Source organism: Nicotiana tomentosiformis, chromosome 1 (genome assembly GCF_000390325.3).
Source record: "Nicotiana tomentosiformis chromosome 1, ASM39032v3, whole genome shotgun sequence".
Lineage (NCBI taxonomy): Eukaryota > Viridiplantae > Streptophyta > Magnoliopsida > Solanales > Solanaceae > Nicotiana > Nicotiana tomentosiformis.
Genome location: NC_090812.1, coordinates 69,942,674 through 70,005,518, shown reverse-complemented (window position 1 = coordinate 70,005,518; position 62,845 = coordinate 69,942,674). Strand labels below are relative to the sequence as shown.

The window sequence follows — 62,845 nt, the reverse complement described above, 5'->3', positions numbered from 1 at the left end:
TGGTCGATGTAAGCACCACTGGTGTTTTAGATGTACTGACCGTATAAAGAATGTTTACATTATTAATATATTTTAATTTGTTATAGTAAGTTACTTTGCCTTATTTTCCTAGTGTTTAATGTTCTGGACGGTTGTCCATGGTTATTTTCTTAGATGAATTAAAATATAAATTTTACTGTCACGGACAATGCATAGAAACTAAAATTTATACTCATCAAATTAGAACAATTTAGGAGTTGGGTAACTGAAAGTCTTATATTCCTTTTAGGGGTGGGCTTAATTTGCACAAGCCCGAAATCCAAATCACAATTTAATTTTTAGTTTAGAATACTTTCTATTTTGTCATTCGTTCATATATTCAAAATTAATTACTACATCACTGTCAGAATACTTTCTATTTAAACATGATCTTACTATTGTTAATTCTTAATTCTTATTGGCTTTATTAATGTCTCCGTTGCATTTCCTTGATAATGGTTTATTACTTGTATGAATACTTTATTTGGATGATTGTTGTGAGAATGAGGAACAATTAAGGCGCTTTAACATGAATACTTCATTTGCATGTTTATTTTTATAAGAAGAAAAAGCAATTCAACTTATAGGTTCAAAATCGAGAATCCGAAATATTCAAATTGATTAATCTGAAATGGAACTTAAAAATATGATCCAATCCGAGCTTATTTGGATTTTTATTTCTTCAATCCGAAAATCGAAAATCCAAACTGAAATTTTCATATCCAATCCAAACTACCCAAACGCCCGCCCAGAGTTCGTCTTGTCTAATAGTCTGTAACTTCGTATTTATCATTGATTTTATTATTTATACGTAATAAATTGACTTTATAGCTCTTGTGGATTGTGAGTTGCATTCATATTATATCTCAGGAAAAAAGTGTCTTATTTTATATTGGTCACTGTCAACACTTCCTTAACCAACAAAAACACTAAACTACATGTCCCTATTACTTTTATTAATATTCTTTTTCTTCAAAGTCTATGTTTACCTTAAATTATATTAGACTTTGTTATGGTAGCATTCTGCTTGGCATATATACTCGGCCATTTTCACGGTTTACTTGGTTTGTTAGACGTTAACTTATGTAATTTAGTGAAGCATTGAAATTCTTTCAAGTTATCTATCCAAGAAATGCTGCTGAATAATGAGTCAGTACATAAAACAATCATTTTTGAAGTTGAATTCAACCTGAATCCAAAAGAAAATGAAAATTAAAGTTGAACAAAATTCACTTTTTGAATGGTATTGGTGAAATAATATGGATTAATTAATTTTGACCCTTCAAAATATAAAACCATATTATCCATTTATCTACCCGTCTTATCTGATGTCAGTAATTAGCCAATGAAAAGTGTGATAATTAAATCAAATTAGAATTATTTGGAACTAAATAACAACTCCTCGGTTTCTTCCTTTTTTTAAAAAAATTATTTTTATGTTCGTGATGAACCAACCACACTACCACAGTCCATAGTGTATTATGTTGTCGTTTGACTTAATGCAACTTTTAAGAGAAGCATTACATACTTGGAAGCAATCAGAGCAAAAGCAAATAGAGAATATTTAAGAATATTTTTCTATAGGTAAGTCCCACAATGTAGATTAAAAGGAGAAAAAACTTATAATATTTAAAAAGTTAAAAAAATTAATAATTTAGAGGGTAAAATAAGTATTTGACAATCAAAAATTTGAAAAAATCTGGTTGAGTGACTTTCTGAGTGCTATATACATAATTAAATGACTTTGTTGTTACGAACGAAAGAAAAATGACTTTAATGAATAATTTGGGATAGTTTAGTGACCATCTAAGTAATGAACAACCAAATGAAAATGAAGTTGATGGCTGAGATGGCCACTAAATTTTAGGTAATTGGCCACTAAAGTAAAAAATCACTAATATTTACCTAGTTCACTTATTTAACCGAATTTTGTACTTTTTGGTGAGATTTAGTAACATGCTAGTATTGGCATAAGATCAACTTGTGCTCATTTAAGTTCTAATATTTTACAAGATTTCTCGGGCATTTTTCACATTCACTCTTATTTTTTTACTTATCTATATTACTTTTTAATACTTATTTACCTTCAATATTAAAGTTTAACTTAATTATAAGTTGATATACAATTTATCATTTATATACCATTTCCCTTACCTTTGCTATTTGTTCTCAGATTTCCATTACTCCGTCACTTTGCTGCCGATTCAAGTTGAAATCTATCCCCAAAATATGAATTGGATATTCCAGAATAGTTAGTATAAAATACACTAGCCCACTAATTTTGCCAAACTAATATAAAATTGTCCAAGTTTTGGAAATTACCCGCTCTAAATAAGTTTTACTTACAATTTATATACAATCTATTAGTAGTGCCTTAAATTAGGGGGATTAAGTTATACAATTTTCCTTTTTCTCTCTCCTCTTCTCTTTCCCTTATTTTAAAAATCCCTTTATTTATTAATGAGGTTCTTTTTAACTGATGCGGTCCAAAGATTTACTTTTTTAAGAGTATTTAATTGATGGGAGGACTGAAAATTTATCAATATTGATTGCTAAGTACTATTACTTACAGCGTATTATTTTAGGAGTGTTAGAATTTATTGGAATACCATTGCATTTCGTATTTTTTATTAGATGGGGTGTTATTTGACACTGATAATTCTGTAGTTGCTAGCGTTTTTATTCTTCACTGATGTGTTTTAGTCATTTCACCCATGTGGCGTTGTGTGTGTGTTGGGGGGGGGGGGGATGACTTAAATTTTTGGTCAAAGACAAACTCGAAATTTAAGTAAAATGTTCAACGCCTTCATTTCTATCGATGTGATAAATGTGTATCACAACAACAATATAAACTTGATGGTGATAAATTTGTATGATATATCAACATACAAATTAAAAATAAATTTCGTACAAATTTGATACATCTACAACAGCATATAAACTAAAAATAATTATATAATATACAACTTATTTATAATTTATCTACAATTTTCATACATCATTTCTACCCAATTAAATACAACTACAACATCATACAATTTAAATACAATTTTCATACAAATTTTATACAATATGTCTTCTATATGTATTTTGTAAAAGATTTGTATATATTTTGTATATAGTGTGTTCTTCTTCCTCTCTGAAATTTCAATCAAAATTTCCTTCTTTAATACAATTTTGATACATATCAACAACTTCATGTAAAATGATATTATTTATTACTTAAATATAATTTTCGTACAACGATTCATACATTATATGACTATTTTTCAACTTTCATACAACATTCAAATAAAATAAAAATATATATAACTGCAATAGAATACAACTTAAATACAATTTACATACAATTATAATACAACTTTAATATAATTTCGTAAGTATATTATATGTCATGTGTTCTTTTTCTTCTTCTTCGAGTTTCAATATGAAATTCAGCCAAAATCAAGTCTAATCTTCACCAAACACTCTCAAAATTGAGATATAAACTCCAAACAATATTATCAATTATTTACAACAATACCCAATCCAAGCAAATAATTATTTTTGAAAATCCATATTCGAATTCAAAGCTTCAAAGCTTTTTAACGGCTGTCAATGGTGGAGAGTCAAACACCAATTGTGCAACATGAAAGGAAATTGTTAAGTTAAAACTCTATAGTAAAACGATTGAAATCCATTTATGAATTCCATTAAAAATATATACAACATGAAAGGATAAAAAATAGAAAACATCAACGGAAAAAAAATTGGGAAAAGAACAGAGAATGATATATATATATATATATATATATATATATATATATATATATATATATATATATATATATATAGAGAGAGAGAGAGAGAGAGAGAGAGAGAGAGAGAGAGAGAGAGAGAGAGAGAGAGAGAGAGAGAGAGAGAGAGAGAGAGAGAGAGAGAGAGAGAGAGAGAGAGAGAGAGAGAGAGAAAGAAGGAGACGAAGAGAGAGAGCAGCAGGAGAGAGAGAACATGGATGGGGAATAATTGATTTTTTATTCAATTCCTAATATAAAGAGATGCTCATTTTAAACTAATTTGTATATAATTGATAAATTGTATATGGCCGTGTAATTAAGTTAAAACTTGATTAGATAGGGTAATAAAGTTTTATATGTAGTATAGGAAAGTAAAATCCCTAAAATTAACAATATTAGCTATTTGAACAATTCAATGCACTCCTTGAATTTTCAATCTTTCATAAGAAATATAAAATAAACTTTCGAAATGTTCTCCAGTTTTTGCTAATTTGAATTTTGGCTAAGTTTAAGGGCCAACGAAATGTTAAGACATGAGTCTAAACTACATTGACATTCATTAAAAAGTTTCAAAGCTATAAATTCGAAAAGAATTTTGCGAAATTTGCAGTTATGGAACACATCATCTATCACAAAAACCTATTAGGACAAACTTTGGATCAGGCGGATTCCTACATATTATATAAGAGGGCATGACTTGGACAATGTATTTATAGCGCAACAAGCGTCTTGGAGGGTGAGAAAAATTAAGAAGCTAGAGAAACATGGAAGCAGGTTCATGTTACACCGAAAGAGGGTAAGAGCTTGATCGGGCAAATCTATCTTCAACTACTGGGAGATGAGCCTAGAGTACCTTGGAAATATCTCGTGTTTAAAAATGAAGCAATACCCAAGACAAAGTTCACTATGTGGTTACATTTGTAGGGCAGGCTACCTATCATAGACAGACTAGTTAGTTGGGGAGTTCAGTTGGATCCTTTATGCACTCTCTGTCAATGCCAAAATGAAACTAGAGATCACTTGTATGTGGATTGTGATTTTTACTAAAAGATTATGGAGCAGAATCCTACAATGGATGAGGAGACAAAAAATTTCAGCAGCTACGTGTCACGCTTATTTCCAGTTCATAGATGGAATATGGAACAGGGAATTTCAATTCTGAAGAGTTAGTTAGCAGTTGCTATTATTCTGGAAGAATTGTAGTTGACTTTTTAATTAGCATTAGAGGGAAAAGTAGCAGTTATTGCACTTCGAATTTCATTTTCACTTGTATAATCTATCATATAAGTACTTGTAGACAAACAGTTGGATTATGTGTGTATTTCAGATATTTTCTCCTATTTCTTCTATGAATCTCTCTGTTTCTTTACTGTTGAACTAGTTTCTCGAGATCTTCCGCGATCTCTTGGACTTGTTCGATCTAGTTCTCGACTGAGTTCCTAAATTGGGTCCCAATTGGTATCAGAGCGGTCGATTCCTAGTGCGCTAAATATGATGAAAGGTCATCGCAACAATGATGAAGCAACTATGGAGGTGCAAGGTCTGAAGGATACGATGCAACAGTTGATGGAAGGAATGGCTGAACTGAGAAATTCTAACAAGGAATTGAAGGATATGATGGATGATAATGAGAGGCAGACTCAAATTCCAGAACAACAAGGTGCAGCATTCCATATAGATTCGACAGGAAGTTCGAAGGGCAATCGAACATCTTTTGTAAGTTCTTATCCTTACTTTTCAAGGCTATCAAAGCTTGAATTTCCAAGGTTTAGTGGGAAAGATTTGAGAACTTGGTTGTATAAGGTGGATCAGTTTTTCACTATAGATGATATCCATTCAGATCAGAGGGTTAAAGTTGCTTCGATTCATTTTGAGGGAGGGGCTATACCGTGGCATCAGGCTTATATGGGAAATAGGTTATTTGTTCATCCTCCTATATGGAATGAGTATGTCATGGCTTTAGTTGAAAGATTTGGAACTGAATTTGATGATCTTATGGCTGATCTGAAGAATCTGAAGCAAGTAGGCAGTGTAAGAGAGTATCAGGCCTCTTTCGATAAAACTATGACCAGATTAAACCTACCCCAAGGCTATGCTTTTAATTGTTTCTTAACCGGCCTTAAACCTGAAATTAGCTACTCCGTTAGGCTGCTAAATCCACAAACTTTATCCCATGCTTACTATGTTGCAAGAATACAAGAAGCCGCTTTCATAGCCCAAAACAAAGCCCACAAAGTACCTTTGTTACCCACACCTCATCCATCCTCCAGAAAAATCTCTGAATATTTACCTCCCAAAGCATCCTATTCGAAACCATCAACTGAATTTACTCCTTATTCTACCCAAAATCCACCTTCCAAGCCTTTCCAAAGAAAATTGATACCTACTGCTGAAATGAATGCTAAGAGGGAGAAGGGATTATGTTATTTTTGTGACGAGAAATATACACCTGGTCATAAGTGCAAGGGTAATAGACAATTGTACATGTTGGAGATTGAAGAAGGAGAGGCTAAAGAAGAAGAGAATTTTGAAGATACATGCCCAAATGATGCAGATGAAAACTTGTCAATTTCACTGCATGCATTGAATAGAACTGTAAGCTTTCAAACTCTAAGAGTTACATGATATCATGAGAAGAGGCCAATTCACATTCTTATTGACACTGGTGGTACCCATAACTTATTGGATACTACCTTCGTCTGTAATTTGGGATATCCGGTGAAGAGTATTTGATGTTTGGTTATAATTACATATTTTTAGTGCATTACTTACCTTACATTTTGGGGCTTTAATGCTAAACTATACTATATTTGTGCTTAATTGAGTCTATTTTATGTGTAGGTGAATTGAAGATGAAAGTAGAAGAAAAAGGAGACCTACAAGTCGAAAGCGTGCGCAAGAGCAGTGAATGAGAGAACCTGGCGATGCCAGGCTTGAAGCTGGCTTTAGCCAGGCCTGGGGCCAGGTCTAATCCGAGTTTTGAAGACTTAATTCGTTTTCGGGTTTGACTAGTACTTGTCCTACACGTTTAGGTCTTTTCCTACACATATAAATAGACCTAAAAATACCATAGAGGAAAAAAGATCGGAAGAGAACATACTTGAGGAGGACGTTTTTGAGAGGAAAACACAAGCATAGAGTCGCCGTGGAGGCCGGAATTTATCAAGTTTCATCTTTCTCTCACCAAACTTAGTAATTTTTATGTTTCTTTGTATGATTTGTTGTTTGGCTACCATGTCTATGTGGAGCTAAACTTCACGTTCTAGGGTTGTGGTTCTTTCATGACTATTGTTATTCGGATATTGATTTTGACTTCTTGATTTATCATATTAGTTTATTTATTCAATCTTGCGCTTAATTATTTAATTGCTTGATCACCAATTGAATATTATCTACGAATCTAGAATTGAACTCGAAAGTGGGAATTCTATATTGCATATAGGATTGAGTAGGGCAAGTTCTTGAACTCGGGCATCGGGGAACGGATTCGTGGTTAGGATAGACATATACCTAATTGCCTTGCTTGGTTGATTTACAGGAATTATAAATGCGTTCTTGTTGATTCTAACTCCATAGACATATAGGCGTTAGGTTAGCTTGAATAGGCGAGTAAGAACTCGACAGATTCTTATGAGCAATATTAACCCTGTCAACCAATAAGCTAGATAAATTAGTCGGTCAATTCAATTGAAGAATACAATAGGATTGTTAGATAGCCCATAACCCTAGATCGTTTTCATTACATTGATATCATAAAAATCTGCTCTTTCTCTGTTCAAAGTTTATTATTTATATTTTTTTATTTAATTAGTTTAGAATTAAATATTTTTAGGTTTAATTCTTGTTTAGATAATTAGGATAGTCTAATTTAGTTAATAGTTAATCACAAGTCCTCGTGGGTTCGACATCCGACTTTTAGTCACTTTATTACTTGACGACCGCGTATACTTGCGTGTGCGTTTGGCTGCAACAGTATTAACACTCATAATATGAGTGTATGTTAGAATCGGGAACCCAGGTAGTGCGGAATATAGCCAAACAACATTATAATGACAATAACAAAGACAATGGAAGTTGATAACAATGGCAATTAAAGTAGATAAAGAAGACACAAATTTAACGTGGTTCGATCAAAGTGACATACGTCCACAAGCGGAGAGGAGCAATTTACTATAACAATAAGAGTACAAAAGAGAGTACAAAATTAGAGTAAACACTCTAATTAATCCCAAATATCCTAAGAGAATAACCTCACAAGATCACTCCAAAGAAAGGGTTCACACAAGTGCTTCCCAACACTTAACTCTCATACAAAATACTCTTAATAAAGGAAGAAAGGAAGAAATAAGAAATGAAGACAAGTCTTGTTGGTGTGTATAAAATAAACTAATGTCCTTCCCTTTTATAGGCAAAAAAGTCTTGACCTCTTAGGTGTAAAGAAGAGATACAACTTGTGCAAATGATGTCCAACACACAATGCAATATTTTTGGGTCCCAAAGAATATTGCCAACAAAGTCTACACTTTGCAAAGATGCTTATGCTTATGTGAGATGGACTCCATTTGATAAAATAATGGCCATATTACAAATCTCCACATTGGCCTAATTTTGGATGATATAGTAAATTTGCTTCACCTTCTCCGCAAAAGCCCCAATGGGCATATGTCAAAATTTAATGCCATCAAAATCAGACAAGTTGTCTGATACCGAAACTGTAGTAGGGCCTATAACAGTGGAACCCAATAAAGTATACAACGAACCAGATCTGTGTGCTTTCATGATCACACGAGCACCTTGAAAAATTTCAGAACTCCACCTTCACCAGTGAATTTGTACCCAAGGGATTCTAAAGTGCCCAAAGATATGAGATTTTTCTTCAACTCAGGAACATATCTAACATCGGTGAGAGTTCTCACCACATCATCATGCATTCTGACCCGAATTGTACCTTTGCCAATAACGTTACAAGTAACATTGTTACCCAATTAGACAAATTCACCTGCAACTGAATCATATGTAGAAAACAAGTCCCTTCTAGGACACATATGATATGAACAACTCGAATCTAAAATCCACTCATTGTCTAATCTGAAACTAGTTTCAGTTGCTAAAAATATAGTTCCCTCAATCTCATCAGTTGCTACACTAGCTTCGGCGGTGTCAGTATTTTTGTGCTCATTTTTTCTTTCCTTATGCTTTTCTTTATTTTTCAGCTTATAGCACTCGGAGATAATGTGACCTTTCTTATGACAATAGCGACGCTGTAAATTATTGTATCTGGATATGGAGTCGGAGTTGCCCATAACAAACAAGCCAACTTCCGCTTGAGTTCCACTAGCTTCCCCAGTAATATTACTATCTATCTGGTCCTTTGATTTTAAGATAGATTTAATATCCTTATAAGAGATATTATCCTTTGCATAAAGCATAGTATCTCTTATATGCTTAAAAGATGGGGTAGAGAACAAAGCAGTAACACGGCTTGATCCTCATCTTTAATTTCAGCATCTATATTACTCAAATCCATAAGAATGGAATCAAATGTGTCAAGATGAGAGAGAATAGAGGTACCTTCACCCATACGAATTGTATAAAGTTTCTGCTTCAGGTAAAGTCGATTTTTCACCGTCCTCTTCATATATAAGGTTTTCAATTTTTTCCACATGCCTTTAGCTGTGGTTTCTACAGAAACTTCACGTAAAACCTCATTTGAGAGATTTAAAATAATACCTGCTTTTGTCTTTTTGTCTATGATGGCAAACTACTCATCCGTCATTTTATCCGGCTTCTTCTCCTTTCCTTGCAACGCCAAGTCTAAGCTATCCTGAATTAGGATAGCTTCCATCTTTAATTGCCACATTCCGAAGTTTGCTCTTCGGTCAAATTTCTCAACATAGGTCTTTGTTAGAGTCATTTTGGCTATTGAAATTAACCCGGTTAGATCCGGCTCTGATACCAATTTGTTAGGATCAGGAACCCAGGTAGTGCGAAATATAGCCAAACAACATTATAATGACAATAACAAAAACAATGAAAGTTGATAACAACAACAATTAAAGTAGATAAAGAAGACACAAATTTAACGTGGTTCGGTCAAAGTGACCTACGTCCACAAGCGGAGAGGAGCAATTTACTATAACAATAAGAGTACAAAAGGGAGTACAAAATTAGAGTAAACACTCTAATTAATCCCAAATACCCTAAGAGAATAACCTCACAAGATCATTCCAAAGAAAGGGTTCACACAAGTGTTTCCCAACACTTAACTCTCATACAAAATACTATTAATAAAGGAAGAAAGGAAGAAACAAGAAATGAAGACAAGTCTTGTTGGTGTGTATAAAATGAACTAATGGCCTTCCCTTTTATAGGCAAAAAAGTCTTGACCTCTTAGGTGTAAAAGAAGAGATACAACTTGTGCAAATGATGTCCAACACACAATGCAATATTTTTGGGTCCCAAAGAATATTGCCAACAAAGTCTACACTTTGCAAAGATGCTTATGCTTATGTGAGATGGACTCCATTTGACAAAATAATGACCATATTACAGTGTAGGTGATGGACGTATTATGCGTGTTAATGAAGCTTGTGTGGGATTATGTTGGTTGCTACATGGTACATTTTTTATTTCTGACTTTTTAGTCATGCCAGTGGGATCCTGCGACATGGCTCTAGGAGTGCAAATGGTTGTCAACTCTAGGACATATTAAAATGAATTTCAGTTCTTTGACTATGGAGTTCATGTTTAATGGGAAAAAACATCTGTTGAGGGGAGCAACCAGTAGCGCTAAAACTGTTGGGGCAAAGAAATTGGTGAAATCTTCTTCTGTGGGAAATTAATTATATATGCTACAACTGGTATATTTGTCTCAATGCAATGTAATGGAAATGATGGCACAAGGAGATGACACCAAGATGTTGCACGTATTGTTGGATAAATATGATTGTTTGTTTGAAGAACCTGTGGAATTACCTCCATTTAGAGGTCAATTTGATCATAGAATCTCATTACTTCCTAAGAGTTCACCCGTGAATCAACGACCTTACAAATATCCAGGGATGAAAAAGAATATAATTGAGAAATTGGTGAATCAGATGATAGATCAGGGAATCACACAACACAATACTAGTTCATATGCTTCCCCTGTGGTATTAGTTAGGGGTGAGCGTTCGGTATTTCGGTAGGGTATTTGAAAATTTCGGTTCGGTATATCAATTATGAATATCAAATACCGTACCAAAATAGTTCGATACGGTTCGGTATTTTCTTGTTTGGTTCGGTACGGTTTCGATACGGTTCGGTATCGTACCATATCTTTGTTAACTAAACAGTGCCTGCTAAGCTAATTCATTAAAAATTCCTAATTACGTGATAATGAGTATAATAACAACAAAATGTGATCAGTACCTTCACTTCTTCTAATAATTTCTAATAGAAATCATTACATGAGCATAACAGTAGAATGTGAGTAGTTTCTTAATTTCTTTACTTCTAATAATTTACACTAGAAATCACATCATTAGAAAATTTCTAATAAAGTGATAAATGAGCATAACAGCAACAGATGTGAGAAGTTCCTTTACTTTTCTAATAATTTCTAATGTTAGGTTGGGGAGTTGGGCTTAGTCTCAGTGGGTTACTTTAGAAATGTTGGGCCGAAAATTGATAACTTGGGCTGGCAGTGAAGGAAGGTGTACTTAAATAATTTGGTATTTCGGTATACCGAAATATCCAAACCTCAATACTGAGGACCGTACCGAAATACCGAAAAACTGAAAATCTTATACCGAAGTAGGACCGAAATACCGAATAAACTGATACCGAAATACCGAATTAATTCTGTCCGGTTCGGAATTCGATTTTTTAAATTTTATGCCCACCCCTAGTATTAGTAGGTAAAAAAGATGGAATTCGAAGATTATGTGTTGATTATAGAGAATTGAACAAGCAAATAGTTAAAGATAGACTTCATATCCCTATCATTGAAGATTTATTGGATGAATTAGGGGGCGCTAAGGTGTTCTCAAAGATAGATCTCAGATCTGGCTATCATCAATTGAGAGTAGCACCTGAAGATGTACATAAGACAGCTTTCAGGACACACTCAGGCCACTATGAGTACTTAGTAATGCCTTTTGGCCTTACTAATGCTCCTTCTACTTTTCAAGGGTTGATGAATTTCATTTTTCAAGCTAATTTGCGCAGGTTTATCTTGGTTTTCTTCGACGATATTCTGATATATAGCAAGGGATGGCAAGATTATTTGCAACACTTGGAGTTGGTATTCAATTTAATGATGGAATATAAATTGCTTGCGAAGAAGTCTAAATGTTCATTTGGAGTAGCTAAGATTGAGTACTTAGGCCATTTTATTGCAGCAGATAGAGTCTCTACAACAGAAGATTACAGCAGTCAAACAATGGCCAAAGTCGGAAAATATCAAGCAGATGAGAGGATTCTTGGGCCTTGCCGGCTATTACAGGAGATTCATTATGAGTTATGGCCTTATAAGCAAGCCCTTGACTGACTTATTGAAAAAAGATGGATTCTATTGGAATACAGAAGCTGATCAAGCCTTTATCGAACTTAAAGGTGCTCTTACTTCAGCTCCTGTTTTACATTACCTGATTTCAATAAGGTATTTGTGGTGAAAATTGATGCAAGTGGAAAAATGAGTAGGAGCTGTACTTATGCAAGAAGGTTATCCTATTGCCTTTTTAAGCAAAGCATTGGGACCTAAACAGATGCCTTTGTCAGTGTACGATAGGGAGTTACATGCTTTGGTGATGGCAGTCACCAAGTGGTCACAATATTTGCTTGGTAGACATTTTGTGGTCAAAACTGATCAAGAAGCCCTCAAGTACTTGTTGGAGCAAAAGATACATACTGATTCTCAATTATCTTGGGTGACAAAGCTGATGGCTTTTGATTATCACATAGAATACAAGAAAGGAATAGAAAACAAAGCTGCAGATGCTTTGTCAAGGATGATAGGTGCACAATTCTTTTCTATTTTCATGACATCAACTGATTCTTCATTATTTCAAGAGATTCTGGAGAGTTGGGAGGAGGATGTGGAACTTAAAATCTGATCGCTCATCTACAACAATCAGCTAAGGAGGAAGGGAAAGCTATTGGTTGGTAGAAACTTAGAACTGAGGAAATATATTATTTCTCTGTGGCATTCTACACCTCAAGTGGTCACTCCGGGATAGAAGTTACTACTAAAAGAGTTTTAGCTCTTCTCTATTGGAAGGGTATTAGGAAGGATATACAGACCTTCATTCAAGGTTGTGATATTTGCCAAGGGAGCAAGACTGATTTGGCAAGGTACCCTGGCCTCTTGCAACCTCTTCATATTCCGAAAGCTGTGTGGGCTGAAATAAGTTTAGACTCTGTTGAATGACTACCAAAGTCTAAAGGATTTGATGTTATATTAGTGGTAGTCGACAGACTATCAAAATATGCACATTTTATACCATTGGCACATCCTTTTTCAGCTAATCAAGTGGAACAAGCTTTTATGGATAATGTCTTTAAATTCATGGACTTCCAGATGTTATAGTCAGTGATAGGGACATTATTTTCTTGAGTCAGGTCTGGCAGGAGTTCTTTACTTTACAGGGAGTGCAATTGCATCTGTCCATTGCCAATCATCCTCAAACGGATGGGCAAACTGAGGTGGTAAACAAGTGTTTGGAGACATATTTGATGTGTTTCTACAGTGATTCCCCTGGTGATTGGAAGTCTTATTTAGCTATGGCAGAGTGGTGGTATAATTCCTCTTATCACTCATCTATTGAGTGTTCTCCATATGAAGCTTTGTATGGAAGACCACCTTCTCTTCATTTACCTTATTTGTCAGGCGAGTCTGCTCATGATGAAGTGGATTCTTGGTTGTTACAGAGGGAGATTAAGCTAAAGGTTCTGCAATTTCATCTCACTCGAGCACAACATAGAATGAAACAAATGAAAGACAAGTATAGATCAAAAAGGGCATTTGATGTGGGGGATTGGGTATATCTTAAATTGCAGCCTTATAGACAGATTTCAATTTCACAACAGCCTTTCAATAAGCTTGCCAGCAAGTACTATGGCCCTTTTCAGATTATTAAGAAGGTTGGGCAAGTTGCTTATACCCTTCTGTTTCCAGATTCGGTTAAAATTCACCTTACTTTTCATGTTTCTTTGGTAAAGAAATGTTACCAGTTTCCTACACGTATATCTTTACCTTCCATACTTGATATTACTAGTTCATTGTGTCCCAAACCCGAAGTTATTTTGCAGAGGAGAATGATTAAGAAAGGAAATAAAGTAGTAGCTCAAGTTCTAGTGAAATGAGACGGCATTCCAGTCGATATGGCTACTTGGGAAGTTTTTCATGATCTCTGTGTTCGATTTCCTAATTTCAATCCTTAAGGACAAGGATCTCTTTAACCGAGGAGTATTGTGATGCTTATTTCCAGTTCATGGATGGAATATGGAACAGTGAATTTCAATTCTAAAGAGTTAGTTGGAAGTTGTTATTATTCTGGAAGAATTGTAGTTGACTTTTTAATTAGCATTAGAGGGAAAAAAGTAGCAGTTATTGCAATTTAAATTTCATTTTCACTTGTATAATCTATCATATAAGTACCTGTAGACAAACAGTTGGATTATGTGTGTATTGCAGATATTTCCTCCTATTTCTTCTCTGAATCTCTCTGTTTCTTCATTGTTGAACTAGTTTCTCAAGATCTTCCGCGATCTCATGGACTTGTTCGATCTAATTCTCGACTGAGTTTCTGAATTGGGTCCCACTACGTGGGATCAACAGTTACAGTGGACTCTTAAAAATGCTAAAGGCAAATCACTATCAACACAAGTCTTTAGAATGGTCTATGTAGAAGTGAGTCATATTGTTTGGAGGGAAAGAGACCACAGGTTTTTTTAAAAGAATAGAACAAATGTGGATATGATTGCTAGTAATATTGCTTATATATGTAATGTTAGAGCATACATAGGGATTAGGAAACTTGTTCAGTCATGTTGTTTTTAGCTCCTTTTTGGTGTTGGATTAGGTTTTTCATATTTTTCTGCAACTTGCTTGAGAGATTGAAGAAACCCTCCCTAGGAGGTGTGCTGCAAATCTCTAAGGTAAAGGCATAGTAGTTTTGTCTAGCTAGATGTTTACTTTGGATAGCTGGATGTGATAGCTTCAACTATAGTCAGTAATTTCAAATTTGGTGGTAAGTAAAATTTTAATTACCAAAAAAAAAATGCGAAATTATTATTTGTTTAGATTATGTCTTGTTGCAAATGACTGGGAATATTATCTGAAGTTAATTTCTCAATTTTGAAAGAATTTGGCGGAGATTTGAGGTAATTTTGGTTAGAATTTCATATTGAAACTCGAAAAAGAAGACATAAATAAATTGCATATATTTTTATGTCTAGCATAGAAACGACATATAAAATATATACAACTAGCATAATTATATACAAGTTGCATATAAATTGTATGTAAATTATAATTTTTGATCGAATTCTGTACAATTTTTATTATTATTTAAATTGTACATAAATTATAGGTTTTGACCGAATTTGTATATATTTTAATAAAAAAATTAGTTACTTTCTGTAATAAGAAAACTTAGATAAACCGGATAAATAAACTTAACATTTCGCCCTACATTATTCAGTGTTGAGCCCATCTAGCTCATATTCTCAATACTAATCCAAGGGGTCAGGCCCAAAATTTAAAATTTAGGCAAATATATTGAATATAATCGCCTATCAAATTAATAGCCACCAAATATATATTATATAAAAATATACATATTTTATATATTATATATTTATTTATTTGGCTAGCGACTATAATTATTTTGGCATATTAAAACCCCCAAAAATTTACTGAAACTATAATTCTGCAATTAAGGCTCCGTTACCTTATCACACTATAATGGAAGGAAATGCATTTGCAGCTTCTTTTCTTTCTTTCTTTTCCCTTCAATTCTTTAGTAGTAAGAATGAACTGTTACTATATCTTTAGTAAAATAATTTAGTAAAACGAGAAACCCACGCCTAACTTATGCATTCATAGATTTTTAGCCTAATCTAATGTTTTAGGCTTTTAGCCATGCAATGACCTGAAAACACTTTTTCCCTTTTCATTTATTTATTTATTCTTTTATTTTTGAATAAATTCATGTGAGCAACCAAAGATAAATTCAATATAACATTATAGTTTGATTATTAAAAAAATCTAAAATGTACTGTTAATATCGTTTTTTTTTCTATTTTCATTTTTTTTGGGAACTTCCTTTTTTTTCGAGTTTACATTCAAGTTTTAAAAAAATCACTATAGGTCCCCTTCACTTTAATAAGTAATTCTCTTTAAAATTAAAGGGTAAAAGGAGAAAAGAAACAAAATAAAGGAAAAGAAGTACTGAACCTGCTTAGACATTGCCCTGTGTAAGCTACTGTATCTTCGAACAAAACTAGCTATGCAAACTCTACTCTTGCCGGCGGCTCACTCCGTCACCGGCAGTGCACCATCAGCTCTTTCCTCGGCCGGAAAACCATGTCGGCATAATTTCTTTGGACGCCAAATTACCCTAATTTCTTCGCCCTCATCATTATCTTTACCTCCCTTAAAGACAAAGCCTCTTTCTTTTCCCCAGTTTAGTCTCATAAACAAACGGACCAGAATCTTAGCTTCTGCTCCCCTTTCTCCACCCTACACTTCCCCAAATGACGAGTCTGAAAAAGCGAAATTAGCTCAGGTACTTTCCTATTTCTGCTGTTACTCCATTTCCTTTTCTGTAGCATTTTCTAATGTAGGTAGCAAACTGTTAAATATTTCTCCTTTAAATTTGCATTTTGGATTGCTTAGCTATTAGCTGAATTGGTTTTTTTTTTGAAGTGTCAAAGGGTATAATTTAATGCATCAATTGCTGCTTTAGGGTTTTGTTTTAGTGTGTGAAAATACTAAATAAAGTTTGTCAAAATGCTTAAACTTTCATTTAACGATGCATTTAGCTAAGGAGCGCTGAACTTCGTTGCACGTTCTTGAGTGTGAAGTAAAGATAGCTTTAATTGGATCTATTGTAGGTTTTGAAAGAATGAGTTTGGGTTCTTAAATGTGATTTTGAGTTGTTTTAATATGTGCCAAACTAGTCGTACTGCATTTTATCTTGCTTGATTCGTTTATTTGAGTTAGTAGAAAATTCAGATATACCTAGAACACCTTTATAAGTAGCCCTATGCCATAGGAACGAAGCCTGGTATTTAAGTGGAGAAGGGTAGAGGGACATTCCATTATCCCCGAGTTTCGAAGTTTGTGGTTGGCCCCGGACGACTTCTTGGTCATAGAAAAAAACATTTATAAGTAAAATTAGTGAGTATTAGAATGAAACTGGTCCCAATGAAGCGAAATGGACATTAAGAATTCATGTAGCGAATCCCGACTAGTTTGCGATTGAGGGGCGTTACTAAGTTCTGTTGTATTTCTGTGTTTGAGTAAGAGACTGATTGATTGGGTATTTGCTCTTAAATTTAGGTTGCGAAAAGACTACAGAATACTGCAAGGTACTTCAAGAGATTGGGTAGTCTAGGGTTCTGGGGACAGCTGGTATGTACGCTTGTTGCTGCGGTGATCCTTTCGTTTTCTGTTGTTGTTACGGGGAAGATTACGTCGCCCTTCACATTCTACTCAACTGCGGGTGGAATTGCAGCTGCTTTTGTTTCAGTTTTTTGGTCATTTGGCTATATTCGCTTGTCTGAAAAGCTTCGAAGGACAGCTAATGATCCTTCAAAGGTAACGCCCCACATTTTGTCAAATTGCTTTGTGAATTAAATTGCAGTGTGTTGTACTTTCATCCAAATCAATATGCAAAAAGAAAAAGAAATATATTCTTATTAAATTTATGCAAGTGCCTTGTAACTGTGTTATATTAATAGTAGGCGTATTTACTTCATGGATTTCACCTCAGATAGTGCTCCCTCAGCCCTCCAACTGCTTCTGAAATAAATGTACCATTTGTGAGCCAGATTATGTTTGAAGTGTCAGGTGGTATGAGAAACAAATGATTCACATACTCCTAAGTTTGCTTTTGAAACTGCTTATCATTAAATTTCCTGTTGCTTCCTTGAAGTTGGTGCAGAACTTCCCTTTAAAGATACACAAAACATACTGGGATATTGATGAACAGGACGTTTCATGGAGTTGTTCTGAAACGTTTGGTGCTTCCGTAGATATTACTTCCTCTAAGTTCTTAATTTCTAGTTTTGTGGTTATTTGAGTTGACACTAGAAGTTTTTGTCCCCTTCCTTTTCCTTTTTGTCCTTCCTTTTCCTTTTTTTCTTTTGGATTGTGGATCGAAGTGGAATTTCTAGATCAAGATTTGAGGTGTTGAAAATGACTTACTAAATCTCATTTTTTTAGCTGTTCTTCTGCAAACTTTATGGTTCTTATATCTATAACACCTTATGTTTAACTTAACACAAAAAGGACCTCTTGTTATGATAGATTCCATTCTGTGCTACAACAGTAAAAAAAAAAAAAAAAAAAAGATTTCATTCGGAGCTGCTCCAGGAATATTGGATGCGAGCTCCTCTGCATACACCTCCAATTTCGACCTGAGTTTGAATCCAAGGCAATTTGTCCAGCTTCATACTAACTGCTTTTGTTTTAGGCTCCTCCTCGTGCTGATGTTGTGAAAAGCTTGAAAAATGGAATAGTGGTGAATCTTCTGGGCATGGGTGCTGCTGTACTTGGCATGCAAGCAACTGTCGGATCGTTGGTGGCTAAGGCTCTTACCACCTCAGCTAATCCATATAGTATTACTCCTGGAAGTAGCCCCGTGCTTGCTTTGGATGTATTTCTGGTTCAGGTATGCTTTTAAATTGTCCCGCTGTCACCATTTGGCATCAGTCATTTACGTATTAAATACAATTCATTTATAAACTGGTAATTGAAATCGAAAGACCAAAAGAACATTAAAGATTTGCTTTATGAGGGGTCGAAAAGTGGTTTGGGGGGCTCCTTTACTTTGTGGTTATTACCTAAAAAGTCCATACAGAAATAAACATACACAAGTACTTCTAGAATATTTATTTTGGGGCACCCAGCAACCTCTTACCCTTCATACCTGGGGACGAAGAGGTTAAATTTGGTGCTCTCTCTATATCCTGTTTTCTCTCCCTCTCTTATATCCATTCATTTTGGTGTCTACTATGGAAAAACAAGGTGCCTTATTTTATCACGATTAGAACTAGTGATAATAGGTATGGAATTCCTGCACGAGGTCAAGCTAGGAGAGGGACAACCATGTTGGCTGCTTTTCTTCTCTTGAGTTTCCAGCATCTGTAGTCTAATGTCATGCATGCATTTTGCGACATGTTCGATGAGTTCAAGAGATCAACTTATCATACATAGTTGGCCGTCGAGCTGGTCCACTTGTTATCTGTCTCTGGCACCACAATTGCTTATTTCTGCTGTCTCACATGTTTTCTTTACAGGCATCAGCGAATACTATCGTTGCACACTTTCTAGGTCTAGTGTTCTCATTGGAGCTGTTGCGCTCAGTCACCTTGCCACCTTCAGAAGGCATTCCGGTACCAAGGGTTGCATGAAGTGTCAACAAGATAATGCTGCAGAATAGTGTTAACAAAAGGCTTTTGAGATCGCAGCCATGTATTTACTATAATGAGTGACCTAATTTTTGGCGACTTGCAAATGAAATTACTTTCTCCAATTTCTGAAAGGCTTCGTATAAAAATTTCAACTACTGCCCTTCCATATGGTTTTTGGTGCGTCAAAAAAAAAAAGGAGTTGTTTGTCACCAGTTAAAAATTCCACTCATTGTGCAATAAGAAACTCAACGCCTTCTTTTTCTGTGTTTGTCTACTAGGCAATAAAATACCGACCATCTCTTTCCTTCTGTGTAGTCCTCTTCCTTTTTTTCTTCTGTACCCTGGTTTCTTTTTAACTCTTTGTTCTTTTACGGGGTAAGACCAATGTATAAAATTATTATTAACATTTGGCAAAGAGTTGCACATATCAGAGAGTTAGAAGATGAAATTTTCAAGATGTTCATTGCAATAACATATTAGTTGCGAATTTCCAACTGGCCTAGTTGGGTTTGAGCAAATGATGTCCCTGCTGCCCTGCATCGTCTCCAGTTATGCCTACCTCATGAGAGCCTATAACGTTCATTAAAACCCTTTAAATTAGCAAGCGGATATTTGAGACAGAGAAGAAGCAAATTAAGCCGTGGATGAAGAAAACTACTGCACCAGCAACTATTTTGTGACAATGGGCACCAACTTAGTCTTTCTTTGAGCTCGATACAGTCTAAATCGAGGGCAATTTTCACCTATATACATAGTCGTTGCTTTCATACAACATTGCCCAAGCGTTGACATGCCAAAGGAAAGGGAAAAGGGCACAAAGGCATTAGATATTCTAGAATTTGCAAGAGTCAATATTCAAGCTTCAGCTTTCAACAGTGATGAAAATTGTGGCCTTAGACAAGGGAAGGATAGCCTAGCGATAAGGAACTTTTCCTCCAACAATAATGTTAAGAGCTTTGAGTTACAAGGGATACAAGTAGGAAAAGAACCACTGTTGCACTCTTGGGTAGAAGAGTTTCGGCCGGTAAGGGTTTACCATATGGTCCATATCCATAAAAGAAGGGAAAAAGGAAAGAAAGAAAGAGAATCGTGGCTTTAATGTGCCAAAGCTCCAATTCTGCCCCCTTTTCTGATGATATTATTACTCCCAATGCACATAACAATTTGAGTAGAACAGAATTCCCTTGAAGACAAAATCCTGGTCCATAGACATTACGGTACTCTCCTGTAAAGAGGCATCTAAATTATGCAGACAGTGGGATAAGACTGTAAAAATAAAATTAAAAAAACCCTACATCTGGCATAACATCTGAAACTCAATTATAGAGGCATTGATAGATATTTGTCACTATATTGCATTCAACTATAGCACCAAATGAGGTTTGATAGGTAAAAGAACAAGAGCTTACCAGCTAGGAGCACAGATAGTGAACTCTAATTCAGAAATGTCACAACTTAGCAACTATTATATGCTATCTTGAATCAAGATACATTTCGACGAAGTTCTACACTATATTTTACTAAGAAATAGAAAAAAGATCATCTTCTTAAACGAATTGACTGAATGAGATCATCAATCTGGTTTACATAAACGCCAAGAACTATCTTAACAAACAAGTATATTATTGGCAAATTACTCAAACATGATACCCGTCCTTTGAAAATCTAACGATCAAGCACCTGCTTGAGGAGACCTGATCTGTTGTGCCAATTCCTCATCAGCCTTTCTAAGAAACTCATCCCAACCACTACCTGGACTAGTATCCAGGTAATCATATGGAACAGCGGTTTTCAAACCAGGACGGACCCCGCATTGGCTCTCTACAATTCTAAACTCCAAGCAGTTCCCCTCTTCCTTCAATTTATCTTCCAATTCCTCCCAGGAGAAAAGCAGAGGCAAGGTAAATGCACCCCAAGGATTGAAATCCAAAAGCTTAACTCGTTCATCATTAGTGACATATATATCAAATGTATAACTTTCGGATGCAAAATTTCCCTTCACTTTATATAGAAAAAATCTCTCAATTATTGCTATCACCTCATCCTTCTTTTCAAGAAGGGCAGGATAAAATCCAGTCACCTCACGCTGAGAGACTCCCACGAGGATCCCATTGCGTACAAAGCAGCGGAATTCCATCTCAGGGCGCAGGGAAGAGTACCATTTGCGAAGTGCAAGGAAAAACTTTGGGGGCCTATAGTTAGTCTTATCACTGCAGGAATCATATGCATGACACAGATCATGGATTAGAGAGTCTGATGCCCGTAGTAGAAGTGCAACCTCACTGAAAGAGTTGCAGCACAGATTCCCAGTTGAACTGATCCATGCAGCATCTTTTGGTGCGCTCCAATTAAGCTTCACGAAGACAGAACCCCCAAGGGCCTTTATAGATTCCTTGATCTCCTGTTCGAGTTCTGGGAAAGAAGGAGGTGGCGACGGTCGATCTGATTCATCCTCCGACCCTTCAGATACTTCAAAATTCTCCTCTTCTTCAGGTTTATGGATCCTATTAGGTAGAGCATCACTATCATCAATAGAAAGGGGGAGAAGGAATGGACCGTGATCATCGGTAAGGTACTCTACAAAGGATTCGGGCAGCTCATGTATCGTTGTCTTTATGGAATCAGATTTAAATCTGGGGTACCACTCCTGGATCTGGCACCTATTTACTTCTTCCTCTTTCATTTTTCTTCGGGAAGGAATAAACTTCACTCTCTGAAACAAAAATTATCAAATTTTCTATAAAAAAAACTGCTAATGGATAAAACAAATTATGAACCAGCAATGAAAAAGTACTAAATGAATGATGTTAGATAGCCAAAAAATTTATCATTAAACTAAATTTACTAAACAACACAACAAGGAAAGAAAATGGAGCAAACCAAAATGGGCTAACTAATATTTGCAGGTCATTGAATTCAAAATAAAGTTTTTTAAAACAGCCACACCTGTCTCATCAACCGGAAAATGTTAGCCTCCCACTAAAAACTCACTGGGTTAACTCTAATTTTAACATCTTCAGTTTAATGTTGATTCAATTTTCACTGTCTAGACGTTGATACAGTAACCGAACCGGTTCAAAACCTAATTTATTCTCCACCTCTTCCACTCCACTGACCACCTACACTCGCTGCTCTTACTGCGCCACCGCCACAAGACCCACATCAATCATTCAACTAGGTTCTAATCCAAGTTAGGTTGGTTACATGAATTTCTGTATTCATTATTCAGATTGCACAAAGCTATTTTTACATCGATTGTCAACATATCGCAACCCGTCTCCTTTATCTGGTCTTGGACAGTTGGACCAGCTATTTTTACAAAGCTCACATAAGCTCAGTTTGGGCGAAAGTAACACAAAATTTTAAAAAATTATATACCGATTTTGATTGATAACAATAGAAAAATAAGGAATTATATTTGATGTGTCCACAGAATTAAAAAGTTTCAATAAAAAAAAAAAGCTTAATCTCAAATTCGAAAAGTTACCTGTTGAGTAATCAACAATGGAGGAGCTGAGCACGGAGAGAGAAACCTGAGGAGGAGAAATAGGAGAAGGCTTGAGGGCCTGTGGTGCGTTAGTGACCCATTAGAGAAATTTGGGCCGACTGAAGCCCATATATAGTAGCTTCTAAATTGGAAGTATTTCGTTAAAACTAGGAACATTAAACCATATGTTATAAAATAAAAACGGTAAAGTAAAGACAAGTATAGAGAGAAACTGATATATTATTCAAACTTCAAACTTATATACATAATGAATTGAAAACTCCTCTATTTATAGAAGAAAGGAAGCAGCTGCGAGGCTTTTCAGGAAGCTGCTTGTAAGCTGTCTGCATGAGCAACTTGCAACCTGCCTGTTTAATAAGAAATTGCTGCAAATCATTTCATTGAGCTGCTTGCAACCTTCCTGCATCAGCTGTTTGTAGATAAATTTTAACAGAGTACTAAATGGATAATCTTCTTCAGGAAGATTATCTATAGCGGAGTAATAAATGAACATCCACAATATAATTATTTTCATAACACTCCCCCTTGGATGTTCATTAAAAGGTATTGTGCCTCGTTAAAACCTTACTAGGAAAAACTCAGTGGGAAAAATCCTAGTGAAGGAAAAAGAGTACACATATTTAGTAATACGCATTTCTAGCTGCCTCATTAAAAACCTTATAAGGAAAACCCTGTGGGAAAAAACCTTAGTAAGGAAAAAAAAGAGTACATCGCGTATTTTACTCCCCCTGATGAAAATCTTGTTTCAAATATTTGAGTCTCTGCATTCCAATCTTGTATACCATCTTCTCAAAAGTTGAAGTTGGCAAAGATTTAGTGAATAAATCTGCCGGATTTTTACTTGAACGGATTTGCTGCACATCAATGTCACCATTTTTCTAAAGATCGTGTGTGTAGAATAATTTTGGTGAAATGTGCTTCGTTCTATCTCCTTTTATAAATCCTCCCTTCAATTGGGCTATGCATGTAGCATTGTCTTCGTATAAAATTGTGGATCTTTTATCACACTCCAAACCACATTTTTCATGAATAAAATGAATCACTGATCTCAACCATACGCATTTCCTACTTGCTTCATGAATAGCTATTATCTCAGCATGATTTGAAGAAGTAGCAACAATTGAGTGCTTTGTGGAGCGCCATGATATGACAGTACTTCCACATGTAAACACGTACCCGGTTTGAGATCGAGCTTTATGGGGACCAGATAAATAACCTGCATCTGCATAACCAACAAGATCTGCACTACCTTTGTTAGCATAAAACAAACTCATATCAAGAGTTCCCTTTAAAATATCGTGCTTAATCACATTCCAATGTCTCTGAGTAGGAGAAGAGTTATATCTTGCTAGTAAATTAATAAAAAATGCTATGTCAGGCCTTGTAGCATTAGCAAGATACATAAGCGCAACAATTGCACTGAGATAGGGTGTTTCAGGACCAGGGAGTTCCTCATCCTCTTCTGGAGGTCGGAATGGGTCCTTATTCACTTCAAGTGATCGAACAACCATTGGTGTACTCAATGGGTGCACTTTGTCCATGTAAAAGCGTTTTAAGACCCTTTCTATATAGGCAGATTGATGCATAAAGATCCCGTTTGCTAAATGTTCAATTTCCAATCCAAGACAAAGTTTTGTTTTTTCAAGATCTTTCATCTCAAATTCTTTCTTAAGATATTTAATTGCCTTTTGGAGCTCTTCTGAAGTTCCAAAAAGATTTATGTCATCAACATAAACAGCAAGTATAACAAATTTTGATGTCATTTTCTTTATAAAAATACATGGACAAATAACATCATTTATGTAACCCTCTTTCAGTAAATATTCACTAAGGCGATTATACCACATGCGCCCAGATTGCTTTAAACCGTACAAAGATCTTTGTAATCTGATTGAATACATTTCCCGAGATTTCGAATATGCTTCAGGCATTTTAAATCCTTCAGGGATTTTCATGTAAATCTCATTATCAAGTGACCCGTACAGATAAGTTGTAACCACATCCATCATATGTATTTCAAGTCTTTCACGTAAGGCTAAACTGATGAGATATCGAAATGTTATGGCATCCATAACTGGTGAATATGTTTCTTCATAATCGACACCAAGTCGTTGTGAGAATCCTTGTGCGACAAGGCGAGCCTTGTATCTTTCAACTTCATTTTGGTTATTCCTTTTTCGCACAAAAACCCATTTATGACCAACTGGTTTTACACCATCAGGTGTTTGGACTACTGGTCCAAAGACCTCTCTTTTAGCAAGTGCGTTCAATTCTGATTGAATTGCCCTTTGCCATTTTGGCCATTCAGATCTTTGTTGACATTCTTCGACAGATCGGGGTTCACAATCCTCACTATCTTGTATAGTGTTAAGTGCAACATTATATGCAAAAATATTATCCACCACTATTTCAGATCGATTTTAATTAATCCCATCATCAGTAGAACTTATTAAAAGTTTCTCACTCACTTGAGTCTCGGGTTCATTGATTTCTTCAGGAATCTCAGAACTAATCAGATCTTGGGTCTCTTTAAGAGATACCTTCATAATATCATTTTGATCATTTGTCAATTTTTCTTTTCTAGGATTTCGATCCTTAGGACCCAAAGGCCTACCACGCTTCAGGCGTGCTTTAGGTTCACTAGTTCTTATGCTAGTAGATGGTCTTGCTGGGACATCAATTCGTATAGGCACATTCTCTGCAGGGATATGTGACTTAGTTATCCTTTTCAAATCAGTAAACACGTCTGGCATTTGATTTGCTATATTTTATAAATGGATGATCTTCTAGATCTCCTGATTACATATAGGGATACGTAGATCAAAATGAGATAATGATGAAACTTTTCACACAATTTCTCTTTTGATTTCCTTTTTCTCTCCCCCTAATTGTGGGAATTTTTTTTCATCAAATCGACTATCTGCAAATCGAGCAGTAAATAAATCTCCCGTCAATGGTTCAAGATAGCGAATAATAGAGGGTCAAACCCAATATTCCTAACCTTCTTTGGGGGCCCGTCTTACTGCGCTGTTGTCACGCCCCAAACCTGAAGAGGTGTGGCCGGTACCATACTCGACCCGAGCGTACCACTCTGTAACTGTGAACTCTAGAGGGGTAACCCTCAACCTAGGCCGATGAGGCCATATTCTGAATCATCTGAAAATATCGTCTCTCTCATCTGAGGGGTAAACATACCCAAAAACTCATATATATATATATATATATATATAAATGTGCAGGCTGACGAGGCCGCCATGAATATCTACTGATATACAAACTATACAGGACTTGTCTACAAGCCTTTAGAGCTAGTTGAACTATATCATGGTTGGGATAGGGCCTCGACCTACCCATCAAACTTGTATATATAAAACAGACTCCAAGGTCTAGACCTGGTAACTCCGGGGAAGTAGAGCTTACCAACCAAGCTGATATTTAGCTCTGTCTACTGGGAAGGTCTATCCAGCTGTCTATCAGGACCTGCAGGCATGAAATGCAGCGTCCCCAGCAAAGGGACGTCAGTACAAATAATGTACTGAGTATGTAAGGAAACAAAATAACTGAAAGCTGAAACTGAACTGATGATATAATAACGGAATGTAACTGGGAATCAAAAATAATCTAAAGATATGCTTACCTTCTAATACTGACTCAACTCTCTCCATATAGTATGTAAAATAGTTGTCCGACCCTATAAGGCTCGGTATGTGTAACTGCTCTACCGTAGTAGGCTCGTTCATAGGCGCTCGGCCATACTAGGCTCTGTATCTCGGCCATTCTGGACTCGCTCATAGGCGCTCGGCCACAGTAGGCTTGGTATATAACTTACCATCTGATCAGAGGTTGCCCAATAGGGGCCTGCCCACCGATTATAGCTCGATGGTGGTAAAAATACTGTAACACTGTATATATATATATATATACACTCTCTGCTCTCTTGGCTGAAATAAGACAATACTAAACTGAATATGAAGTCCCGATAAGGGAGAATAATGTAACTTCTGAGACTAGGATAGTGTGAATAAATTCAGGAATACAAACTTCTCTTTATGCTTCGTTATCAAACTCATGTAGTTACGAGATCATGCCAAAATGAAGAAAGGTTTAGCCTTAACATACCTTATCACAATCTTTTTAATCACCAACTTGAACTTGCCTCTTCTCACCTTAATCTACAATAACGATAATAATACTATCATTAAGTTACGAAAGGTACAACTAACGCACAACGAACGACAAGATTATTTTGTATTAAAACGGACAACATATCCCCTATAATTCTTACTCCCTCCAAATTCACAACAATACCAAAAACAACAATAACAACATATATATATTATTTTCCAACCTTATGTACACCACACAATATTACAAAACAGCCCAACACACCCCAATCTCTTCATACACAAAACGACCACCGTAGTAGTGTCAACAACCCGAAAATGTTATGACGAACGACCAGACCAACATCCTACATTTATGTGGTATTTCTCCACACCCTTCCTCCTCCAAAACTCCACAAAAATAGTAGTAAAACACGCAGCCCAACAGCACCACAAAACAGTCCACAAAATAATCCGCTACAAGTGAATAACTCGAACTCACGACTTCCGATCACCGTCCCGTGAGTTCTTACAAATAAAGAACGACTTACTATGCATCTATAACAGAAACAAATGGATGAAAGAGAGCAGTAAACTTACCCTATTTATTGGATAACTCGGCTCCTATCTTGGTTCTTCAAACTCTAGGCTTTACCTCCAATTAGAACTTGAAAGGGAGAGAAAATCAATTGGGGTTTGTGGAAAATTTGTTTGGGAGGATTGTTTTAGAGATTAAGTCTGGTTATTTTTTCCTATTATCAGCCTAATATATAAAGGGGATAGGCCTTTAAAAAGGCCTATTTGAACGATGCGAATTGGCCCTTTTATGGACGACCCGAACAAGCCCAGTTTTGGATTCTCGTTAAAGCAAGTAGGTGACAGTCTGCACAGTCTCAAAAAAATGCTCATATCTCTCTATTCCGATATTGTATTGACAAATGGTTTAATGCGTTGGAAAATAGACTCATACATATTTCATTTGATGGGTGGAACACCCCATAACTCTACGTATATTGGGAGAAAATGGCATTTACATTTGACCCAAAGTTTCAGTAAAACTTATGAACGTAACTTGTGATGACTTTCATCGACTTTTGTTTCACCACTCGCTTGACTTCAAAACATAACACATGACTATCATACGACTAACATAACTCATAACATAACCTCCTTATCAATTTAAACACCCTGGTCTTACTCCAAAAGTATATGTTATAATATTCCCAATTTGTCGACTTTCGACGAAACATTATTGTTTTTCAATTCCTTTAGCTTCTGAACCTTCCAACCATCTTTGTACTTGTTGTTCATGATCTTCAATATTTGTAACCTCCGAGGTAATATGATTAACTTACTTTGTAAACTTTTCAAATATGATTTCATTTCTGAGCTTACATCAATTGACTTACGATGTACTCGTACGTATGAAAACATGGGTTGTAACAGTTGTGGTTGTGCTACTGGCACATATACAGCACATCCAAAAATTTGTAGATGGGCAATATTTGGTTCATGACCAAAAACTAATTGTGACGAAGAATATTTATTATAATGTGTTGGTCTGAGATGGATAAGTGATGCTGCGTACAAGATAGCATGGCCCCAAACAGTAGTGGGTAATTTTGTTTTCATAAGTAGTGGTCTTGCTATCAATTGCAGCCGTTTAATAAATGACTCTGCAAGGCCATTTTGAGTATGAACATAAGCTACAGGATGTTCAACTTTTATTTCAACTAATAGACAGTAATTATCAAAAGCTTGAGATGAGAATTCTCCAGCATTATCAAGGCGAATAGCCTTTATAGGATAATTTGGGAATTGTGCCCTTAATCGAATTATTTGGGCTAATAACTTTGCAAACGCAAGGTTGCGAGATGATAGTATGCAAACATGAGACCATCTTGAAGATGCATCTATTAGGACCATAAAATATCTAAACAACCCACTTGGTGGGTGAATAGGTCCACATATATCCCCATGTATACGTTCTAAAAAGGTAGGGGACTCAATGCCAACCTTCATTGGTGATGGTCTAGTGATCATTTTGCCTTGATAACAAGCATCACAAGAAAATTCATCATTTGTAAGAATCTTCAGGTTCTTTAATGGATGTCCACTCGAATTTTCAGTAATTCGTCTCATCATTATTAATCCAGGATGGCCCAAATGGCCATACCAAAGTACAAAAGTATTTGAATCAGTAAACTTCTAGTTTACGATAGAGTGTGATTCAATTGTACTAATCTTTGAATAGTATAAGCCAGAAGATAAAGTTGGTGACTTTTCTACAATGCATTTCTGGCCAGAAATATTCTTTGTAATACAAAGATATTCCACGCTCGTTTCATCTATTGTCTCAACATGATACCCATTTCGGCGGATATCTATAAAACTCAACAAGTTTCTTTGGGACTTGGAGGAGAATAATGCATTGTCTATAATAAGTTTTGTTCCCTTAGACAGAAATACAATAGCTCTTCCGGAGCCTTCAATCAAACTTATATTACCAGAAATTGTAGAAACATTTGCTTTTTCCTTATGCAAATAAGAAAAGTATTTCTGATCTTTGAATATGGCATGAGTTGTTCCACTATCAATTACACAAATATCTCCGTGATTGGTCTTTGATCCAAACATAATTTGAGGATTATCCATATTCTTCAAAATGACATAAACAAAATAAATATGATAGTAAATATTATTATCAAAGCATAACTTTTATTTATGTACAACAATTACATAACCATACTATCTACTACAAACAACAAAAATTAAAATATTTATATTTCTATAGATTCACTACCGATCACATGACTTGTTTCTCCTTCTGGGAGTGCAAGATAATCAGCTACATCCAAATGTATAAGTCTAAATTATCTTCAGAAATAAAATTTGCTTCAGCATTTTTCTCTATCTTATTCAGGGAGGCTTGGTACAGCTCAACGAGGTGCTTTGGCGTACGACATGTACGTGACCAGTGCCCTTTTCATCCGCATCTATAGCATGCATTTTCTGGCTTTGCTTCTTGCACCGCTTCATGCTTTTGTTCCTTCCTTTTCCACTACTGGTGGTGAGGAGAGTTCTTTGGTGCATTGTTATTACCACGATTAGAGTTTCCTCCCCGACCACGGCCATGACCACGATTGGGGCCACGTCCTCTTCCACGCTTAGCTTAGTGGAAGTTCGACTCATTCACTTCAGGAAATGGACAAGAACCAGTAGGTCGGCTTTCATGGTTTTTCATTAATAGCCCATTATGTTGCTCAGCTACAAGAAGATGTGAGATAAGTTCAGAATACTTTTTTAAATCCCATCTCTCGATATTGCTGCTGCAGGAGCATATTCGAGGCATGAAAAGTGGTGAAAGTTTTCTCCAACATATCATGATCAGTAATATTATCACCACATAGTTTCAATTGAGAAATAATTCTGAACATAGCAGAATTATACTCACTGATAGATTTAAAATCTTGTAGCCTTAGATGAGTCCAATCATAACGTGCCTGTGGAAGAACGACCATCTTCAGGTGGTCATATCTATCTTTCAAATTATTCCATAGTATGACTGGATCTTTAATAGTAAGATATTCCATTTCAGGCCCTCATCAAGGTGATGGAGTAGGAATATCATTGCGTTGGCACGGTCTTGGTTTGATGCCTGATTTTTATCTTTGATGGTGTCTGCCAGACCCATCGCATCAAGCACCCAAGAAATGTAGCTTTTGCCCGATATATCCAAGGCTAATAACTCAAGTTTAGAAAGATTTGACATTATTTAGAAAAAGAAAGTTCGTACATCTAATACTTTCAAAGTATTTTCTCGAGATGGCAGAGTCTCGTGCTGATAACGTGTTATAAAATAAAAACTGTAAAGTAAAGACAAGTATAGAGAAAAACTGATATATTATTCAAACTTCAAACTTATGTACATAATGAACAGAAAACTCCTCTATTTATAGAAGAAAGGAAGCAACTGCGAGGCTTTTCAGAAAGCAGCTGCAAGACTTTTCTTTAGCTGCTTGTAAGCTGTCTGCATGAGCTGCTTGCAACCTGCCTGTTTAACAAGAAGCTGCTGCAAATCATTTTCATTGAGCTGCTTGCAACCTGCCTGCATTAGTTGCTTGTAGATAAACTTCAACAGAGTACTAAATGAATAATCTTCTTCAGGAAGATTATCTATAGCGGAGTAATAAATGAATATCCACAATATAATTATTTTCATAACACCATAATATTTTTAGGATTTGGATTGACTATAAAATTAATTAGAGAAATGTGTTATTGACACTACGACGGCATTAGAAGGATTTCATATAATTCGGCGGAAAGGGACTTAAACATAACATTTTGTTTATGATCTTGTTCCTCCTTTTCTCGCTATGCATAAAAGTAGAAATTGATTGGATTTTCATATAATTCGGCGGAAAGGGACTTAAACATAACATTTTGTTTATGATCTTGTTCCTCCTTTTCTCGCTATGCATAAAAGTAGAAATTGAACTCACTCTTTTCCGGAAGAAGCTCTTCATTTCTTTTTCCAAGATGTTCACTAACCCACCTCAATTGATTTGATATTGAACATAATTTTCAACTTAATACTATTGAGCATCATTACGAGCGCTCAACCTGATTCATTGGGCTCTCTTTTTGGTATTACTTATTCCGTTCTAAATAGGAACACATGGAAGAATGAGTTTGCTACCAGTATAAACATGATAAGATAGGATTCGTCATAAAAACAGCGTAATATCGGTTCCAAATCTTTGCTCCGTAATATAAATACTAAAACAAATATTTCTTTAAGTATTCATCCTCGAGCAAGTACTTGTACGGTCCCACAAAGAGCTTTCATTTTCTAGATCACAATATTGGCCAACATAAAGCCCATTGGGAATAAAGGTCTGCTTACAATAGCTTCTCACAAAACGAATAACGGGAAAAAGAACTTTTTAAAAATATGCGAAGAACAAAATTCTGCAAATTGATTAAACTGCAACATCCCCAAAAACATTCACATCACCAATCATAGAGTAGTCCCCATCACCACCCCAGACAAAGGAAATTCTTTTTCCAAAGGCACAATGTTCGCATGAGGACAGCTCCAAAAGGAAGAAAGAAGAAAAAGAAATGAATCTCAGTTTCTGAGGGCTCAAAATATATACTAGAAAATAGTACAATTAGTAAGCAACAAGGACCATAAAGATTCTAAATCCATAGCAAAATAATTTCCAGAGTATGCACAAGCTCCAATTAAATGCCAGTGGATTACCAATCAAAATGACCATATCACTATTTCTGTTTCCAATCATGTAAACCAGTACTCCATCTGCAACAGACACTTCCACTAACCAAGATAATCAAGAATCATTCACAAAAAATAAGCAAAAACTAGTAAGTTGAGCTTTCTTTATAACACTGCATTGCAAGGAAATTGAGCTTCATACTATCAATATTGGATGATCCAGTCCCACAGGTCCATGTTAGAGAACCTACAAATGAATAAAACAGATTTCAGAAAATTCTGAGAATGATACTTCACTCATGAACATGGAGTAATGCATCTAAGCTGTCTGCTTTGATCCATTCAAAGAGAAACAAAGTTGAAATAGAAGTAAAACCAGCTGAGCAAATAAAGAAAAGGAACAGAGAGAACAAATTACGGTTAGCAAAAGATTGACAGGTGAAGATGGAGGCAAAGAAACATATATAGCTTCTAATGATCTACACTGACTAGCTTCTCGCCATTAATTCTAGATGGGTCACAGATCCCTACTTTATCCTGCCTCATCAAGGTAATGCCAGCCATTGTTTGTCTTTAATGTCGGAAATGAAGCAGAAAAAAATGTTGAATAATGCACATTGCGTTGGGATGTCTCGTAAGATATTCTAAGCTAGGGATTTTAGAGGGTATACCCTGTTGAACTGTAAAGCAAACCAGGGATACACTGCGGTCCAAAGATCCTTTGAAGATCTTTTCACTTGAAAAAAGTAAGCCAACTGTCATGGACTCATGGTGTATGTAGCTGCTTGGAACTTACCTTCTCCAATAAAAAATAAAAAATGTAGCTGCTTGGAACTGTACACATTTGAGCTGGAATTAGGACATCTCTGTATGCTAAACAAATCAGTGAAATCACTGTTCATAGTAACTGTTTGAAATTCATAGCTGTAGTTCCGGTGATTAATGGTGATTCATAACTGTTTGAAATTCATAGCCGTCAGTGGGGTACATGTATACTGTGCTCCACTTTGCTAATTTACATGCCCACTAACCTCAAAGAAACAATTTCAATCTTCAAAAATGAAAATGATTGAAACAGTTGTAATTTTTTTTTTGTGAACACAGAACAAATAATGTCAATATACTCAACTCGGAACTTGGCAGAAAGGAGTCAAAGGTATTATACTTCCGAAGATGAAAGGCTGTCTCATGTTTAGATAAGTTTGGTTGTAATGTATTCGTCTTATTTTAATATAAAGGAAATATTTCTAAGGACAGACAGATATCCTATCCACAAGCTACCTTGCATGTTGTTTGAACAACAGCAAGGGGATGAATCTCCACATCTGCAAAGCGTATAGCAATATTTGAAGAACTTACTTGTCTATCTGGTTTATGTGAATCATACCTCCAAACCAAAACCAGGACAGGAAATAAGAATCTCACTTTAAAAGTAAAAATCAAATCTAATTGCACAGTTTCAACCCCAAAGGTATCCCTTGGAATCCAAACCCAGAATTTTAGATCAGCAATTATTATGTAATCTAAATGCTCTTAAAATTTCCAAATTTGTGCATCCAATTAAATCCATTATGACCAGCTCGTTTAAACTCTTGAGTAATGTGATGTCTGAGCCAGCTTGTGCGCACCTTGACTAAGTCTATGAGGTACCTGCTACCTCCTACCGACACAGATACTGAGTAATTCTGTCCACAAAGACTTGAACATATGGGAAGAAATAAAATTTTGAGTAATTTAAGAGGGTGAATTGATTTGTGACATTTGTCAATAATATTTAAGGAAGCTTTTATGCCAAAAGATTAGAATATTTAGAAGATGAATCACATATATCTATACTATATTAAAAGCATGAACGCCCTTAACGAAATGTTGTTCGCCCTTTAAAAATAGATTTCGCATTGGACGAAATAGTAGTTCAATAATTTTGTAATATTTAGGACTTTGAAATCAAATAAAATTATGATTATTAATTCTTGCCTTATTAGAATTATATAGAAAGTCCTAATATTTAGGAATAAAATTAGAGTAAGATTATATTTATACAGATAAAAGTCCTTATTTGAATCATGTATAATAAATCTAATTTCCTTCCTTAATGAACTAATGTATACAGAGTTAATACTTGGAATTTTCACTTTGAAATTGGACATGAGGCAAACTGATATTTCCTTTGAAAGAGTAATAAGAAGAAATCAGAACAGATAAATGAAAGGAAAGATGAGAAGACAACGAAATGAAAAAAAAAAAGATGGGTCAAAAAAATTAAGCTGTTAATTAATTCATAAATAAAAGGACGAAATGATATTTGCAGAAAATATTTTGAATTCTAATATTTCTTTTTGCTTAAAATTTTGAATTATAATGACAACTTCACATTTAAAACAACAAAAATAATTTTAAAAAATACAATGTTGCTCATCATACATTGTTTATCGTAATTGTTATCCATCATACATTATTATCTTAACTATTTTTTAGTATTACGAGTATTCCATTTTCGATGTTTGGTTATAAGTAGGAGTTGGGTCAGATATTACAATTATTTTAAAATTTTATTGAAAAAAATATTTATTAAAAAAATTAAGACTTTGAATTTAACTACAAAATAATCACTTTTATTGTTATGGGATTTTGACATCATTTCTTTATATAGGGAAGCTATTTTTTATGTACTCCAGTTGAAAATTATGAATAAACTCATAGTAATAACAAGTAATGTAATACTGAATTTGCATTGCAATAGGAAGTTTTGAACTTTGAGTTATCCCAATCAAATTTAAATATTTTAAGCCTTCAACAAAAGATGTAAAATTATGATAGATTTCATGTTTGTTATTTATTTTAGAATATATCAAAGTGAAAACAAAATTTCCATTTAAAAATTCTTAATATTTTATAATAAAAGAAGTAGCGTTAAGTTTGAGTAGAAATAAAAGAACTTGAACTTTGAGGTTAGCTTTCCAATGATTGGCATTGGCTCACTTCAAAATATTGTTATAGTAAAAATAATAATTTACGATAAAACCTGGAGTTCAAATGATTCTTTTAGCCGAATACATTCAACTGCAGTACAGAGTAAGTAATAATTAGACACACAATTCAAACAAAAAATTTATTTATATGAGTAAAAAAAAAAAAAATTGATTATATATATGTTTTCTAATTTTGTTGAACTTTGTTACTTGCAAAACTGTAGGGTATGAGAAATTATGGTTCTTTTTTATTTAATATAACTATTTAGCCAATCTTTAGATTACAAATAGTTTTCTAACTTTCCCTTGACTTACAAGTTTTATCATCTTTTAGAAATTATAAAACAGGATGCAACCTCTTTCGTGCACTAACTAATCAAAAGATTCAATTCCAATTTATTTAATTATATTTTTGATTTATAAGTCAAACACAATTTTTAATAATATTTATGTGACTTTTAGAAGCAAGTTACTCATTGGAGCTAAAGTACACGTGCGATGCACGTATCCGAAGACTAGTAGAAGGTAAAAAGAAATATGGATAACTTATTCTTGGCATTAAGATGACACACATATTTATTTATTGATATGGTTGTAGAGAACCTCTAGTATTAGAGAACACCTAATTGGCGGTCCTTAAGGGAATTAGAGTCACTTCTCTGGTCAAAGCAGATTATGCATGACTTTAATGTAGTTTTTTAAAAGGCAAAGAGGGATATCCGAGAGCAGAGGAAAATTACATGGTTGAAAAGCGTAAAGATAAAATTAGACAAATTTTCAGTATCTGCTTTTACGTGGACTCTCACCACTTTTTACTTGTTCTATGATTTTTCTACGTTTCCAAATTTCTCACAAAATTAAGGCATCTGGAGCACAAATAAATTCTTTTGCTATAAAGTTTGTCTTGAATGATCAGCAGGCTATCAACGTGCCCATAAAAGGAAAGGATTTGAACAAGGAAAATCATAGATAAGGGGTATAGCTGCACGGTTAAAGTCTTCAGGTACCTCAAGAGCCTTGCTCTTGTAATTATACCAGAAGAAATATGAAAATTCATCCCAAAACAAGTCAGAATCAGCAAGTAAAATAGCTCCTATTAGTGCCCCCTTGTATTAGCATATCAAGAGCTTATAGCAGCACAAATGTATTTTGCTTTCAAGAAAAGGCACAATGTAGAGCAGCACAACACAGGATACTTAAATAAGCAAATGTTTAAGTCTATCGTCATTTTCACAAGAAACAAAAAAGTGCATGTATATCTTTGTATCTTATAGAAAGAGAGAGCAAGAGAAAGGGTGAGGTGAGAAGTTACAGTTTATTGAGTCTTCTTTTCCTTGTTTAAAGGCCTTGAAATCTTTCTCAGGATGTTATCATCAATTTTCCTGTACTGTGTCTGAATGACCTTTTGTGCTATAATAAGCTTGTCATCAATTTGATCTTGGTACTTGTCATACAACAGCGGCACTGATAAGCTAAAAAGAATTCCTGAAGGCAAGATACACAATCCAGTCAACAATAAATCCTCAACAACAACTTATATCGTCCTGACAAGACGCTACTACTCACCCATGTATATGAAAGTGAGGAAGTTGCAAAAACTACCAACATAAGATATCAGCCACAAGCCAACAGCAACCTGATAAATCAATCCATGTAATAAGATGTAAACGTGAACATAACATGACGCATGATAAAGGCGAACAAAACATGATGCATGAAATGGAAAGGTTTCCATAAAAGCAGACCTTAACAAAAAGTTTTAAGTTCCCACCAATAGCAATATCATGCGCAATCATCAATACATGATTGATCCAAACACGCACCATATCAGCAGCTTTTACCACAGATTCCTCATGAACCTCCATATCAGGGATAGGAGGTAGAGGCCTGGAATTGTAGAAACATTAATTGAATCATTAAGCCATAGCAAGTCTTACTACATCATAACCATAAAAAGAACATCAAATTGCTCCACGCGATCAAAAATCACAATCGGAATGCATGCTCCAGTTGAAAAGGCAGAAGAAATGCAACAACCAAGCAGATCAAGGCTTTAATTTTCAAATACTCATAGACAAAATAGATGATCCACCAATCTTAGTCACAGAGCAATCAGAAACTGAGTATTTCAAAAAAGTCGAATTGAGTTATAATTCATTACCTGTTAAGAAGTGAAGCAGATTTAGCCCAGAAGAAGAGAATCACAACTAGAAGCAACAGGACATTAGCAATAAAGGAAAGAACATTATATCCAGCTCTCTCAAATAGAATCCAAAGCGCAGTGGAACTGACAAGCAGAGTAACACTACCACACCATCTCCTCCACAACAACACATCCGCCACTGCAATCACAATTTAAGCACTTCAACAATTTATTTATTTATTAAACAATATCTATTTTCTAGAAAAAAGTAGATGTTTATACTCGTGATCAAGTGGTACTTCACAATCCACAGTGAATTGATGCGGTAATTAATAAATGCAATAAGGTCAATGTCAAATCTGAATTTATGAAAATGCATGAATTGGGCATTGGATGCATAATTATATACAGAGGCAAGAATATGAAGAAGGTAATACGCAGGCGTAGATGGGAAAGAGACCTGGACCACCACCAAGAGCATGATGGACAAAAGACTGACGATTATCTCCCATGGCGATTAGGGTTTCTGTCTACTTCTGCAACCGAAGAATGAAAACCGCAGGGACGGAGGGAGAATCTGAAAGGGCGATGACGGTAATTTTGCGGTCAGGCTATGGTAAATCAGTTTCAACTTTCAAATACGCCTGAGTCGTGCTAGTGAATTAAACAATAACATAATTAAGCAAAAGGATGAAGAAAAAAAAATATCAAAAGGACGTTATGCTAAAGGGTAAAGGCTTTTACTTTACTTTTCTTTTTTTTGGACTTTTTACTTGATAATGATAATGTCTAAGAATAACGGGTCAAATTTAAGATCAAATTAAATTGTTCTCTCAACCATCCACAGTGACAGATTTACCACCCATTAAGGAAACACTAAATTCTAGACAAAAATAATCAGTGTGACTAAACTACTCTTAATTAAATGTTGCAGCATAGTTAATGTGAGTAGTAAAAGATTTTTTAGGATTACTAACATAAAGGTAACTTTGAAAAAACAAATTGAATTTTTTCTTGGTTATATAAATGGACACTTATTTTGGACCAAAATAAAAAGGTAAATTGGTCACTTATTATGGACCGGAGGGAGTATTACATTACTAAGTAATTGCACGCCAGTAAGGCACATCATCAAATGCACAATAGAGATTAATCACAATTCACATCCCAATTAGATAAATGGTCTAGTCGGGGAAATTATAACCTGTACAATCCCTATCGTGTGACTAATAAGCAAATTGGCATTATGATATGATACAACTCACAAGTCAAAATTTAGCCGGGTGATTATTAATCCACTGTAAAAAATAAAAAAAAATAGACATATTGCATTGTGTATATCAAAATTTTCTCTCCAAAAGTTATCAAGCCTAACCTGGTCGTATTTATGTCAACACTGTTTTTTAACGGGAACATATCACCAACTGTGAATTGTGATCTAAGTTGCATTAATTGAATGCTTGAGAGTCGTTGACTATTTCACTTAAAGAAAAATATGTGTCAATTTCTTGAATTGTACGCAAAAGAGAATGACAACTATTGGTGACGCCCACCAACTGCTAGTGGTGTGGTTCAATGATTCAAATGTAAACTCCATTAAAAGATAGGGTGGGGGCCTCCCAAAGACTATATAACAACTAGCTGGACGACGCCTTACTATATTGACAACGGTACCATAGCCTTAGCAGCCAAGATTGCCCGTCCATGGACCATCTAGATTTCACGAATCAACGTTTTAAGCCCCCCAGATTCTAGATGATAGTTTTTTTCAACTAAATGAAACAAAGACAAAATACAGGAGTATTACATATTGGATGTTGAAAAATTGTTCACAAATTATGTTACATGATCACAAGTTTTCGAACTATATAGCTCATGTAAGCTCCCGATCAAAGCATCTAGGCAGTGCCCGCTAAATTTGAAGTCAACCACCTCTCCCTTCTTAGCTGTTGTCAGAATCGTCATCATCAGACGACTCTTCCCTGCGGTTTTCTTCTCCACCTGCACTAGAATTACTCTTCTTCTCTTTCTTCCTCTGCTTTTTCTTCTGCCGCTTCGCACGTTTCTTCGCTGTCCGCTCTTCCGCAGCTTTTAATTTTTCTTCTCTTCTCAAGTTGAATTCAGCAACTTCTTTCCTTTTTTGGTAATCTGCATCCATCCTTGCAAGCCGGTCTTGTTCTCTCCGTCTCATCTGCCGATACTGCAGCCAAAAATCCCCAGGAAATGTTATTTCTGCCACTTGACACTGTCAACGTATTCTTTAAAACCAGATATGACCCCATCGCAGTAAATCACTTCTTACACATCATTCAACAGATTGCAATTACAATGTTGAATAACCAAAATGCATGTTCAGATATCAAAATGCAGGAAAACACCTATCAAGAATAACAAATTTCAATAGCTTTTGTCAACCATAACTCTGACATATGAACAAATACAGGCTAAACATCCTAGATTATGCCTCCAATAGAAAGCTTGACCGAGAAAAAGGAAGAACATCATCTATACGTATGTATTTGCCATGGACCATATCATGGTAAGCTTGACCATTTATGGAAAGACACCAAACGGGGCAGGGCGAAATCAGTTTTAATTTCAAGTAGGCCGTAACTTAAATAACGAGTTCATTTTAGTTTTTGGCATAGCTCAACGTAGCTTCTTTTAGGCATCACTTCAAATTTCCAGATTTAGGTAGCTGATGAAATACTATCCAGTTTCTTCTCACCATTGATTGATTCGGCATGCAGTCAGATAAGAAGACATATATGCACATATAAACGCGACTCGAATACTACTCAAGCACATTTGAACTCAAAGCAACAATATGAGTCACTAAAGTCAACATATATCATATTATGGAAGTAATGAGAGGAAATAAACCAAGACAAGCTCCAGGTCGACGAGTATACTCTAATACTCATACTGCTTAAGATGTACTATTTGCACCCCACGAACATCTAAACGCAAATGTAAAATTGTATTTTGCCTACAATATATATACATAACTATAATCTTAACATCAGCAAATATTCCAGCACACAATTGTTTTCAAGATAACAAATTGTCAAACTTAGCAGACACTAGACGTTTTACAAATAGTGAAATCTTCAACCAGACAAGAAAAAACAGGCAGAGTTATCGTTCAGTTCAAACACTCCGATCACATTTCACAACTAACTCGTTCAGGTTAGGCTTGAGGCAACTAGAAAGACACAATCATCTTTGATTTGCTTGCATTTAGTTACAGGATTGTGTACCAATCTTTTCAGGAAGAAAAAGGGAAAAAACTTAAGGAAAACCCACTTGAGCTTACTAGAAGTAAATACGACAAAACTACAAGAATTTTTTATCAAGGGTCAGAATAGCAGATTTCAGAGTCAGTAGAGTCCACGAAAACAAGATAATAAAACGAAATTGCCTGAGCAGAATGACAAATCTTTCTCTACACTCTAAAGCACATTTCTTCTCCTAATTTCAGGGAAGGATTAGGTTAGTGCAATCATTTACACATATCTACTTCCAATTTTGACCACTAAAAACCACTGTAATCACTTGCAGCTTTTATGGAATGAATCATCCGACCTCCATAACTCTTATAACTTTTTCAATATTCTTTTGAGAGTGGATACTGCTTCAATCTTTCAAAATGTTAACACTAAAATAAATAAGATACTGAACCTTTAGCAATTTGGGAGCTATTTCTTACCTACCTATTTGCCTGCATCTGATATATTATTTCTTTCAAGTTTCCAAGTGCACTTTACCCCGAATCTTCACTGAAATTTATCTCACTTCTAGAGCTCTTGAGGACATGTCTCATCCTTTGACATTTTACAAACGCAATACAATAAAAACGTAGGCCTTCTTCGATAAACAACAAGCACTTCTATTTTCTTCTTCAAAATAGAACATGCATTCTCACTCCATGGCCACCTAGAGTGCTATCTTAACTACATTCCCTTTCTTCACAAAGCAAACTATACACAAGAGATGGCTTTTCCGCCCTTTTAAGTACTGGCCTTGTAATCTCTTTCTCTCTCATGGAATTCTCTAGAAATAAATTACTCTCATCCCCACCCTACTACTTCAGCTATTGCTTTATTATTTGAACACTCACAATCTGCAAACAGGTTCCTTGGAGTTGGAAGCTTTGCTCAAGAAACTAACTATATTGCCTGCCAAAGACCTACGGTTGAAAACTAAGCTCGACATGAATTATAACCAAGTAGATACTGAGAGCAAGAAAAGTCAGTTGATGATACAACAGTAAAAGCAGCCAGAAGACATCATTTCAAACCACAGTTGGACCGCAAAGTGCCACTAAAATATCGATAAGGCAGAAAAAGTGATGCTGGAATTTGGAGTTGCGAATCTTGCAGGTCAGGCCAAGACCAAGTGCCTCTTTCTTCCTAATTAGTAGGAAAGTAAGGGTAGAAGGGGTATGTCGGAGTAGTGAACACAATAACTACTTTTGGCTGTTTCCTCCATGAGATTACCCCAAAACACGCAGACTGATGGATTATAAAGAGAACCTAGGCTCTCTAGGTAGGACATAAGCTCCATCATGCTATCTGAAAGTGATCTCACTTTTCATCTGAATTTGCCTAGCCACCACGACAAGGAGCCCTATCATTGGATTCGATAGCATCACCAGAACATTGTAAGACGAATTTCTGTTCAAGTTGAAAACATAAGGAACAGACCTCTTCACGTAACTTATAATTCATCTAGTGATAATGCAGTAAACAGAAGGAAAAGGAAGAATGTGTCATCAACAAAATTATATCTTTATAGATCCTAAAAAAAGAACAACAGAAGGAAAAAGGTTCTTAATAAGATGCTGAGTTTCTTCTTTGTGAGAAGAATTAGGGACACATAGGTTATTAACTCAATCACATTGTATGACATGAACTTCAGCAAAATAAGTGAATCAGTAAATAGTGTATATGTTGAGTCTCGCCAGAAAGTCATTTCACTAGTAGCAACTCAATCCAAGAGTCAAACCAGCAACTGCATGATATGTTTACCTTATTATGCTTTTCAATAGACAGGTGCAGCCTTGCAAATTTCTGGTTAGACTTAAGCAAATCATCAATTTTGAACACATTCAATCGAACTTTATACATCTTGCAGGCTGCAGCACAACAAAGTCCTACTATTTATCTGTTTCAATGTTTACTACAAGAATTACATCATTCTCAAAACCTTAAATTAACAACTACTTCTGGTGCTCTCAATTTACCACAGTCCACACACAGAATCTCTAAACGCAAGTAATTTCCTGTTCAGCAGCCGTTAACCAGAATGAATTCTAACTTCAAAGCACGATACCACGATTATATATCAGAATAGAGCAGGAAATAATCAAACGCTCGGAATAGCAACATACAGAGTTAACCACAAAGAAAAAAACCCAGAGCAAACTAGGGCTCAACAACGAACCAGAATAGTGTAGCGATACCTGATGAAAGTCACCAGAGCCAGAACCAGCAGAACTACCAGATGTATTGCTAACCCGCACAGGCACACATTCAAGTATACGACGGAGCTTGATCTCGAGATCCTCCTCTTCAGGATTAGCCGCAGGTGGCGTATATTCTACAAGAGCGGTGGACGAAGACGATGGAGGGCGAGGAGGTAGGGCAGCCACCTGCCTCTCCGACGCAGGAACCAACTGTAAATCGCCGGCCGCCACGGCCGCAGATCGACCAGATGATGACATCTTCGCAAATCAAATAAGATATTTAAACTCTCCCACTGGCGGCAGAATAATAAGGTATGGAATAATATATTGTTAACTGTTGCGACTGAGAGAACCTTTCCCTAGGAGGAGCACCGGGGCTTCGCCACCGAATTTGATTGCCTGGAAGACGATGAATCTTTTAGGGCAACGTGCCCCTGTGGTTATCTGAAATGCTACTTGGCAGCTAAAGTTTTTAGATATGGTACACTTTTGACCCTGAGTTCCTCTTGTTTTAAAATTCGGCATTAGTATTTATTAATGTCATGTTTGGTTAACATTTTGATACTTGCGTAAAATTCAACATTAACAGTATATTGCAGGCGTGAATCTATGATTTTGCAAAGATAGATGCACTATTACAACGAGGTAAATCTATCGGTCTCTCTATATTTAAACTTATTATATTAAAAGCACGAAATCACTTAACGGAATGTTGATTGAATTTTTTATCCTTCATTAAAAGATATCACAATAGACAAAATTATCATTTACTATTTTCCTCAAATTATTACTTAATTATTTTTATAATATCTCACCTAATAATTACGCACATATTTATTAAAAGAAAGTCCTTATTCCCTTTGATTTCTTTCCAAATATGGAGACTTGAATAAATCACTATGTAAGCATATTTCCAAGTAAATTTGGAGAATTGAAAACGTCTACATAATCTCCTATATAGTTCTAGAAAAACTTATGGTTGTAAATTTGTTTCATAGGTTGTTTTGATTTGATTTAGGTTTAGCTTTTTATTTTTTGCTTTATTCTATGTAGTATATTTTCATGAATTAATATCCAACAATAATTTTGACTTTCAATTTAGAACTCCGCATAAACTCTTTGCTAAAGTTCTTGCTAATGCTCTTCTTGCTTTTATTGGCAATCTAAAGTGTTAGCCGATAAGGTATGCCTTTATATTCATTTAAAGTGCTGAGATTTTTTTGCTTTATTATAATGTGGTTTCTCTTTTATTATTATAATAATAATAATAGTGCAATTTATTTTTTCTAGCCCTTCTACAGAATAAATTTATTCTTTTTCCTAAAACACAGTCTTTTCTTTCTTGTATAGGATTATAATTTCTTACACGATAATTGTCAAGTTCATTAATCCAATACTTGGCGATTTCCACAGGTTATTCGACATGTTAAGATTATCTAAAGTTGATGCTTCTTTTGTTATTTGTAATATTTGTTTGTTTGTGCAATAGTTATGGCAAGTTAGGCTAGAGCGCAAATTAGTCTTTTAAGTGCACTTTTGTACTGTATGCATTACGCATGACGATTGTATTTGACAATGAAGAAAGTTCGGATCATTCTTTTTCTCTTTATTATGATCTTACTAATTACCACTTACGATCAATTGTAGTGCACTAATTTTAGTGCATGACCTAATGAAGTCGAACTACATTGTGTGCTCCTAGCCAGTGGTGGATCCAAGATTTTAAAGTCGTAGGTGCTCACCGATAAAAATTCTAAAAGAAGAGAAAAAATGAGTTTAGTTACAGGTGCTCCCTCAATATTTATCTAACTATTTTTATAATTGCCTATGCAAATTTATCAAATCTTGTCAAAGGTAATGAGTGCTTGAGCACCCACAAAGAACCAAGTAGATCCGCCATTGATCCTAGCTATAAATCTATTTCTACTATTCAAACTAATGTTAGAAATTAACTATTTGATTTTTGTTTTCTATGGATATTTCCTTCTCGAATTTTTGCTAATAATATTTGTGTTATATGTTTATATGTTCATAAGTTTGCCTATATATAGCTCATTGAAGTCATTATGTTCTTCATTTATATTTTTCATTTTCTATAAATTTACTCTTTTGATTTTTTTTGTTCCTTTTACAATTTTAAATCGTTGATTATATTTAAATGCGCCGATAGCTTAAGAAACTTTTTCATAGTTTATTTGATTAAATATTTTACTTGGTAATTTATTATTATTGTAAATAATACGCATCTAAATGATTACATGATAAATAGTCATTATTTTTGTTTCAATATTAAATAAATAATTAGGACCGACAACAACGTTTATTAAAGAGAAATTAGGTTAGGTTCAACAATGCACTAACATATTATTATATCATACAATAAAAATACCTATAATTAAATAATATATAACTAACTTAGCTGATCTATTTATCTCTGCAAGTTCTAAAAATATTTAATTACTATATATATGTAATTATATTTATTTTTGTCACTTAAGTGACGGTTTAACGTTATTTTTTATTTTACATAATTAATATTTCCTGTATACAAATTTTAGTTTACTGACGTTGTATACACGTGCAACGCACGCACACTAAGACTAGTATTATAAATTTTGCGAATTCAATCTTTAATTTTATATATATATATATATATATATATATATATATATATATATATATATATATATATTCCTCAATGTGTTATACATGAAAATTTTGAAAGAATAAACTAACAAACAAACAAAGAAAAAAAATTACTTCATTCATATGCAAGAAACGACACCAGACATGCCCATCTCTCATGCGTCAAATTAAAAAAAAATAAATAAAAAAAAACGATAAGATAAAATAAGATTTAACTATCATCCTAGAGGTGCATCCAATAACTATCGTATCATATGATACTTTGAAATTAGGTGCATACACACACACACACACACACACACACACACATATATATTCTTAAAAATTATAACATTACTATACACGATTCAGGGAGTGGAGCATGGATTCACAAGACCCCATGAACCCCCTAAATACGCCCCTTAGTATAATGTTAGGTTAACATTTTTATTATCCTCATTAGCAATACTTGTATAAATTATGTAATAAATTTATGTATTATTATATGCATAATAAAATGTAAAACAAGAATGCGGTCGTAAATGAATTAAACCAACTAAAATGATCAAAAAAATTCTCATGTATTAAACAATTATTATTAAATAAAAAGCTACAAAATACATATTTAAATTTCTACATTACATTTCATGTATTATTAATTTTTACATTACTATTCATACATTACAATCCCTATATCATTAATCTACCAATGACTTGTTTCATTTGAAAAAGAAAAGGAGCTAAACAGTGTAATTTGTGAAGTGTTGATGTCTGAAAAAAAAACAAAAACAAGAGGAAAAGTGTTAATGAAGGTATAGTCCTCGCCCCTCGGGCCTTCAGTTGGATCTTTTTTTGTTGGGCCGGGTTATTTCACCCGAACCCGTCAGCGAGTCACCTGCCTTACCAGAAAGAGAGGGGAGAGAGAGAGAGAGAGAGCAAGAGAGCGGACTGGAGTGTCTAACCAGACAGAGAGCTTAAAATCCAGAGACATCTGAATCTCTGATCCTATTGAATTAACAAAAGGGAACATACAGGAAATTGTAGAAGAAGAGGAAAAAGATAAAGATGCTGCCCACAACTTCGAAAGGTCGAACAAGCTCTCATGTCCGACCCAATTCAGTATTGCCTCAGTATCTTCGCCGAATAATCAAGGTTTTTCTCTTTCTCTATTTTCATTCAACTCTCCACTGTGCCGTGGATATGTGGTTTTGCTTACCTTGTACAGATCAGATCTTGATCCTGTCATTCTTTTGTTTAAATTAGTCGCCTTTCTGGTTGCAGGCTTTAAATCCTCGCAATTCTCTATATAATTCAGGTTAAAATTAGGAAATTATAATGGATTATCACTCTGTATGATCACGAGTGTTTAAGTCGAGGCACTCCTTTTATGCTTTGAATGCATTTCCACTATAATTAGGTGATCGTAGGAGTTTTGTGCAAATGCAATACTTTTATGAGGGTAGTGGAAAAAGCCAATGAACTAGAATGGTGTTCTGCTGAGGAACTAGTGGCATGTTTCACGTTCGCATATGTTATTTACCTATTTTTGTGCTTCAGATGTCCAAGGGCCTGAAATGTAGGAAGAGTTACAGTTCCACTGCCTTAAGTTAAACACGAAATTTAGGGAACAGGTGACAAATTAGTGTGAGCCTTTTAACATATGTGCACATGACTAACCGGACAATCTGCCGCTCTGTTGGTCACGTTTTTAACATGCTTGAGCTTGCGTCATGAGGTTTCCAATTTTATACCAACAATCCTCCATATGTGCCGCAAGAGGATTCTTTCCAGTTCTGGCTTGGTTGATCAGCAAAAGAACATCCTTAGGGGCTGTTTGGTTGGTTGTATCAGTAAAGATAATCCCTGCATAAAATTCCACATAAGCAATACAGTGATCTTAATATAACTAACGCAACATTTAGTTGGCAGTATTAAACTTTATAGCGGCATAACTTATGAAGGAATTTATGTAATATTTTATGCGGGATAAATGTGAAATAAGAATACATGTATTAGTAATATGTAAATAAGCGTATCTAAAGATGAAAACGCCCTTTAAGTAGGTAACCCTGCATAACATTTAGTGCATTATTATTCATCACAAAACTATTCCAATATTATTATTCATTGGATAAACGATTCTTATATTATAATCCCACACAACTAGTATGTGAACCAAACAACCCCTTAAAAATCTTCTATGTTCTTCACTTCCTCCCTACACTACATCCGCCCTGGTTCTTTGTGCACTGTGTACAGTTCTGTAGATGGAGCAGCAGGAAGTTTGTCTGCAATAACTATTTGTCCTAGATCCATCATTCCTTCGAATGGCCCTCCGCTGTTGTCCATATAGTTTCACTTGGCCATTGTCAGTATTAGATTAGTTAGGGGTAGCTGGAAACAAAGTGAGGCGCCTAGCATTATGGAAGCTATATTAAGATTGGAATCGATGCATTTAATTCTGCTGCAGGATTCAGTAAATCTTTCCATTTTTTCAAGCAATTAACTGATTCTTATTCTTCAACTGTCCGAGGCTATTACTAGGAATTAGGAAAATCTCTTATAAAAAGAACTGGGAATTAGGAAAGTCTAGGTGAGGCGAGCAAAGTTGAAACTTGAAGGTGAAGGTTTGTTGATCCAGGCAGTTCCAATTTGAAAAAGTTAAGCTGGCGGTTGTTTGGACAAATACTTGATAATACACACTTGCTTTTTGCACAGTCCTTTAAAGGATGCAAGAAAGTCCTTTTGATCCTCCACATTGCTAGTACAAAGCGGGGAACTGGGAGATCCTACCCTTTGGTTTTGTCACATTTGTGGGCTGAGGCGGAGCTAGATTTGAAGCTTATGAGTTCGGGATTCTAGCCCTTTTATGTTATTGAGTTCTAAATTGATAGTCTGTCCATATTTAACGGAACTCTTAAGACAAATACAGAGTAGACCAAAGTTACTAGGTTTAGCCGAACCCGTATCTTCAAGGCTAGCTCTGCCTTGTCTGTGGGTATTTCATTGTGTAGTTTGAGGGAAAGATCACTCTTGACCTGGGGTGTCCATCTGGTGTGGTGGAGATAGTATTCGAATCGGACTGCATCCCGAATCCTCTTCTTAAACAATTACATGTTTCCTTGATGTGCAAAACGGCAACCTACAAATTAATAATAAAGTAGCCAGTTTCAGTTTGCAGTGTCTTGGATCCGCTGGTCTCTGCGGAGATGTCTTTCTCAATCGTAGCGCCAAAATCACTCCACTGTTTCCAGTTGTCTAATTTAATCTGGTTAGTTCGCATATGTTTGAACCTCATCTGTGGTGTAACTCTCCATCAGGAACTCCATATTGTCTAATAAGTGCTCCTTTGTTATATTTGGCAAATTTGAGAAGATACTCGAGGAATATTCTCGTTTGTTAATTTCTGTTTAATCATATGTTCAAAGCTGGTTTTTATTCCAAGGTAATCTTATTGTTTCCTTTTCTCATTTAATCTTCGCAGTGGCAACAAATGGATATTGAATATACCTTTTGGCAAATGCTTCACCTATGCACCTCTCCTAAAGTAGTGTAAGTACTTTGTGTATTGAGGACTATGCTCCGTTTGATTACTGCTCGCATCAACTAATATTTCATAGGATGTTTAGTGTTAATGAACTTGCATTAATCTTGTGTATTGTCTAGTAAGTTTTAAACCATCCGATCTAGATCATCTTTCTGGGTATCAGTTAACAAGATCTGATACTGATTTGATGACAGATGAATAAACATTGGAAATCCTGTGAACCATATCGATTTGTTTTCATCCCAAACATACTCATATATGGATGTAAATTCAACTCGATTAAGTATTGAAATAACGGGTGGAAAACTTATTCAAGAAAATGTTAGAGTACTGGTCCATTTTTCATATCTTTGTCTAAACTTTTGAATTTGATCTTGATATGCTATAGTAGATGCAAAAATCAGCTCATTATTCTATTTGAGTCTGAGTTACTGATGTTGCATTTGCATTTTGTTTGTGGTATTGGACAATGGATGCAGATATCAGCACACAAAGTACCACAAGCGTAAGTTTCTTCTTCTGTTCCATTATCCCTTATCATCTCATTCATTAATGATTCTTTTGGATTGGAAAAATGAATTTGTGAATTGGTCCCGTGATGCTCAATCCAAAGTTTCATAGTCATTGTTGCGTAGGTTTCAGAAGGAGAAGCCCATTTTGTGTGTGTGTGGGGAGGGGGGGGAGGGGTCACCCCCCCTGTCTTGTATCACCTTTTATATTTTTATTAGACTATCCTTGCTTTCATGGTCTGGAATTACGAGTTCCACCCTACATTCAATTTATTCGGCTTTCTTTCCTCTTTGTTTTCCCAGTTAGATCCTTACACCGAATTTTTTTTTGGATAAGAATGGCAAGTACTCCAATTTTTCAGTAGTCTAAACTACTCGTGCATTCCAAGTTATATGTATTTTGGGACGTCGGAAGAAAGATCTGGTATCATTCTTAATAAATTTCTTGAAGACTGAGGTAATTCGTTGGTTCAGTTTAGGAACTGGGTATATTGGGGCTACACTTCTACCCTCAATAATTTCATCATATACAACTTATAGAAAGTAATTTTATTCTCTATTGCTTTCTCTAGTAAGTATTCAAACTCATTTTAGTCAAATTTATATCTTGATGTAATATTTTTTCATGAAATTAAATTTAATATTTTTCTTTAATTACTCTATGTAAATACACAAGTCAAATGATATCCTAAACTTTGTGTCCATTATCAGATAAAATGGGACATAGGGGTTATTATAGGCTATAGCTGTACTTTGTCCTCTGTATTGGTCTTGCTATGACATCTATAAACATATCTATAAGAAACTCCAACTTAAATTACTACCCTGTTTTCTGTTCTAAATCCTTGAGCTGATCAAGGGGGTCATATAAATTAGGATGGTGAGAGTTAGGTGTGGAGTGCTTGTTTTTGGACCTCTGATCTGGTGCACATAGTTTAAAATTTATATTGAGACATCCTTGAAGCAAAACTTGGTGAGTGTTAAAAAGAAACTATGGTGTATTATTCCTTATCAAAAAAGGAAAGAAAAGAAACTATGGTGTATTATTCAATGCAATTTTTGCGCTTTTATTCAGTTCTACCAATAGTTACGTGTAAATGTGCCCATATTAATCTTTAGCAACTTAATGTTTAGTGCACAAGTTTGAGCTTGAATATCATCTATCCTTGTTCCTTTTTCTCGTCATCTGTTGGTGTTCTGTCGATCTCTCTCGTAAAATATTTTTGTTATTGCAGTTCTACTGTTCATCTAAATTTCGTTTATTGTTTTCTTTTCCTTTTAGAAACAAAGAACCAGTGGGCACGTGATGATCCTGCATTTATCGTAATATGCAGTCTTCTGTTGGTGGTTGCTACTTTGGCATTCTGTGTTGCGTATGTTCCCTACTCTGCTACTCATTTTGGTCTAAACGCGACTACTTTCCTTGAGAATCGCAAAACTTTGCCTTAAGAGAATATTTTACTAACGTCATAGTTTGAATGAAATTAAGAGTCTTTATTATGGTTTGGAGATGCCCAATATTTCAGTTACATTGTACTATATCATCCATATGCGCCAATGTTGAGCTCACTAGTTTTTTTTATATAAATACGCTCCAGTTAGATATTGACTTATTTGTATTCTTTTTTGCTTATGTTCTTCTTGATGCTGAATCTTGTTGCAATCCGCATATTTTTCATTTTTTTATATGTTTCAGGTATGATCATAGTGCAGGACATGCTGTTTTTGTAGTTATCTCGGTATTGCTTTTCCATTTTGTACTCACTGGAGCTACTTTGGCAACATGTTGCTGGTAAGGGCTAGTATAGTCTTGAATATTTGATACAATCTCATCATGGCTCCCTTTCTTTTTGACTTATATTAGTCTTGCCATGATTTTTACAATTTTCTATCATGTTTGGTGGAATGATGGATGAATAAAATTTCCATCTGTGTTTCAGTTAGTTGGTTAAACTTGCAATCAAATTTCTGAGGGGAATTATAGAAAGGAATCAGAAACTTCTTGCATTCCAAACAGGGGAATTCTCACGATTCAGCATATAAAATAAATAGGTGATCAACTTCATCAAGAGAATACATTGGTAGTCAACTGATTATCACTACAACTACATCCACTTGTGCTCTCTTTAACTGTGCTTTACTAAACATGAATTTCATAGCAAAAGAGTGCTAACCTTAATTATAGGGAAGGTACAACCTAGATATCTACCTTGGATTTTAATTGATGATTTAAAATCAATGATTATTAGCACCTGGAACAATTTGTTGCAGGGTTATGCTACACTCTGTTCCTGTATTAACTGATGCCTGAGTAGTTTTATGGACATTCTCTCTTAACATTCTTTAGACTCCAAATCTTCCACTGTATCATGATTTCTGATGTAAACATTCTGTAGACTATAACATATGCATGAAAAGAAGGAATGGAAGAAAAAGGAGAAGAAGATAGAAAAAGAGTAAACACACGAGAAAGTGAAGGAAATCATCTTTTACTTTGTTTAGTTAGGGTGGCAAATAAAAAACAAATGGAACATTGTTCTACTTTCTTTTTCGTTGGATTGGAATTTTGGGGCCATCAAGAAAATGATTTCCTTATGTTCTTTCCTCATTCTCAACAAAAACCAAGCAAGAGAAACAGCTATCTAGACTTTCCCTCTGTTTCTCTTTCAAGCTTTCCATGTTTATGGTGAAAACATAAATCTTTCGTTGTATCATGACATTATGCTTGCAATATTTATGGTGATAAAAAGATTGTATTCCAGCATAATCTTAGCTACCATTTTCCTTGCAGGTTCCTAACCAACAATTATCTTCGAGAGGAAGCTCCAAGCAGTCATGCCGTGGAACAACGGGTAGAATGGCAAGTTCAGAACCTTTCCATATCAAACTCTTCATATACTCGATATTTAATTCTACCTACCTCTTTCTCCTGATGCAGAATTCTGAAACTCTACATCTAGGGTTAATGAAATTTCATTTTCATTTAAAAGCTTTCTTTCTTACACACTTTCTTGTCTCTCATGAAGGTTATATGCCTTTGATGTCCACTGCAACTCTTTCTTCCCTATGTTTGTTTTGCTGTATGGTAAGGGCAGTGTTAAGAGAAACGTGCTGTTTGTGCATCTTCAGACACAGTATATTTGACTGCTGCTGATGGTTTCCTTCTTTTTTATTTATTTATGAAGACTGATGGCTTCCTTTTTGTCGCAGTTATACATTATTTTCTCTCCCCTGTTTTGGTAGCTCATGGTTTCATTCCTGTTTTGCTGTCAAATTTGCTCTTCATGGTTGCTGCTTCCTACTATCATTACCTCAACTTTTTAGGTTATGATGGTAAGATAAATTCCATACCCTAAGAATATTTTCCTTTTTGAATTTCGTGAAAATCCAACATGAGGTGATTGTTGTATATTCTAGTCTTAAGTTTTATGGGAGTATCTCCACTGGTGATCAGCTAAGGCATTTAAGATTTATTTGTACTGAAAAGACAGCACATATCTTTCTGGTTACTCTTTATGCAGAGATTTCCGGTGGCTAAAATTTGTTGACTACCTGTGTACACAAATTTTAAGTACCTTGGGTCTATTATTCAGGGGGATGGGGAGATTGATGAAGATGTCACGCATCGTATTGGGGCGAGATGGATGAAATGGAGACTCGCTTTCGGTGTTTTGTGTGATAAGAAGGTGCCACCGAAACTTAAAGGTAAGTTCTACAGAGTGGTGGTCAGACCAACGATGTTGTATGGGGCTGAGTGTTGGCCAGTCAAGATCGCTCATGTCCAGAAGATGAAGATAGCATAGATGAGAATGTTGAGATGGATGTGCGGGCACACCAGGCTAGATACGATTAGAAATGAGGTTATTCGCGACAAGGTGGGTGTGACCCCTATTGAGAACAAGATGTGGGAAGCGCGGCTTAGGTGGTTTGGTCATGTGAGGAGGAGGAGCACAGATGCCCCGGTGAGGAGGTGTGAGAGGTTGACATTGGAGGGCCTACAGAGAGGCAGATGTAGGCCAAAGAAGAGGTGGGGAGAGGTGATTAGGCAAGTTATGGCGCAACTTCAGCTGACCGAGGACATGACCCTTGATAAGAAGGTATGGAGGTCGAGGATTAGGGCAGTAGAGTAGGTAGTCTAGGGTGTTCATAACAGTAGTATTGGCACGCAGTCTCGCTTTCTGTTGGTAGTAGGTTTTTATGACTAACCGTTGTTTTCTTTCATTGTTGATTACTTTACTATCTTGTTGTTTTTATTCTGATTTTATATGGCTTTTTGGTACTGTCTTTTCTTGTCTATATTTTCATTAATGTGGTGCTTATACTTTCCTGAGCTGATGGTCTTATTGGAAACAACCTCTCTATCCTCACAAGGTAGTTGTAAGGTCTGCGTACACACTACCCTCCCCAGACCCCATGGTGTGGGATAATACTGGGTATGTTGTTGTACCTGTGAATTTTTCTTCCCCAAGGTATAGCTGTTTCCAGAATAAAATCATAAATATAGAAGTCAAATGTTAAATAATGTGTTTCATTCTAGGTAGTAGGTACTCTGACACAAATAATAAGCATGGTCTTAAAACACTCTTGTGAAACTTAGAGACTTAATGCACGATCGTCTGCTGGTGCTTTCTGTTTGTTAAACTAGTCGATGTGGGTAATGAACTTATTTTCCTCCTATGCAGTATTACCCTTTTTGGAGAGGACAACATTCTTCCTATATCCAATTGGCATTGTGATCGTCCTTTCACCCATCTGTAAGTATTTTTATTAATCATGATTGTGTTGAGTTCATATTGGTTAATAAGGTGACAAAATTTGTTTCTTGCTTATAGTTATTTTAATTGGCTTCAATCCATCAAGACACTTCATGAACATCTACTTCAGCAAAGTGTTATGAACTCAAACTAACACTGGATGAGGACATGTTAGGATGAAAGATGCCTTCAGACATACATGTCGTGAATAGGACATTGTTGAGATCATTTGCAGAGGCTTTAATTGTTAATGTGATTTGGCAACACTTGTTTAGTATCTCTGGTTAGGTAATTTTGATGTTATGAATGAGAAATATATCTGATTTGTACTTCAGCTATAAAACTTCATCCGATGAGTTCATTCGATGTAAATTTTATTTCTGATTTGTTGAATCATAGAGGTGACTGTAGCATTATTCTTGATTTCTTGTTCTGCGGTTATAACATTTTCCATTTGCTGGTGTCCATGACTTATTAGCTTTTGTTTCACATTGGACGAAACATTTGTCTTTCTGTATTTTGGATCAAAATGTTTACGTTGAGCCAGAGGTCTATCAGAAACAACTTCTCTACATTCACAAGGTAGGGATAAGGTCTGCGTATATTCTACTCTCCCCAAATCCGACTTTATGGGATTACACTGAGTTTGTTATTATTGTGTTTGGATCAAGATGTGTTCGCCCCTCAGCTAAATCTATCTATACAGCTAGTCGAAAAGGTTCTTGATGAGCTATCCTAGTTAAAAAAGAACTCATAAAAGACTATTATAGCCAAGAGTAGGGACTTCAAGTCAATGGATACTCTGTACTATTGAACATATTATTCCTTTGTGGCAATGAATGTGCACGTAGCATAAATATATACGTTAATTCCCGGTATCTTACCCATCATTCTTACCTAGAAAGACTGATTAATTTGTTTTTACATCTTGATTCAAACTTAAAACTCATTAGGATAAGTATACCACAATACAGTTACATGAAAGGACTTTGATGACTTTCTCCCAATTATAAGAATTTTAAAAATTCAAAACTCAAAAGCATACGATGACACGGACCCGACTCTTATATAATCTAAAACTAACACCTACCACCGTATTTAGAACGCAATCAGCGTGTATATTTTATTATTACCAAATACCAACAAATGGTGAAACTGGAGGACATCTTCTTAGATTTGTTTGGTTACTTTAGTCACTACGCAAATATTTGCTGTATGTACGCGAATATTTCAAAACCTACTCTGAGAATCCACATCATCTTAATTATGATCGGCCACTTATAAAATATAAAAATTCCTCTGGTCACGAGCAGAGGTGTCAATGGTTCTGTTCGGCCGATTATTTTACAAAAATTGTACCATACCAAATTTTCGGTTATTTCATTTTATCTAACCAAAATTAGACTTTTCGAAACCGTCCCAATCATCTCGGTTTCTCTTCGGTATCGGTACGGTTAATTTTTCGGTATTTTTTAAAATGTCATGCAAGAGTCTCTAGTTAAAGTTAGAATGCGATAATGTGTATTTGCATAGGATTTTGTAAAACTCTCTAGCTAGATATTTTTATTATTTTAAAAGTGATGATCAAAGGATAGAGATTCATTCCACTATTCTATGGTAGTGTAAAACAAATTAAGCAAAGACATGGGAATTATAAATTATACGAGTGGATATATAAATTGAGTTGAGACTCAAAAATAGAGCCTAATAAAAGATTAGTATCCAACAAAAGAAACCTAAATTATACAAGCAGAAAGATATTCCAATGCACTGTGGCTTACTACTGAAGATCGCTGGAATACTTAGTGGCTTGCTACTCAAAATGTTAGAACTAATTTTGTTTCGATATGAGTAGTAGAATAAGTTTGGAAGTTGGCACCTTGGATATTGATTATTGGTCACTTGTAACTATTTCTAAGACCCAAGAAAAAAACTTTTTTGTTAGTTTAAAACTTAGTATATAAAATATATTTTCATATATAAATTTATTCGGTACGATTCAGTATTTTTTCGGTTTATTTTTATAAAATTAAAAACATATCCTATTATTCGGTACGGTTAAAAATTTATATAAAAACATACAGTTTTATTAAAATAAACCTCATAATCGGTTCGGTACGATTCAGTCGGTTTAATCGATTTTAAAAGATCCATCGACACCCCTAGTCACGAGAAGTGGAGATAGCTTTCACGTACCAAACAAAGTTTTGGTTGGTATATTTCAAAATCGTCACCAACATCCAAATTCATACATTAAATTGTTTTGAAGAAAGAAAATAATACATAAACGTCACTCTCGATCACCAAATAAGAAAATACAGGTGGCAAATAAAACAAAAGGATACAAAAGACGACATCAAAGTTTAGTATTCTCACAGCCTTGTATAATAGTGAACCATTCCATGTTGTTTTTCTTGTGTAATATAATTACTGGTCAAGCTTGCTTCCAATAACATCAACCACAAATCTGTACCTCACATCATTTTTCTCCAACCTCTCCATTGCAGTGTTGATATAATCCATTTTCACTATCTCAATCTGTGAAGTCACACCTTTCTCTTTGCAGAAATCTAGCATTTCCTCTGTTTCCTTCATGCTACCAATAAAGCTTCCTGTGATGCTCTTTCTCCCTGATCATAATAATAAAGTCTAAAAGTTATATACGCCGACAATGTAAAATGAAAAATTATACCGAGTACTACTTTTCAAATTACCATACCACACTAATGAAATGTTATCTATTATTGTACATCAACTTTTCTTTTCGGAATATATCAACTTTGCTTGATGGTATAAAAAAACTTACACACTGTCTGTGCTTAAAAAATCTTAAAACATAATAGTAATAAGAGGTTGCATTAAACAAATGTTAATCAAATACATTAGCTTTAATACATGTATGGTCTCTGTTGTTATTGCAGTCCATTATTGCAGACATGGTTCCTTAAATAACACAACCCTACAAGCCTAGAATTTGTCTATATATTAATTCTGCTCATAACATTATTATGCCGCAAAAATAGACCAATGGCACCTGCATATTTCAACAAATCATGGCTTTCATTGACTAAAATGACCACTCTTCCAATCCTTTTGTTCTATCTTTTTTCATATATAGACAAATTCAACGTTTAAATTTTCAATCGACTTTTTAGAGCAAGTACTAACACGATATATATTGTTAGAAATCAATTTTAACTTGTTGTAATAATGCATTTCGTCCGAACGTGTTACACTGTCAGCGTAAATAAGTTAAATGACTTACCGAGCATAACCATGGGGGAGATAAATTGCAAGGGGGTGTTGATAACTCCCATCAAGATAAGTTTGCCATCAATTTTAAGCAAAGAAAGATAAGGTTCAAGAGGATGGCCAACAGGGACAGTATCAATAATATAGTCAAGTGAATCAGAAGCCTCTTGCATTTTATCAGTGTCTGAACTGACAAGATAATCATCTGCACCAAGATGTTCCAATGCCTCTTGTCTCTTCTTATTTGAAGAACTAATGACAGTAACATGATGTCCCATTGCCTTTGCTATTTTCACTCCCATGTGTCCCACTCCTCCTAATCCCAAAATTCCTCCTCTTAATCCACTCTGTTTGAAACCAAAATGGTTCAATGGACTGTATACTGTTATACCAGCACATAATAGAGGTGCTGCTTGTTCTGGTGCCATACCCTCTGGAATTTTCACCACAAACCTATATACAAGGCAAAAATAAACATTCAGTCCATTGTTGATCTTTTAATTCAAGAAATGTGAATTAACCACTTTAATTATATGGTTTCTTGAAGGGGAACCTTGGCGTAACTGGTTAAGTTATTACCATGTGACCAAGAGGACACGGGTTCGAGCAACCTCTTGCAGAAATGCAGGGTTAGACTACATACAATATACCTTTGTGGTCCGGCCTTTCCCCGGACACCGCGCATAGCGCGAGCTTAGTGTACAGGGCTGCCCTACATGATTTCTTGATCGTCCTAGTAACATTTGTCATGATTCGATACCCAATGGATTTAAAAAAGAGTTAAACAAACACAATGATAGTGTAGAAATTGTTTTATACCATCCTATCATCTAAAATATAGTTGTAGCTCTGTCCACAATAAGTAAAACTAATTACCTCAAAATAAGGCAACCAACCTATTACGACAGGTAAGTTATACTGATAGTTTCTTTAATTTACAGGGTGTAACTTATATACAATGTTACTTCATATAAGTTAATATTAAAGAAAGGTACTTCTCTATATATATGGAGGGTAAGAGACTTACTTTTGATCAACAACCATGGAATTAGCAAAACCACCTTGGGTGGGTTTGCCATCAGTGTAGACATCATTGCAGTTCCAAATCTTCTTGTTGCAATATTGCTCTATATCTCTCTTGCAAGGGCCGCAGTTCCTGCAACTTCCAACGAGTAATCCAACTCCAACTGTGTCCCCCACTTTGAATTTTGACACATCTGGTCCTACCTCCACCACTTCTCCCACCACTTCATGTCTACATCATTCACCACAAATATGAAGTTACAAAGGGATAAGGATCAACACATGGTAAAAAACAAAAGGGATATTGCAATTGTGATTATAGGGGTGACAAATGGGCGTCTCTGTATGGCCGGTTGAAAACGAGTAATGTAAAAATAAATAAAATATTCAACCTTATCTATATTTAATATGAATAAAAAATAGGTTAATTGGCAGATAATATGGATATACATATTATTCATGGTTTCTTCAATATGATTTCTTTTGAGAGAATTCTTAGTATCTTAAACTTGATTGAGGGTTTGTAAATATAAAAGTTAAATTCATTAGTTATTTATTTTTTAGTGAATAAAATGAATGGATAATTATTATTTTTATCTATTTTGCCACCGCTGCTTATGAATTAGAACTCTAGTACCCTTAGATAGGGAGTAACAACACAAATTTAACATAATTCATGAATTCATAATTGATTAACTTTGTGAAGATTCACAAGCAGAAGCAGGATCAAATGTCTAATTTTAATTAAATTGAAGACTAAATGTACTTCGCCAAATAGTACAAGGATTAAAATTATAACTTATCAATAATTTTAGGGACTAAAAGTAAAAATTTATCTAACAATAATAGCATTGGATTCGAACAAAACGTAAGTGTCACCAACAACTTTTACAAATCCAATGAAAGAAGTGAACTTAGTCGTACGTTATTATATGTTTGCTTTGGCATTTAGGCCACGAAAATACGTGGTCTGCCACAACTCCTAATTAAACAATTCAATAGTACTCATCATTCGTTTAATAAAGGAAGGAAAAAAAGACATTTGGAATAATAAATCAAATCCTAACAACTAACAGTTGCAAATTTATTAAGTCACCGAGGATGGTGGATTGGTACTAAAAGGCACAAGGACCACTACATTTCTCTTGATTTATTCAGTGGCTAAGGAAAAAACTGAAATTGACATCAAACAAAGATTCAAAGGGTACCATTGTAGGAGAATTTTAACATTCATATATTTAAAAGCGTGTAAAGAATTTCTAGCTATCAGATCACTTAAAATATACTTACAAGTATTTATCATAAATGAAATTCGTAATCTCAAGAATACTGCAACAACCTATGCTAAAACAAGTTAAATTATCCTTGAAAAAATTACTGTCAAACTCTTGTTTCTCTTCTAATTAATCAATTTTCCTCCATCCTTAGGGGATCAATAGTGATCCTCATTTTGCCCACAAAACTTGAACTCTCAAATTATCTTTTATATATATATATAGAGAGAGAAAAAACAGGGAAAATAGAGAGGGAAGAGCAAATACCCAGGAACCAGAGGGTAGTTGGACATGCCAAGATCATTTTTAACTTGGTGAAGATCAGTGTGGCAGAGCCCACAATACAAAACTTTGACTTCCACATCTTCAGGTCCTGTGTTTCTGGACATGAAAAACAAAAAACAAAGTTCATAACTCATCTTAAAATTGGTAGAATAGTTATTATAAGATAAAAATAAGTAGTCGAGGTAAGCATAAGCTGATTCGGATATTACGATTATAGAAAGAACATAAGTAGTAATGTAATGTACCTGAGAGTATAGGTATAAGGTGAAAGTACACCAGAAGGGTCTCTAGCAGCCCAACCAATAGTTGTTTTCTCAACTTCCAAGCCACCCATGATGTTCTTTAAACTTAAAATCTAGAAGGAACACACTATTGTTTTAGAGCAGAAAAAAACGAAAACACAGTTCAAGGGAAAGAGAAAGGAATAGTGGTGAGCTATTTTAGTACAGTTTGGTTAATAACACCACATATATATAGTTTAAAGAAGGGGAAGACAGAGGTTGGGTGGCGTTTCTTCTAGAATTTACAAAAGTTGATTTTTTGCTCAGTAGCTAAGATATAGACATCAAGTTTTATAATTGGATTGAGTAGATGCTTATATTATATTTCCAACCTATACGTGAACAGTAAGGTAATAATTGTAATCACTATATTAATCGACATGTTGTACAAATTAAATGACACTTGCATCTTGAGATGAGAGGAAGGAAAAAAAAATAGATACAGCTTGGAAAATATGCTTTAAAAATGTCCGTGGAAATTAATACTAACCAAATAAGTGCTAAATATTTTTTTATTCTTATAATACACAATATACGTACAATAAACGAATATAAAGTTTAGCAAACTACTCACTGTTCGTTAAGAGAATTACTAATTCGTACTCATTAATAGCACAGCAATAAAGAATTATGTGAAGACAGCTAAGGCCTCATTTGTTTATTTAAAGATAAAGAGACATGTAAATATTAAGATGTGTATTAAGATTAAAACGTTTGAATCAGAATAGACATCTGATTATTTAAGATATATATTAATATATGAATACTAAATGATTAAGACTGTTTGATTTTCAACATCTGAATGTATAAAATTTATCATTATCTAAAAATAATAAATAAAAAATTCAAATAAAATATTAATTAATTTAATATTCTATTAATAATAAATATATTTTTGAAAAATAATATGATAGTTGGGGGTAGTGATGGTTGACGGTGAGGCTTATGGATCCCGACTGGAGGCGGCGGTTGGTGATGGTTCCAAGTAATAACTAGTGGTGATTGGGTAGTAGTAGTTATGGTCGAGGAAGGTGATGGTGCGTGGAGGACAATGGTAGCTATGGTTGATTATGGTGGTGGGGGGTTGATGGTAGTAGTTGAGGTGAGTGGATAGATGTTTGTGATTGAGGATGATGGTAGTGGTATTAGTTGATAATTATGGGGTGGTGGGTGATGGTAATCGATAATGGTGGGGTTGGAGGTGATGGTAGTCGATAATGATAGCAGTAAGATAGTGGTGGTTAGTGATGGTGTTTGAATTTGGTGGTGGTTGAGTTTGGTATTGGTTGGATGGTGCATGGTGGTAGGTGATAATGGCGGTGGTTAGTAGTGAATATGGATGATAACATCTTAATAAAATTAAGTCTCTGTTATAAATCGTAATCAATAAGACCTATTCAGATTTCAGACTCATTCAGTGGTTTAAAAAAATTTAATGATTAAGATCTGAATAATTAAGATTTATACTTAAAAAGAAACGCAGTCAATATCTGAGATCTGAATGATTAAGATTCAAACCTCCATGCAAACTAACGAGGCCTAAATAAATAAATCTTAAAGAAAAAAGTGTTTATTTGGGCTTTTTTCTGTTAATATTTTCAAAATTAATTTCTCGGGAACCTTGTAACTGAGTAAACCATCGTTAATAATCCTATAAATATGCCGTAAAATCTGATCATATGTTTTGCTTTCTTGATACAACCACTTTAATTTTTCGTTTTTCTTTTCCCTAAAAACTTTTTAAAAGAGCATTTAGTTCATATGTTATGAAAATTACTAAAACAGAAAAAAAACATTGTTGTTCTTCGTCTTCTAAAGTTCTTAAATAACTTGTAAAACAAAATTAATATATTTTAATTTTAAATTCCTTACGAATACATAGTTTCTGTTCTCTCCTATCTTATTTTTCCTCTAACCATTTTTCCCTTTCACCAACTTTTATTTTGAAATTATAGAAAGGTACGTAGAGTGTGAATGTTTTTTTCCTTTCTTTTTGATATTTGTTTCTGTCTTCCTACTAGGAAACGGAGGTAACATATTATTTACGGGTTTGATCGAACTCGTAGCTTTTGCATAAAGTCTATATTTATACGAGAGAATCAATTAAATTTATACTAATATATAATTATGAACTCAGTAATTAAAATATGCAGTGAATTCGACGTCAAATTCAGAGGACTCAAATTTCAAATTCTAGTTTAGCATCTCTTCCTACGTGAGACGACTTTTCCAATAATGACCAATTATCTTTATCACAGGCCTAGATGAATTATGTGAATGATAACTTCCTAAAAGAAAGCATTAATTGTTCTGGACAAGCAGTTTGGGTCCCCCGGGGTTAGGTGGAAGTATGCGTCACTAGATCGTCATCTTTTAGGTAAGGTTTTTTTTTTTTTTTTTTTTTTTTTAAAAAACTTTTGATTTATTTTAGGTTTTGGACTCTTA

The 62,845-nt window shown here is 34.9% G+C and overlaps 7 protein-coding genes across 7 annotated transcripts; 3 read left to right on the top strand and 4 right to left on the bottom strand.

Moving 5' to 3' along the window:
- Positions 1-5,285: 5,285 nt before the first annotated feature.
- On the top strand, positions 5,286-6,419 carry LOC138906758 (uncharacterized). Its single transcript, XM_070196317.1, has one exon. The coding sequence runs from the start codon at positions 5,286-5,288 to the stop codon at positions 6,417-6,419; it is 1,134 nt and encodes a 377-aa protein (XP_070052418.1).
- Positions 6,420-16,196: 9,777 nt separating this feature from the next.
- On the top strand, positions 16,197-19,537 carry LOC104090122 (protein TIC 21, chloroplastic). Its single transcript, XM_009595168.4, has 4 exons — positions 16,197-16,564; positions 17,341-17,598; positions 18,476-18,673; positions 19,302-19,537. The coding sequence occupies exons 1-4, from the start codon at positions 16,286-16,288 to the stop codon at positions 19,413-19,415; spliced, it is 849 nt and encodes a 282-aa protein (XP_009593463.1). The 5' UTR covers positions 16,197-16,285; the 3' UTR covers positions 19,416-19,537.
- Positions 19,538-20,828: 1,291 nt separating this feature from the next.
- LOC104090120 (uncharacterized) lies at positions 20,829-23,009 on the bottom strand. The gene is made up of 2 exons (XM_009595167.4): positions 22,903-23,009; positions 20,829-22,128 (listed from the first exon to the last, which is right to left on the bottom strand). The coding sequence occupies exon 2, from the start codon at positions 22,096-22,098 to the stop codon at positions 21,088-21,090; it is 1,011 nt and encodes a 336-aa protein (XP_009593462.1). The 5' UTR covers positions 22,099-22,128; positions 22,903-23,009; the 3' UTR covers positions 20,829-21,087.
- Positions 23,010-32,218: 9,209 nt separating this feature from the next.
- Positions 32,219-38,152, bottom strand: LOC104119465 (reticulon-like protein B11). The gene is made up of 6 exons (XM_009630982.4): positions 37,844-38,152; positions 37,402-37,582; positions 36,986-37,127; positions 36,807-36,876; positions 36,553-36,725; positions 32,219-32,515 (listed from the first exon to the last, which is right to left on the bottom strand). The coding sequence occupies exons 1-5, from the start codon at positions 37,893-37,895 to the stop codon at positions 36,556-36,558; spliced, it is 615 nt and encodes a 204-aa protein (XP_009629277.1). The 5' UTR covers positions 37,896-38,152; the 3' UTR covers positions 32,219-32,515; positions 36,553-36,555.
- A 980-nt stretch (positions 38,153-39,132) lies between these two features.
- On the bottom strand, positions 39,133-43,373 carry LOC104119464 (uncharacterized). The gene is made up of 2 exons (XM_009630981.4): positions 42,848-43,373; positions 39,133-39,583 (listed from the first exon to the last, which is right to left on the bottom strand). Exons 1-2 carry the CDS (start codon positions 43,106-43,108, stop codon positions 39,326-39,328), a joined length of 519 nt encoding a protein of 172 aa, XP_009629276.1. The 5' UTR covers positions 43,109-43,373; the 3' UTR covers positions 39,133-39,325.
- A 2,999-nt stretch (positions 43,374-46,372) lies between these two features.
- Positions 46,373-54,708, top strand: LOC104119463 (uncharacterized). Its single transcript, XM_009630980.4, has 10 exons — positions 46,373-46,627; positions 48,960-49,027; positions 49,502-49,527; positions 50,814-50,904; positions 51,228-51,323; positions 52,323-52,391; positions 52,558-52,616; positions 52,742-52,864; positions 54,214-54,285; positions 54,364-54,708. Exons 1-10 carry the CDS (start codon positions 46,541-46,543, stop codon positions 54,426-54,428), a joined length of 756 nt encoding a protein of 251 aa, XP_009629275.1. The 5' UTR covers positions 46,373-46,540; the 3' UTR covers positions 54,429-54,708.
- A 1,763-nt stretch (positions 54,709-56,471) lies between these two features.
- On the bottom strand, positions 56,472-60,686 carry LOC104119462 (probable cinnamyl alcohol dehydrogenase 1). The gene is made up of 5 exons (XM_009630979.4): positions 60,365-60,686; positions 60,102-60,215; positions 58,565-58,792; positions 57,551-57,990; positions 56,472-56,915 (listed from the first exon to the last, which is right to left on the bottom strand). Exons 1-5 carry the CDS (start codon positions 60,451-60,453, stop codon positions 56,713-56,715), a joined length of 1,074 nt encoding a protein of 357 aa, XP_009629274.1. The 5' UTR covers positions 60,454-60,686; the 3' UTR covers positions 56,472-56,712.
- Between the last annotated feature and the right edge of the window lie 2,159 nt (positions 60,687-62,845).

Bases quoted from the DNA above. Each gene is read 5' to 3' on its own strand.
- LOC138906758 (XM_070196317.1), top strand. From the start codon at position 5,286: ATGATGAAAGGTCATCGCAACAATGATGAAGCAACTATGGAGGTGCAA.
- LOC104119462 (XM_009630979.4), bottom strand. From the start codon at position 60,453: ATGGGTGGCTTGGAAGTTGAGAAAACAACTATTGGTTGGGCTGCTAGA. The intron at 60,216-60,364 runs GTACATTACATT...TTTCATGTCCAG, and splicing joins CCTTATACCTATACTCTCAG to AAACACAGGACCTGAAGATG. The intron at 58,793-60,101 runs GTATTTGCTCTT...TGAATGATGTAG, and splicing joins AACTACCCTCTGGTTCCTGG to ACATGAAGTGGTGGGAGAAG.
- LOC104119463 (XM_009630980.4), top strand. From the start codon at position 46,541: ATGCTGCCCACAACTTCGAAAGGTCGAACAAGCTCTCATGTCCGACCC. The intron at 50,905-51,227 runs GTATGTTCCCTA...TATATGTTTCAG, and splicing joins ACTTTGGCATTCTGTGTTGC to GTATGATCATAGTGCAGGAC. The intron at 52,617-52,741 runs GTAAGGGCAGTG...TTTTTGTCGCAG, and splicing joins TATGTTTGTTTTGCTGTATG to TTATACATTATTTTCTCTCC.
- LOC104090122 (XM_009595168.4), top strand. From the start codon at position 16,286: ATGCAAACTCTACTCTTGCCGGCGGCTCACTCCGTCACCGGCAGTGCA. The intron at 17,599-18,475 runs GTAACGCCCCAC...CTTTTGTTTTAG, and splicing joins CAGCTAATGATCCTTCAAAG to GCTCCTCCTCGTGCTGATGT. The intron at 18,674-19,301 runs GTATGCTTTTAA...TTTTCTTTACAG, and splicing joins TGGATGTATTTCTGGTTCAG to GCATCAGCGAATACTATCGT.
- LOC104119464 (XM_009630981.4), bottom strand. From the start codon at position 43,108: ATGTCATCATCTGGTCGATCTGCGGCCGTGGCGGCCGGCGATTTACAG. The intron at 39,584-42,847 runs GTATCGCTACAC...TTTTGGCTGCAG, and splicing joins GCTCTGGTGACTTTCATCAG to TATCGGCAGATGAGACGGAG.
- LOC104119465 (XM_009630982.4), bottom strand. From the start codon at position 37,895: ATGGGAGATAATCGTCAGTCTTTTGTCCATCATGCTCTTGGTGGTGGT. The intron at 37,128-37,401 runs GTAATGAATTAT...CTACAATTCCAG, and splicing joins TCTGCTTCACTTCTTAACAG to GCCTCTACCTCCTATCCCTG. The intron at 36,726-36,806 runs GTGAGTAGTAGC...TCTTGCCTTCAG, and splicing joins CCTCACTTTCATATACATGG to GAATTCTTTTTAGCTTATCA.
- LOC104090120 (XM_009595167.4), bottom strand. From the start codon at position 22,098: ATGAAAGAGGAAGAAGTAAATAGGTGCCAGATCCAGGAGTGGTACCCC.